The following is a 72,089-nucleotide window of genomic DNA, read 5'->3' as shown; positions in this document are numbered from 1 at the left end:
CTCTCACAACATTATGGCTGGTTGGAGACAGTCCGAACCACAAGTACCGGGTCCATGGTTCTGGGCGTATACTGGGGGGACGGGGACGACTCCCATTAACCCCTGACTATACCGGGGATACGCTTATCACAATGCCTTTCTGGTCTGTGCTGAAGCAGGGCATTCTGGCAGCCAAGTGGCTTGACCTTTATTAGTGAGCCTGGTTACCCCCTCTCGGAACCACAGACTTACAAATCGCCAGCTCATATACAGTGCATAAAATATATTTATATATATACCCTTATACACCATTTTAATAAAAAATATCACAAAATTCTTCTAAGTCCCTCGGGAAGAGTAAAAGACGCGCACGTTCATTTTCAGAGCTCCTAGACCTTCCTATAAGAAGTTAGCCAAAAAGTAGCTTCGAAAAACGCTTAGGTTAAGTTTCAGAGTTGCTTCTAATTTACCAAAGCTGGGCTTAGACATAATTTCACTCTCACAACATTATGGCTGGTTGGAGACAGTCCGAACCACAAGTACCGGGTCCATGGTTCTGGGCGTATACTGGGGGGACGGGGACGACTCCCATTAACCCCTGACTATACCGGGGATACGCTTATCACAATGCCTTTCTGGTCTGTGCTGAAGCAGGGCATTCTGGCAGCCAAGTGGCTTGACCTTTATTAGTGAGCCTGGTTACCCCCTCTCGGAACCACAGACTTAGAAATCGCCAGCTCATATACAGTGCATAAAATATATTTATATATATACCCTCATACACCATTTTAATAAAAAATATCACAAAATTCTTCTAAGTCCCTCGGGAAGAGTGAAAGACGCGCACGTTCATTTTCAGAGCTCCTAGACCTTCCTATAAGAAGTTAGCCAAAAAGTAGCTTCGAAAAACGCTTAGGTTAAGTTTCAGAGTTGCTTCTAATGTACCAAAGCTGGACTTAGACATAATTTCACTCTCACAACATTATGGCTGGTTGGAGACAGTCCGAACCACAAGTACCGGGTCCATGGTTCTGGGCGTATACTGGGGGGACGGGGACGACTCCCATTAACCCCTGACTAAACCGGGGATACGCTTATCACAATGCCTTTCTGGTCTGTGCTGAAGCAGGGCATTCTGGCAGCCAAGTGGCTTGACCTTTATTAGTGAGCCTGGTTACCCCCTCTCGGAACCACAGACTTAGAAATCGCCAGCTCATATACAGTGCATAAAATATATTTATATATATACCCTTATACACCATTTTAATAATAAATATCACAAAATTCTTCTAAGTCCCTCGGGAAGAGTGAAAGACGCGCACGTTCATTTTCAGAGCTCCTAGACCTTCCTATAAGAAGTTAGCCAAAAAGTACCTTCGAAAAACGCTTAGGCTAAGTTTCAGAGTTGCTTCTAATGTACCAAAGCTGGACTTAGACATAATTTCACTCTCACAACATTATGGCTGGTTGGAAACAGTCCGAACCACAAGTACCGGGTCCATGGTACTGGGCGTATACTGGGGGGACGGGGACGACTCCCATTAATCCCTGACTATACCGGGGATACGCTTATCACAATGACTTTCTGGTCTGTGCTGAAGCAGGGCATTCTGGCAGCCAAGTGGCTTGACCTTTATTAGTGAGCCTGGTTACCCCCTCTCGGAACCACAGACTTAGAAATCGCCAGCTCATATACAGTGCATAAAATATATTTATATATATACCCTTATACACCATTTTAATCAAAAATATCACAAAATTCTTCTAAGTCCCTCGGGAAGAGTGAAAGACGCGCACGTTCATTTTCAGAGCTCCTAGACCTTCCTATAAGAAGTTAGCCAAAAAGTAGCTTCGAAAAACGCTTAGGTTAAGTTTCAGAGTTGCTTCTAATGTACCAAAGCTGGACTTAGACATAATTTCACTCTCACAACATTATGGCTGGTTGGAGACAGTCCGAACCACAAGTACCGGGTCCATGGTTCTGGGCGTATACTGGGGGGACGGGGACGACTCCCATTAACCCCTGACTATACCGGGGATACGCTTATCACAATGCCTTTCTGGTCTGTGCTGAAGCAGGGCATTCTGGCAGCCAAGTGGCTTGACCTTTATTAGTGAGCCTGGTTACCCCCTCTCGGAACCACAGACTTACAAATCGCCAGCTCATATACAGTGCATAAAATATATTTATATATATACCCTTATACACCATTTTAATAAAAAATATCACAAAATTCTTCTAAGTCCCTCGGGAAGAGTAAAAGACGCGCACGTTCATTTTCAGAGCTCCTAGACCTTCCTATAAGAAGTTAGCCAAAAAGTAGCTTCGAAAAACGCTTAGGTTAAGTTTCAGAGTTGCTTCTAATTTACCAAAGCTGGGCTTAGACATAATTTCACTCTCACAACATTATGGCTGGTTGGAGACAGTCCGAACCACAAGTACCGGGTCCATGGTTCTGGGCGTATACTGGGGGGACGGGGACGACTCCCATTAACCCCTGACTATACCGGGGATACGCTTATCACAATGCCTTTCTGGTCTGTGCTGAAGCAGGGCATTCTGGCAGCCAAGTGGCTTGACCTTTATTAGTGAGCCTGGTTACCCCCTCTCGGAACCACAGACTTAGAAATCGCCAGCTCATATACAGTGCATAAAATATATTTATATATATACCCTCATACACCATTTTAATAAAAAATATCACAAAATTCTTCTAAGTCCCTCGGGAAGAGTGAAAGACGCGCACGTTCATTTTCAGAGCTCCTAGACCTTCCTATAAGAAGTTAGCCAAAAAGTAGCTTCGAAAAACGCTTAGGTTAAGTTTCAGAGTTGCTTCTAATGTACCAAAGCTGGACTTAGACATAATTTCACTCTCACAACATTATGGCTGGTTGGAAACAGTCCGAACCACAAGTACCGGGTCCATGGTTCTGGGCGTATACTGGGGGGACGGGGACGACTCCCATTAACCCCTGACTATACCGGTGATACGCTTATCACAATGCCTTTCTGGTCTGTGCTGAAGCAGGGCATTCTGGCAGCCAAGTGGCTTGACCTTTATTAGTGAGCCTGGTTACCCCCTCTCGGAACCACAGACTTAGAAATCGCCAGCTCATATACAGTGCATAAAATATATTTATATATATACCCTTATACACCATTTTAATCAAAAATATCACAAAATTCTTCTAAGTCCCTCGGGAAGAGTGAAAGACGCGCACGTTCATTTTCAGAGCTCCTAGACCTTCCTATAAGAAGTTAGCCAAAAAGTAGCTTCGAAAAACGCTTAGGTTAAGTTTCAGAGTTGCTTCTAATGTACCAAAGCTGGACTTAGACATAATTTCACTCTCACAACATTATGGCTGGTAGGAGACAGTCCGAACCACAAATACCGGGTCCATGGTTCTGGGCATATACTGGGGGGACGGGGACGACTCCCATTAAACCCTGACTATACCGGGGATACGCGTATCACAATGCCTTACTGGTCTGTGCTGAAGCAGGGTATTCTGGCAGCCAAGTGGCTTGACCTTTATTAGTGAGCCTGGTTACCCCCTCTCGGAACCACAGACTTAGAAATCGCCAGCTCATATACAGTGCATAAAATATATTTATATATATACCCTTATACACCATTTTAATAAAAAATATCACAAAATTCTTCTAAGTCCCTCGGGAAGAGTGAAAGACGCGCACGTTCTTTTTCAGAGCTCCTAGACCTTCCTATAAGAAGTTAGCCAAAAAGTACAGTAGCATCGAAAAACGCTTAGGTTAAGTTTCAGAGTTGCTTCTAATGTACCGAAGCTGGACTTAGACATAATTTCACTCTCACAACATTATGGCTGGTTGGAGACAGTCCGAACCACAAGTACCGGGTCCATGGTTCTGGGCGTATACTGGGGGGACGGGGACGACTCCCATTAACCCCTGACTATACCGGGGATACGCTTATCACAATGCCTTTCTGGTCTGTGCTGAAGCAGGGCATTCTGGCAGCCAAGTGGCTTGACCTTTATTAGTGAGCCTGGTTACCCCCTCTCGGAACCACAGACTTAGAAATCGCCAGCTCATATACAGTGCATAAAATATATTTATATATATACCCTCATACACCATTTTAATAAAAAATATCACAAAATTCTTCTAAGTCCCTCGGGAAGAGTGAAAGACGCGCACGTTCATTTTCAGAGCTCCTAGACCTTCCTATAAGAAGTTAGCCAAAAAGTAGCTTCGAAAAACGCTTAGGTTAAGTTTCAGAGTTGCTTCTAATGTACCAAAGCTGGACTTAGACATAATTTCACTCTCACAACATTATGGCTGGTTGGAGACAGTCCGAACCACAAGTACCGGGTCCATGGTTCTGGGCGTATACTGGGGGGACGGGGACGACTCCCATTAACCCCTGACTATACCGGGGATACGCTTATCACAATGCCTTTCTGGTCTGTGCTGAAGCAGGGCATTCTGGCAGCCAAGTGGCTTGACCTTTATTAGTGAGCCTGGTTACCCCCTCTCGGAACCACAGACTCAGAAATCGCCAGCTCATATACAGTGCATAAAATATATTTATATATATACCCTTATACACCATTTTAATCAAAAATATCACAAAATTCTTCTAAGTCCCTCGGGAAGAGTGAAAGACGCTCACGTTCATTTTCAGAGCTCCTAGACCTTCCTATAAGAAGTTAGCCAAAAAGTAGCTTCGAAAAACGCTTAGGTTAAGTTTCAGAGTTGCTTCTAATGTACCAAAGCTGGACTTAGACATAATTTCACTCTCACAACATTATGGCTGGTTGGAAACAGTCCGAACCACAAGTACCGGGTCCATGGTACTGGGCGTATACTGGGGGGACGGGGACGACTCCCATTAATCCCTGACTATACCGGGGATACGCTTATCACAATGCCTTTCTGGTCTGTGCTGAAGCAGGGCATTCTGGCAGCCAAGTGGCTTGACCTTTATTAGTGAGCCTGGTTACCGCCTCTCGGAACCACAGACTTAGAAATCGCCAGCTCATATACAGTGCATAAAATATATTTATATATATACCCTTATACAAAATTTTAATCAAAAATATCACAAAATTCTTCTAAGTCCCTCGGGAAGAGTGAAAGACGCGCACGTTCATTTTCAGAGCTCCTAGACCTTCCTATAAGAAGTTAGCCAAAAAGTAGCTTCGAAAAACGCTTAGGTTAAGTTTCAGAGTTGCTTCTAATTTACCAAAGCTGGACTTAGACATAATTTCACTCTCACAACATTATGGCTGGTTGGAGACAGTCCGAACCACAAGTACCGGGTCCATGGTTCTGGGCGTATACTGGGGGGACGGGGACGACTCCCATTAACCCCTGACTATACCGGGGATACGCTTATCACAATGCCTTTCTGGTCTGTGCTGAAGCAGGGCATTCTGGCAGCCAAGTGGCTTGACCTTTATTAGTGAGCCTGGTTACCCCCTCTCGGAACCACAGACTTAGAAATCGCCAGCTCATATACAGTGCATAAAATATATTTATATATATACCCTTATACACCATTTTAATAAAAAATATCACAAAATTCTTCTAAGTCCCTCGGGAAGAGTGAAAGACTCGCACGTTCATTTTCAGAGCTCCTAGACCTTCCTATAAGAAGTTAGCCAAAAAGTACCTTCGAAAAACGCTTAGGTTAAGTTTCAGAGTTGCTTCTAATGTACCAAAGCTGGACTTAGACATAATTTCACTCTCACAACATTATGGCTGGTTGGAGACAGTCCGAACCACAAGTACCGGGACCATGGTTCTGGGCGTATACTGGGGGGACGGGGACGACTCCCATTAACCCCTGACAATACCGGGGATACGCTTATCACAATGCCTTTCTGGTCTGTGCTGAAGCAGGGCATTCTGGCAGCCAAGTGGCTTGACCTTTATTAGTGAGCCTGGTTACCCCCTCTCGGAACCACAGACTTACAAATCGCCAGCTCATATACAGTGCATAAAATATATTTATATATATACCCTCATACACCATTTTAATAAAAAATATCACAAAATTCTTCTAAGTCCCTCGGGAAGAGTGAAAGACGCGCACGTTCATTTTCAGAGCTCCTAGACCTTCCTATAAGAAGTTAGCCAAAAAGTAGCTTCGAAAAACGCTTAGGTTAAGTTTCAGAGTTGCTTCTAATGTACCAAAGCTGGACTTAGACATAATTTCACTCTCACAACATTATGGCTGGTTGGAGACAGTCCGAACCACAAGTACCGGGTCCATGGTTCTGGGCGTATACTGGGGGGACGGGGACGACTCTCATTAACCCCTGACTATACCGGGGATACGCTTATCACAATGCCTTTCTGGTCTGTGCTGAAGCAGGGCATTCTGGCAGCCAAGTGGCTTGACCTTTATTAGTGAGCCTGGTTACCCCCTCTCGGAACCACAGACTCAGAAATCGCCAGCTCATATACAGTGCATAAAATATATTTATATATATACCCTTATACACCATTTTAATCAAAAATATCACAAAATTCTTCTAAGTCCCTCGGGAAGAGTGAAAGACGCTCACGTTCATTTTCAGAGCTCCTAGACCTTCCTATAAGAAGTTAGCCAAAAAGTAGCTTCGAAAAACGCTTAGGTTAAGTTTCAGAGTTGCTTCTAATGTACCAAAGCTGGACTTAGACATAATTTCACTCTCACAACATTATGGCTGGTTGGAAACAGTCCGAACCACAAGTACCGGGTCCATGGTACTGGGCGTATACTGGGGGGACGGGGACGACTCCCATTAATCCCTGACTATACCGGGGATACGCTTATCACAATGCCTTTCTGGTCTGTGCTGAAGCAGGGCATTCTGGCAGCCAAGTGGCTTGACCTTTATTAGTGAGCCTGGTTACCGCCTCTCGGAACCACAGACTTAGAAATCGCCAGCTCATATACAGTGCATAAAATATATTTATATATATACCCTTATACACCATTTTAATCAAAAATATCACAAAATTCTTCTAAGTCCCTCGGGAAGAGTGAAAGACGCGCACGTTCATTTTCAGAGCTCCTAGACCTTCCTATAAGAAGTTAGCCAAAAAGTAGCTTCGAAAAACGCTTACTGTAGGTTAAGTTTCAGAGTTGCTTCTAATTTACCAAAGCTGGACTTAGACATAATTTCACTCTCACAACATTATGGCTGGTTGGAGACAGTCCGAACCACAAGTACCGGGTCCATGGTTCTGGGCGTATACTGGGGGGACGGGGACGACTCCCATTAACCCCTGACTATACCGGGGATACGCTTATCACAATGCCTTTCTGGTCTGTGCTGAAGCAGGGCATTCTGGCAGCCAAGTGGCTTGACCTTTATTAGTGAGCCTGGTTACCCCCTCTCGGAACCACAGACTTAGAAATCGCCAGCTCATATACAGTGCATAAAATATATTTATATATATACCCTTATACACCATTTTAATAAAAAATATCACAAAATTCTTCTAAGTCCCTCGGGAAGAGTGAAAGACGCGCACGTTCATTTTCAGAGCTCCTAGACCTTCCTATAAGAAGTTAGCCAAAAAGTAGCTTCGAAAAACGCTTAGGTTAAGTTTCAGAGTTGCTTCTAATGTACCAAAGCTGGACTTAGACATAATTTCACTCTCACAACATTATGGCTGGTTGGAGACAGTCCGAACCACAAGTACCGGGTCCATAGTTCTGGGCATATACTGGGGGGACGGGGACGACTCCCATTAACCCCTGACTATACCGGGGATACGCTTATCACAATGCCTTTCTGTTCTGTGCTGAAGCAGGGCATTCTGGCAGCCAAGTGGCTTGACCTTTATTAGTGAGCCTGGTTACCCCCTCTCGGATCCACAGACTTAGAAATCGCCAGCTCATATACAGTGCATAAAATATATTTATATATATACCCTTATACACCATTTTAATAAAAAATATCACAAAATTCTTCTAAGTCCCTCGGGAAGAGTGAAAGACGCGCACGTTCATTTTTAGAGCTCCTAGACCTTCCTATAAGAAGTTAGCCAAAAAGTAGCTTCGAAAAACGCTTAGGTTAAGTTTCAGAGTTGCTTCTAATGTACCAAAGCTGGACTTAGACATAATTTCACTCTCACAACATTATGGCTGGTTGGAAACAGTCCGAACCACAAGTACCGGGTCCATGGTACTGGGCGTATACTGGGGGGACGGGGACGACTCCCATTAATCCCTGACTATACCGGGGATACGCTTATCACAATGCCTTTCTGGTCTGTGCTGAAGCAGGGCATTCTGGCAGCCAAGTGGCTTGACCTTTATTAGTGAGCCTGGTTACCGCCTCTCGGAACCACAGACTTAGAAATCGCCAGCTCATATACAGTGCATAAAATATATTTATATATATACCCTTATACAAAATTTTAATCAAAAATATCACAAAATTCTTCTAAGTCCCTCGGGAAGAGTGAAAGACGCGCACGTTCATTTTCAGAGCTCCTAGACCTTCCTATAAGAAGTTAGCCAAAAAGTAGCTTCGAAAAACGCTTAGGTTAAGTTTCAGAGTTGCTTCTAATTTACCAAAGCTGGACTTAGACATAATTTCACTCTCACAACATTATGGCTGGTTGGAGACAGTCCGAACCACAAGTACCGGGTCCATGGTTCTGGGCGTATACTGGGGGGACGGGGACGACTCCCATTAACCCCTGACTATACTGGGGATACGCTTATCACAATGCCTTTCTGGTCTGTGCTGAAGCAGGGCATTCTGGCAGCCAAGTGGCTTGACCTTTATTAGTGAGCCTGGTTACCCCCTCTCGGAACCACAGACTTAGAAATCGCCAGCTCATATACAGTGCATAAAATATATTTATATATATACCCTTATACACCATTTTAATAAAAAATATCACAAAATTCTTCTAAGTCCCTCGGGAAGAGTGAAAGACTCGCACGTTCATTTTCAGAGCTCCTAGACCTTCCTATAAGAAGTTAGCCAAAAAGTACCTTCGAAAAACGCTTAGGTTAAGTTTCAGAGTTGCTTCTAATGTACCAAAGCTGGACTTAGACATAATTTCACTCTCACAACATTATGGCTGGTTGGAGACAGTCCGAACCACAAGTACCGGGACCATGGTTCTGGGCGTATACTGGGGGGACGGGGACGACTCCCATTAACCCCTGACAATACCGGGGATACGCTTATCACAATGCCTTTCTGGTCTGTGCTGAAGCAGGGCATTCTGGCAGCCAAGTGGCTTGACCTTTATTAGTGAGCCTGGTTACCCCCTCTCGGAACCACAGACTTACAAATCGCCAGCTCATATACAGTGCATAAAATATATTTATATATATACCCTCATACACCATTTTAATAAAAAATATCACAAAATTCTTCTAAGTCCCTCGGGAAGAGTGAAAGACGCGCACGTTCATTTTCAGAGCTCCTAGACCTTCCTATAAGAAGTTAGCCAAAAAGTAGCTTCGAAAAACGCTTAGGTTAAGTTTCAGAGTTGCTTCGAATTTACCAAAGCTGGACTTAGACATAATTTCACTCTCACAACATTATGGCTGGTTGGAGACAGTCCGAACCACAAGTACCGGGTCCATGGTTCTGGGCGTATACTGGGGGGACGGGGACGACTCCCATTAACCCCTGACTATACCGGGGATACGCTTATCACAATGCCTTTCTGGTCTGTGCTGAAGCAGGGCATTCTGGCAGCCAAGTGGCTTGACCTTTATTAGTGAGCCTGGTTACCCCCTCTCGGAACCACAGACTTAGAAATCGCCAGCTCATATACAGTGCATAAAATATATTTATATATATACCCTTATACACCATTTTAATAAAAAATATCACAAAATTCTTCTAAGTCCCTCGGGAAGAGTGAAAGACGCGCACGTTCATTTTTAGAGCTCCTAGACCTTCCTATAAGAAGTTAGCCAAAAAGTAGCTTCGAAAAACGCTTAGGTTAAGTTTCAGAGTTGCTTCTAATGTACCAAAGCTGGACTTAGACATAATTTCACTCTCACAACATTATGGCTGGTTGGAGACAGTCCGAACCACAAGTACCGGGTCCATGGTTCTGGGCGTATACTGGGGGGACGGGGACGACTCCCATTAACACCTGACTATACCGGTGATACGCTTATCACAATGCCTTTCTGGTCTGTGCTGAAGCAGGGCATTCTGGCAGCCAAGTGGCTTGACCTTTATTAGTGAGCCTGGTTACCCCCTCTCGGAACCACAGACTTAGAAATCGCCAGCTCATATACAGTGCATAAAATATATTTATATATATACCCTTATACACCATTTTAATCAAAAATATCACAAAATTCTTCTAAGTCCCTCGGGAAGAGTGAAAGACGCGCACGTTCATTTTCAGAGCTCCTAGACCTTCCTATAAGAAGTTAGCCAAAAAGTAGCTTCGAAAAACGCTTAGGTTAAGTTTCAGAGTTGCTTCTAATGTACCAAAGCTGGACTTAGACATAATTTCACTCTCACAACATTATGGCTGGTAGGAGACAGTCCGAACCACAAATACCGGGTCCATGGTTCTGGGCATATACTGGGGGGACGGGGACGACTCCCATTAAACCCTGACTATACCGGGGATACGCGTATCACAATGCCTTACTGGTCTGTGCTGAAGCAGGGTATTCTGGCAGCCAAGTGGCTTGACCTTTATTAGTGAGCCTGGTTACCCCCTCTCGGAACCACAGACTTAGAAATCGCCAGCTCATATACAGTGCATAAAATATATTTATATATATACCCTTATACACCATTTTAATAAAAAATATCACAAAATTCTTCTAAGTCCCTCGGGAAGAGTGAAAGACGCGCACGTTCTTTTTCAGAGCTCCTAGACCTTCCTATAAGAAGTTAGCCAAAAAGTACAGTAGCATCGAAAAACGCTTAGGTTAAGTTTCAGAGTTGCTTCTAATGTACCGAAGCTGGACTTAGACATAATTTCACTCTCACAACATTATGGCTGGTTGGAGACAGTCCGAACCACAAGTACCGGGTCCATGGTTCTGGGCGTATACTGGGGGGACAGGGACGACTCCCATTAACCCCTGACTATACCGGGGATACGCTTATCACAATGCCTTTCTGGTCTGTGCTGAAGCAGGGCATTCTGGCAGCCAAGTGGCTTGACCTTTATTAGTGAGCCTGGTTACCCCCTCTCGGAACCACAGACTTAGAAATCGCCAGCTCATATACAGTGCATAAAATATATTTATTTATATACCCTCATACACCATTTTAATAAAAAATATCACAAAATTCTTCTAAGTCCCTCGGGAAGAGTGAAAGACGCGCACGTTCATTTTCAGAGCTCCTAGACCTTCCTATAAGAAGTTAGCCAAAAAGTAGCTTCGAAAAACGCTTAGGTTAAGTTTCAGAGTTGCTTCTAATGTACCAAAGCTGGACTTAGACATAATTTCACTCTCACAACATTATGGCTGGTTGGAGACAGTCTAACCACAAGTACCGGGTCCATGGTTCTGGGCGTATACTGGGGGGACGGGGACGACTCCCATTAACCCCTGACTATACCGGGGATACGCTTATCACAATGCCTTTCTGGTCTGTGCTGAAGCAGGGCATTCTGGCAGCCAAGTGGCTTGACCTTTATTAGTGAGCCTGGTTACCCCCTCTCGGAACCACAGACTCAGAAATCGCCAGCTCATATACAGTGCATAAAATATATTTATATATATACCCTTATACACCATTTTAATCAAAAATATCACAAAATTCTTCTAAGTCCCTCGGGAAGAGTGAAAGACGCTCACGTTCATTTTCAGAGCTCCTAGACCTTCCTATAAGAAGTTAGCCAAAAAGTAGCTTCGAAAAACGCTTAGGTTAAGTTTCAGAGTTGCTTCTAATGTACCAAAGCTGGACTTAGACATAATTTCACTCTCACAACATTATGGCTGGTTGGAAACAGTCCGAACCACAAGTACCGGGTCCATGGTACTGGGCGTATACTGGGGGGACGGGGACGACTCCCATTAATCCCTGACTATACCGGGGATACGCTTATCACAATGCCTTTCTGGTCTGTGCTGAAGCAGGGCATTCTGGCAGCCAAGTGGCTTGACCTTTATTAGTGAGCCTGGTTACCGCCTCTCGGAACCACAGACTTAGAAATCGCCAGCTCATATACAGTGCATAAAATATATTTATATATATACCCTTATACAAAATTTTAATCAAAAATATCACAAAATTCTTCTAAGTCCCTCGGGAAGAGTGAAAGACGCGCACGTTCATTTTCAGAGCTCCTAGACCTTCCTATAAGAAGTTAGCCAAAAAGTAGCTTCGAAAAACGCTTAGGTTAAGTTTCAGAGTTGCTTCTAATTTACCAAAGCTGGACTTAGACATAATTTCACTCTCACAACATTATGGCTGGTTGGAGACAGTCCGAACCACAAGTACCGGGTCCATGGTTCTGGGCGTATACTGGGGGGACGGGGACGACTCCCATTAACCCCTGACTATACCGGGGATACGCTTATCACAATGCCTTTCTGGTCTGTGCTGAAGCAGGGCATTCTGGCAGCCAAGTGGCTTGACCTTTATTAGTGAGCCTGGTTACCCCCTCTCGGAACCACAGACTTAGAAATCGCCAGCTCATATACAGTGCATAAAATATATTTATATATATACCCTTATACACCATTTTAATAAAAAATATCACAAAATTCTTCTAAGTCCCTCGGGAAGAGTGAAAGACTCGCACGTTCATTTTCAGAGCTCCTAGACCTTCCTATAAGAAGTTAGCCAAAAAGTACCTTCGAAAAACGCTTAGGTTAAGTTTCAGAGTTGCTTCTAATGTACCAAAGCTGGACTTAGACATAATTTCACTCTCACAACATTATGGCTGGTTGGAGACAGTCCGAACCACAAGTACCGGGACCATGGTTCTGGGCGTATACTGGGGGGACGGGGACGACTCCCATTAACCCCTGACAATACCGGGGATACGCTTATCACAATGCCTTTCTGGTCTGTGCTGAAGCAGGGCATTCTGGCAGCCAAGTGGCTTGACCTTTATTAGTGAGCCTGGTTACCCCCTCTCGGAACCACAGACTTACAAATCGCCAGCTCATATACAGTGCATAAAATATATTTATATATATACCCTCATACACCATTTTAATAAAAAATATCACAAAATTCTTCTAAGTCCCTCGGGAAGAGTGAAAGACGCGCACGTTCATTTTCAGAGCTCCTAGACCTTCCTATAAGAAGTTAGCCAAAAAGTAGCTTCGAAAAACGCTTAGGTTAAGTTTCAGAGTTGCTTCTAATGTACCAAAGCTGGACTTAGACATAATTTCACTCTCACAACATTATGGCTGGTTGGAGACAGTCCGAACCACAAGTACCGGGTCCATGGTTCTGGGCGTATACTGGGGGGACGGGGACGACTCTCATTAACCCCTGACTATACCGGGGATACGCTTATCACAATGCCTTTCTGTTCTGTGCTGAAGCAGGGCATTCTGGCAGCCAAGTGGCTTGACCTTTATTAGTGAGCCTGGTTACCCCCTCTCGGAACCACAGACTCAGAAATCGCCAGCTCATATACAGTGCATAAAATATATTTATATATATACCCTTATACACCATTTTAATCAAAAATATCACAAAATTCTTCTAAGTCCCTCGGGAAGAGTGAAAGACGCTCACGTTCATTTTCAGAGCTCCTAGACCTTCCTATAAGAAGTTAGCCAAAAAGTAGCTTCGAAAAACGCTTAGGTTAAGTTTCAGAGTTGCTTCTAATGTACCAAAGCTGGACTTAGACATAATTTCACTCTCACAACATTATGGCTGGTTGGAAACAGTCCGAACCACAAGTACCGGGTCCATGGTACTGGGCGTATACTGGGGGGACGGGGACGACTCCCATTAACCCCTGACTATACCGGGGATACGCTTATCACAATGCCTTTCTGGTCTGTGCTGAAGCAGGGCATTCTGGCAGCCAAGTGGCTTGACCTTTATTAGTGAGCCTGGTTACCCCCTCTCGGAACCACAGACTCAGAAATCGCCAGCTCATATACAGTGCATAAAATATATTTATATATATACCCTTATACACCATTTTAATCAAAAATATCACAAAATTCTTCTAAGTCCCTCGGGAAGAGTGAAAGACGCTCACGTTCATTTTCAGAGCTCCTAGACCTTCCTATAAGAAGTTAGCCAAAAAGTAGCTTCGAAAAACGCTTAGGTTAAGTTTCAGAGTTGCTTCTAATGTACCAAAGCTGGACTTAGACATAATTTCACTCTCACAACATTATGGCTGGTTGGAAACAGTCCGAACCACAAGTACCGGGTCCATGGTACTGGGCGTATACTGGGGGGACGGGGACGACTCCCATTAATCCCTGACTATACCGGGGATACGCTTATCACAATGCCTTTCTGGTCTGTGCTGAAGCAGGGCATTCTGGCAGCCAAGTGGCTTGACCTTTATTAGTGAGCCTGGTTACCGCCTCTCGGAACCACAGACTTAGAAATCGCCAGCTCATATACAGTGCATAAAATATATTTATATATATACCCTTATACAAAATTTTAATCAAAAATATCACAAAATTCTTCTAAGTCCCTCGGGAAGAGTGAAAGACGCGCACGTTCATTTTCAGAGCTCCTAGACCTTCCTATAAGAAGTTAGCCAAAAAGTAGCTTCGAAAAACGCTTAGGTTAAGTTTCAGAGTTGCTTCTAATTTACCAAAGCTGGACTTAGACATAATTTCACTCTCACAACATTATGGCTGGTTGGAGACAGTCCGAACCACAAGTACCGGGTCCATGGTTCTGGGCGTATACTGGGGGGACGGGGACGACTCCCATTAACCCCTGACTATACCGGGGATACGCTTATCACAATGCCTTTCTGGTCTGTGCTGAAGCAGGGCATTCTGGCAGCCAAGTGGCTTGACCTTTATTAGTGAGCCTGGTTACCCCCTCTCGGAACCACAGACTTAGAAATCGCCAGCTCATATACAGTGCATAAAATATATTTATATATATACCCTTATACACCATTTTAATAAAAAATATCACAAAATTCTTCTAAGTCCCTCGGGAAGAGTGAAAGACTCGCACGTTCATTTTCAGAGCTCCTAGACCTTCCTATAAGAAGTTAGCCAAAAAGTACCTTCGAAAAACGCTTAGGTTAAGTTTCAGAGTTGCTTCTAATGTACCAAAGCTGGACTTAGACATAATTTCACTCTCACAACATTATGGCTGGTTGGAGACAGTCCGAACCACAAGTACCGGGACCATGGTTCTGGGCGTATACTGGGGGGACGGGGACGACTCCCATTAACCCCTGACAATACCGGGGATACGCTTATCACAATGCCTTTCTGGTCTGTGCTGAAGCAGGGCATTCTGGCAGCCAAGTGGCTTGACCTTTATTAGTGAGCCTGGTTACCCCCTCTCGGAACCACAGACTTACAAATCGCCAGCTCATATACAGTGCATAAAATATATTTATATATATACCCTCATACACCATTTTAATAAAAAATATCACAAAATTCTTCTAAGTCCCTCGGGAAGAGTGAAAGACGCGCACGTTCATTTTCAGAGCTCCTAGACCTTCCTATAAGAAGTTAGCCAAAAAGTAGCTTCGAAAAACGCTTAGGTTAAGTTTCAGAGTTGCTTCTAATGTACCAAAGCTGGACTTAGACATAATTTCACTCTCACAACATTATGGCTGGTTGGAGACAGTCCGAACCACAAGTACCGGGTCCATGGTTCTGGGCGTATACTGGGGGGACGGGGACGACTCTCATTAACCCCTGACTATACCGGGGATACGCTTATCACAATGCCTTTCTGGTCTGTGCTGAAGCAGGGCATTCTGGCAGCCAAGTGGCTTGACCTTTATTAGTGAGCCTGGTTACCCCCTCTCGGAACCACAGACTCAGAAATCGCCAGCTCATATACAGTGCATAAAATATATTTATATATATACCCTTATACACCATTTTAATCAAAAATATCACAAAATTCTTCTAAGTCCCTCGGGAAGAGTGAAAGACGCTCACGTTCATTTTCAGAGCTCCTAGACCTTCCTATAAGAAGTTAGCCAAAAAGTAGCTTCGAAAAACGCTTAGGTTAAGTTTCAGAGTTGCTTCTAATGTACCAAAGCTGGACTTAGACATAATTTCACTCTCACAACATTATGGCTGGTTGGAAACAGTCCGAACCACAAGTACCGGGTCCATGGTACTGGGCGTATACTGGGGGGACGGGGACGACTCCCATTAATCCCTGACTATACCGGGGATACGCTTATCACAATGCCTTTCTGGTCTGTGCTGAAGCAGGGCATTCTGGCAGCCAAGTGGCTTGACCTTTATTAGTGAGCCTGGTTACCGCCTCTCGGAACCACAGACTTAGAAATCGCCAGCTCATATACAGTGCATAAAATATATTTATATATATACCCTTATACACCATTTTAATCAAAAATATCACAAAATTCTTCTAAGTCCCTCGGGAAGAGTGAAAGACGCGCACGTTCATTTTCAGAGCTCCTAGACCTTCCTATAAGAAGTTAGCCAAAAAGTAGCTTCGAAAAACGCTTAGGTTAAGTTTCAGAGTTGCTTCTAATTTACCAAAGCTGGACTTAGACATAATTTCACTCTCACAACATTATGGCTGGTTGGAGACAGTCCGAACCACAAGTACCGGGTCCATGGTTCTGGGCGTATACTGGGGGGACGGGGACGACTCCCATTAACCCCTGACTATACCGGGGATACGCTTATCACAATGCCTTTCTGGTCTGTGCTGAAGCAGGGCATTCTGGCAGCCAAGTGGCTTGACCTTTATTAGTGAGCCTGGTTACCCCCTCTCGGAACCACAGACTTAGAAATCGCCAGCTCATATACAGTGCATAAAATATATTTATATATATACCCTTATACACCATTTTAATAAAAAATATCACAAAATTCTTCTAAGTCCCTCGGGAAGAGTGAAAGACGCGCACGTTCATTTTTAGAGCTCCTAGACCTTCCTATAAGAAGTTAGCCAAAAAGTAGCTTCGAAAAACGCTTAGGTTAAGTTTCAGAGTTGCTTCTAATGTACCAAAGCTGGACTTAGACATAATTTCACTCTCACAACATTATGGCTGGTTGGAGACAGTCCGAACCACAAGTACCGGGTCCATAGTTCTGGGCATATACTGGGGGGACGGGGACGACTCCCATTAACCCCTGACTATACCGGGGATACGCTTATCACAATGCCTTTCTGTTCTGTGCTGAAGCAGGGCATTCTGGCAGCCAAGTGGCTTGACCTTTATTAGTGAGCCTGGTTACCCCCTCTCGGATCCACATACTTAGAAATCGCCAGCTCATATACAGTGCATAAAATATATTTATATATATACCCTTATACACCATTTTAATAAAAAATATCACAAAATTCTTCTAAGTCCCTCGGGAAGAGTGAAAGACGCGCACGTTCATTTTTAGAGCTCCTAGACCTTCCTATAAGAAGTTAGCCAAAAAGTAGCTTCGAAAAACGCTTAGGTTAAGTTTCAGAGTTGCTTCTAATGTACCAAAGCTGGACTTAGACATAATTTCACTCTCACAACATTATGGCTGGTTGGAGACAGTCCGAACCACAAGTACCGGGTCCATGGTTCTGGGCGTATACTGGGGGGACGGGGACGACTCCCATTAACCCCTGACTATACCGGTGATACGCTTATCACAATGCCTTTCTGGTCTGTGCTGAAGCAGGGCATTCTGGCAGCCAAGTGGCTTGACCTTTATTAGTGAGCCTGGTTACCCCCTCTCGGAACCACAGACTTAGAAATCGCCAGCTCATATACAGTGCATAAAATATATTTATATATATACCCTTATACACCATTTTAATCAAAAATATCACAAAATTCTTCTAAGTCCCTCGGGAAGAGTGAAAGACGCGCACGTTCATTTTCAGAGCTCCTAGACCTTCCTATAAGAAGTTAGCCAAAAAGTAGCTTCGAAAAACGCTTAGGTTAAGTTTCAGAGTTGCTTCTAATGTACCAAAGCTGGACTTAGACATAATTTCACTCTCACAACATTATGGCTGGTAGGAGACAGTCCGAACCACAAATACCGGGTCCATGGTTCTGGGCATATACTGGGGGGACGGGGACGACTCCCATTAAACCCTGACTATACCGGGGATACGCGTATCACAATGCCTTACTGGTCTGTGCTGAAGCAGGGTATTCTGGCAGCCAAGTGGCTTGACCTTTATTAGTGAGCCTGGTTACCCCCTCTCGGAACCACAGACTTAGAAATCGCCAGCTCATATACAGTGCATAAAATATATTTATATATATACCCTTATACACCATTTTAATAAAAAATATCACAAAATTCTTCTAAGTCCCTCGGGAAGAGTGAAAGACGCGCACGTTCATTTTCAGAGCTACTAGACCTTCCTATAAGAAGTTAGCCAAAAAGTACAGTAGCATCGAAAAACGCTTAGGTTAAGTTTCAGAGTTGCTTCTAATGTACCAAAGCTGGACTTAGACATAATTTCACTCTCACAATATTATGGCTGGTTGGTGACAGTCCGAACCACAAGTACCGGGTCCATAGTTCTGGGCGTATACTGGGGGGACGGGGACGACTCACATTAACCCCTGACTATACCGGGGATACGCTTATCACAATGCCTTTCTGGTCTGTGCTGAAGCAGGGCATTCTGGCAGCCACGTGGCTTGACCTTTATAGTGAGCCTGGTTACCCCCTCTCGGAACCACAGACTTAGAAATCGCCAGCTCATATACAGTGCATAAAATATATTTATATATATACCCTTATACACCATTTTAATAAAAAATATCACAAAATTCTTCTAAGTCCCTCGGGAAGAGTGAAAGACGCGCACGTTCATTGTCAGAGCTCCTAGACCTTCCTATAAGAAGTTAGCCAAAAAGTAGCTTCGAAAAACGCTTAGGTTAAGTTTCAGAGTTGCTTCTAATGTACCGAAGCTGGACTTAGACATAATTTCACTCTCACAACATTATGGCTGGTTGGAGACAGTCCGAACCACAAGTACCGGGTCCATGGTTCTGGGCGTATACTGGGGGGACGGGGACGACTCCCATTAAACCCTGACTATACCGGGGATACGCTTATCACAATGCCTTTCTGGTCTGTGCTGAAGCAGGGCATTCTGGCAGCCAAGTGGCTTGAACTTTATTAGTGAGCCTGGTTACCACCTCTCGGAACCACAGACTTAGAAATCGCCAGCTCATATACAGTGCATAAAATATATTTATATATATACCCTTATACACCATTTTAATAAAAAATATCACAAAATTCTTCTAAGTCCCTCGGGAACAGTGAAAGACGCGCACTTTCATTTTCAGAGCTCCTAGACCTTCCTATAAGAAGTTAGCCAAAAAGTAGCTTCGAAAAACGCTTAGGTTAAGTTTCAGAGTTGCTTCTAATGTACCAAAGCTGGACTTAGACATAATTTCACTCTCACAACATTATGGCTGGTTGGAGACAGTCCGAACCACAAGTACCGGGTCCATGGTTCTTGGCGTATACTGGGGGGATGGGGACGACTCCCATTAACCCCTGACTAAACCGGGGATACGCTTATCACAATGCCTTTCTGGTCTGTGCTGAAGCAGGGCATTCTGGCAGCCAAGTGGCTTGACCTTTATTAGTGAGCCTGGTTACCCCCTCTCGGAACCATAAACTTAGAAATCGCCAGCTCATATACAGTGCATAAAATATATTTATATATATACCCTTATACACCATTTTAATAAAAAATATCACAAAATTCTTCTAAGTCCCTCGGGAAGAGTGAAAGACGCGCACGTTCATTTTCAGAGCTCCTAGACCTTCCTATAAGAAGTTAGCCAAAAAGTAGCTTCGAAAAACGCTTAGGTTAAGTTTCAGAGTTTCTTCTAATGTACCGAAGCTGGACTTAGACATAATTTCACTCTCACAACATTATGGCTGGTTGGAGACAGTCCGAACCACAAATACCGGGTCCGTGGTTCTGGGCATATACTGGGGGGACGGGGACGACTCCCATTAAACCCTGACTATACCGGGGATACGCGTATCACAATGCCTTACTGGTCTGTGCTGAAGCAGGGCATTCTGGCAGCCAAGTGGCTTGACATTTATTAGTGAGCCTGGTTACCCCCTCTCGGAACCACAGACTTAGAAATCGCCAGCTCATATACAGTGCATAAAATATATTTATATATATACCCTTATACACCATTTTAATTAAAAAATATCACAAAATTCTTCTAAGTCCCTCGGGAAGGGTGAAAGACGCGCACGTTCATTTTTAGAGCTCCTAGACCTTCCTATAAGAAGTTAGCCAAAAAGTAGCTTCGAAAAACGCTTAGGTTAAGTTTCAGAGTTGCTTCTAATGTACCATAGCTGGACTTAGACATAATTTCACTCTCACAACATTATGGCTGGTTGGAGACAGTCCGAACCACATTTACCGGGTCCATGGTTCTGGGCGTATACTGGGGGGACGGGGACGACTCCCATTAACCCCTGACTATACCGGGGATACGCTTATCACAATGCCTTTCTGGTCTGTGCTGAAGCAGGGCATTCTGGCCGCCAAGTGGCTTGACCTTTATTAGTGAGCCTGGTTACCCCCTCTCGGAACCACAGACTTAGAAATCGCCAGCTCATATACAGTGCATAAAATATATTTATATATATACCCTTATACACCAATTTAATAAAAAATATCACAAAATTCTTCTAAGTCCCTCTGGAAGAGTGAAAGACGCGCACGTTCATTTTCAGAGCTCCTAGACCTTCCTATAAGAAGTTAGCCAAAAAGTAGCTTCGAAAAACGCTTAGGTTACGTTTCAGAGTTGCTTCTAATGTACCGAAGCTGGACTTAGACATAATTTCACTCTCACAACATTATGGCTGGTTATAGACAGTCCGAACCACAAATACCGGGTCCATGGTTCTTGGCGTATACTGGGGGGACGGGGACGACTCCCATTAACCCCTGACTATACCGGGGATACGCTTATCACAATGCCTTTCTGGTCTGTGCTGAAGCAGGGCATTCTGGCAGCCAAGTGGCTTGACCTTTATTAGTGAGCCTGGTTACCACCTCTCGGAACCACAGACTTAGAAATCGCCAGCTCATATACAGTGCATAAAATATATTTATATATATACCCTTATACACCATTTTAATCAAAAATATCACAAAATTCTTCTAAGTCCCTCGGGAAGAGTGAAAGACGCGCACGTTCATTTTCAGAGCTCCTAGACCTTCCTATAAGAAGTTAGCCAAAAAGTAGCTTCGAAAAACGCTTAGGTTAAGTTTCAGAGTTGCTTCTAATGTACCAAAGCTGGACTTAGACATAATTTCACTCTCACAACATTATGGCTGATTGGAGACAGTCCGAACCACAAATACCGGGTCCATGGTTCTGGTCGTATACTGGGGGGACGGGGACGACTCCCATTAACCCCTGACTATACCGGGGATACGCTTATCACAATGCCTTTCTGGTCTGTGCTGAAGCAGGGCATTCTGGCCGCCAAGTGGCTTGACCTTTATTAGTGAGCCTGGTTACCCCCTCTCGGAACCACAGACTTATAAATCGCCAGCTCATATACAGTGCATAAAATATATTTATATATATATACCCTTATACACCAATTTAATAAAAAATATCACAAAATTCTTCTAAGTCCCCCGGGAAGAGTGAAAGACGCGCACGTTCATTTTCAGAGCTCCTAGACCTTCCTATAAGAAGTTAGCCAAAAAGTAGCTTCGAAAAACGCTTAGGTTACGTTTCAGAGTTGCTTCTAATGTACCGAAGCTGGACTTAGACATAATTTCACTCTCACAACATTATGGCTGGTTGGAGACAGTCCGAACCACAAATACCGAGTCCATGGTTCTTGGCATATACTGGGGGGACAGGGACGACTCCCATTAAACCCTGACTATACCGGGGATACGCGTATCACAATGCCTTACTGGTCTGTGCTGAAGCAGGGCATTCTGGCAGCCAAGTGGCTTGACCTTTATTAGTGAGCCTGGTTACCCCCTCTCGGAACCACAGACTTAGAAATCGCCAGCTCATATATAGTGCATAAAATATATTTACAGTATATATATACCCTTATACACCATTTTAATAAAAAATATCACAAAATTCTTCTAAGTCCCTCGGGAAGAGTGAAAGACGCGCACGTTCATTTTCAGAGCTCCTAGACCTTCCTATAAGAAGTTAGCCAAAAAGTAGCTTCCAAAAACGCTTAGGTTAAGTTTCAGAGTTGCTTCTAATGTACCAAAGCTGGACTTAGACATAATTTCACTCTCACAACATTATGGCTGATTGGAGACAGTCCGAACCACAAATACCGGGTCCATGGTTCTGGTCGTATACTGGGGGGACGGGGACGACTCCCATTAACCCCTGACTATACCGGGGATACGCTTATCACAATGCCTTTCTGGTCTGTGCTGAAGCAGGGCATTCTGGCAGCCAAGTGGCTTGACCTTTATTAGTGAGCCTGGTTACCACCTCTCGGAACCACAGACTTAGAAATCGCCAGCTCATATACAGTGCATAAAATATATTTATATATATACCCTTATACACCAATTTAATAAAAAATATCACAAAATTCTTCTAAGTCCCTCGGGAAGAGTGAAAGACGCGCACGTTCATTTTCAGAGCTCCTAGACCTTCCTATAAGAAGTTAGCCAAAAAGTAGCTTCGAAAAACGCTTAGGTTAAGTTTCAGAGTTGCTTCTAATGTACCAAAGCTGGACTTAGACATAATTTCACTCTCACAACATTATGGCTGATTGGAGACAGTCCGAACCACAAATACCGGGTCCATGGTTCTGGGCGTATACTGGGGGGACGGGGACGACTCCCATTAACCCCTGACTATACCGGGGATACGCTTATCACAATGCCTTTCTGGTCTGTGCTGAAGCAGGTCATTCTGGCAGCCAAGTGGCTTGACCTTTATTAGTGAGCCTGGTTACCACCTCTCGGAACCACAGACTTAGAAATCGCCAGCTCATATACAGTGCATAAAATATATTTATATATATACCCTTATACACCATTTTAATAAAAAATATCACAAAATTCTTCTAAGTCCCTCGGGAAGAGTGAAAGACGCGCACGTTCATTGTCAGAGCTCCTAGACTTTCCTATAAGAAGTTAGCCAAAAAGTAGCTTCGAAAAACGCTTAGGTTAAGTTTCAGAGTTGCTTCTAATGTACTGTAGCCCTTTTTGTGAACACCTGAACTAAGGGACTACGGTGCATAAACCTGTGGCTTCAGGAGCTCTGAGCCTCCGCATATTGGGAGCCTGGGGGTATACCTTTATCACTTGTGGTGCAGCGCCTCCACTCACCCAGGATCCCCACTATAGAGATTATACCCTGAGCAAGAACCTAACAACAACAGTATGCAACCAACCTTTTTATATAACACATGAATAACAAATGATATGCAGAATTATCAGATAACCTTTACATATACACACAACGTGGCTCGGCCACACCTTATTGGGATGATGTCCTGTACATAAGTGGCTCTGCCACTCTCCTTAGGAGTATGTCTCATAACCAGTAAAGTATGGTACCATATGCATTCTCTCAGGGAACCCAATTAGTTAGTGGGAGGCGGGATCAGCGCCTGGTGACTGGTGTAGGTGCACTTGTAGATAAGGATACCTTCCGGTCACTACGATGACCTTGACACTCCACGGGGTCCTGATGTTAATCCAGCCTTGCGCCGTCTCTCCCTTCTGCAGCACCGTCAGATGGGAAATCCAAGATGGCGGCCGCAACTCCGCAGCTCCGCATATGAACCTCACTAAAGGGAAACGTCCCTGACGACTATGGGCGTCCTTACAAATACAGCACCCTACGATGGCGGGGGAAAGACTCCTGGGGCTGCTGGCATACCCTATCTAAGCAGACGGGTCACTGACCCTCTGCTCTCGCACACGAGGTTCCGCCAACCTCTTCCTTCTCCTCCCTCGCTGCTCTGACCCACCGCCCACACGCATCCGGTTCCTGCATACACAGTCTCGCATCCCATTGGTCCTCAGCCTCAGCTGACCTCCTCACAGTCAGAGTTCATAGTTCAACCCCCTCCAAGTCTCTACTTATGATTACCCTTCGCGCGCTTCCCTCGCGCATGCGCAGCCCAACTGGTACGCAGCAACCTCGCTGGCAAACAGGGACAACATGGCGCTGCCCATGCAACCGACAGCGCAGAACCCTTAATATATATGGACATCCTTACATTCTCCCCCCCCCAGAATCCAGCGTCCCCGCTGGACTACCTTACCACATATATATTAACTATGTACACAACCCTCTCCTCCTAGATTAGGTTACACATCTCATTAAACAGTACCATCATAGCTTGCATCCTATGCCGAGCCCACTGCTGAGCCTCATAATGGGGTGCCCCAAACTGATCATATGCCATTCGCATGGGAGGTTGACTATTTCTTTGACTTCGGCGGGGTTGATCCTCCTCTGCTTCCTCTGCAGAGTGCTCAGTCTCAACTGGTATTTCCGTCTCTACCCTTGAGGGGTGTTCAGCATTAACACAGTCTCTTTGGGGTGTAAAACAGGGACTTTGTGGGTCTAGAGGCTGACTCACTGGAGTCAAATGATCAATGTTCGGGCCAAAAGGCTCTTTACCCGTGGCTCCTTCGGGAGATGCCTCCACGGCCGGAAGGCCCCTTTGAGAGGTTCCCTCCATTGTATCCTCAGAGGTGGCAATTTTTATAGTCTCTGAGCCATCCTCTGTGTATTCAACTGCTCCATCTAGGGCAGTGGCTGGGGCTTCCAATTCATCCGTCCCTACTTGAGGTATGAGAAGCAGATGATTCCTATGCCACACTTTTACGCGGCCTTCAGAATCCTTGATCCGGTACACAGGAAGACCCGGCATCTGTGACTCCACCTCATACACACCCTCCCGCCACCGGTCTGCCAATTTATGCTTCCCAGGAACACCTAAGTTGCGTAAAAGGACCGCATCTCCGGGGTGAATTTCCTTGTAACGTACTTTGTGTTCATAACGCCTTTTATTCCCCGCATTTAATTGTGCGGTCGTCCGCTCAGCCAATTTGTAGGCCAACTGTAGACTGTCCTTTAGTCGCTGAACGTATCGGAAGTGCGTCCTATTGGATACCCCATCGGTAGATATCCGTAGGCGCACATCTACCGGTAACCAGGCTTCCCTTCCGAACATCAAGAAATACGGGGTATACCCAGTGGACTCATGTCGGGTGCAATTATACGCATGTACCAATGCTTCGACGTGTTTACTCCACTCCGTCTTTTGCGGGCTCTTCAATGTACCCAACATATCCAGCAAGGTGCGATTGAACCGTTCGGGCAAGGCATCCCCTTCGGGGTGGTACGGGGTAGTACGTGACTTGGCAATGTTCAGTAGGGTGAGCAACTCCCGTATCAGTGTACTTTCAAAATCCCGGCCCTGATCGGAGTGAAGACGATTTGGTAACCCATAGTGAATGAAATATTTTTCCCATAGTACTCGGGCTACCGTTACGGCCTTCTGGTCTTTCGTAGGGAACGCTTGGGCGTACCTAGTGTAGTGGTCAGTGATCACGAGAACATTACTAACTCCCCGACTGTCGGGTTCGATACAAAGAAAATCCATACACACCAAATCCATGGGACCCGAACTTTTCAAGTGTGCCATAGGAGCCGCCCTGGTAGGCAGTGTCTTCCTTTGTAAACAACGATTACACTTCCTACAATGTTGCTCCACTGACTCCCTCATTCTCGGCCAATAGAACCTATCCTGCAGTAGTCCAAAGGTCTTGTCAATGCCCAGGTGACCATGGTCATCGTGAAGGGCCCGGAGGACTAGTGTTCTCAAACGTTCCGTTAAAAACAACTGACGCCGATCGGGATGGTTATGATAGGAGATCACCCGATATAACAAACAATTTTCCATTTCAAACCTCCCAAACTCATTTAACAGGAGCTTCACCAAGTCTTTGGGGGCCCGCTTCAGTATAGACGGATTATCTTGCTGTACAGCTTGACGGGCTAGCTCCACTATGGGGTCTTGTGTCTGATAATGCACTAGATCCTTCCACGCTATGATATTATCTTCATTGACATTCATCCCGTCTCGACCTTGATAGGCCAGAGGAACAGCCTGCGAATGACATCCCAACGAGTCAACCACCCGTAATTCCGAGAATGCTACGTTGTCATCGACTATCGCCGCTACTGAACAGAGAGCACGAATCCCGGGGCCCGGTATCTCCTCCCAGACTTCCTCATCAGGGGTGGATTGCAGACCAGGTCGACGAGACAGAGCGTCGGCCCCTATGTTGGTGGGTCCAGGTTTGTATTTAAGGTTGAACCGGTAATTGGCTAGAGCAGCTAACCAACGGTGTCCGGTGGCGTCCAATTTGGCAGACGTATTGATATAGGTCATGGGATTGTTGTCCGTGCGTACTTCGAACGGTACTCCATATAGATAATCGTGCAGCTTGTCCACCACCGCCCATTTTAGCGCCAAAAATTCCAACTTATGGACCGGGTAATTCTGCTCGCTAGGGGTTAAACTTCGGCTCGCGTAGGCCACTGGACGTAGCCCGGTCTCATACTTCTGATGCAAAACCGCTCCTAGCCCGCTGAGGCTAGCATCGACATGTAGGACATAGTCTCGCTCAGGATCCGCGTAGGCCAAGACGGGGGCCTGAGTGAGGCTGGTCTTTAAGTGTTTGAAGGCCTGTTCACATTCTGTAGTCCATGTCTTCCCAAAGGGTGTCTGCGCCGAGCTCCCCTTTCTCCCGGTTTCTCCCGGATGCACCTTGAGAAGGTCATTCAGTCTCTTGGCCTTGCTGGAATACCCCTCCACGAACCGCCGATAATAGCCACAAAACCCCAAGAAAGACCGCAGCTCTTGAACATTTTGAGGTCTGGGCCAGTTCATCACCGCCTCGATCTTCCCTGGGTCGGTGGACACCCCATCAGCTGACACAATGTGGCCCACATACGTTACAGAGGTCCGACAGAATTTGCACTTGTCTAGCGATAGTTTTAGGCCCTCCCCCTCAAGCCTATCCAGCACCTTCATCAGTCTCTCGGAATGCTCTTCTAGCGTCCGCCCAAACACAATAATGTCGTCCAGGTACACTAAGCACTCTCGCGGGTTAAGGTCTCCGAGGGTTTTTTCCATTAGTCTCTGGAACGTGGCCGGGGCACCGCAGATCCCTTGAGGCATGCGGGTAAACTGGTAAAACCCTAAGGGACAGATGAAGGCCGTTTTTTCTTGGTCTTCCGGGCCCATGGGTACTTGATAATACCCGGACCTGAGGTCGAGCACACTGAACCATTTACTCCCGGTCAATGCATTCAGGAGGTCCTCGATTCGGGGCAGTGTATACTGGTCGGGGATAGTACGGTTATTCAGCGTTCTGTAATCCACACATAGACGGACCGTCCCGTTCTTCTTGCGGACTACCACAATGGGTGAGGCGTAAGGGCTCCGAGATTCCTGCACGATGCCAGCCGTTTTCATCTCGTCGATTAATCCCCTCACTTCGTCAGCATCCTTTGAGGCAAGCCGGCGGGAGCGCTCCCGGAAGGGGGTGGCGTCGCTCAGTCGGATGGTATGGTGGGCACTGCGACTGCACCCCACATCCATGTCACCAGTGGAGAACACACCCCTTCGGTCGTGTAGCTCATCCTGTAGCCTCTTCCTCCACTCATCCGGGAGGGGCGAGTCGCCAAAGTCAAATTCCAATGCCGGCGCTATGGTAGCAGGCGAGCTCCTAGCTAGTTCCGTCGAGGCCTCCTCCTCGGAAGTTACCGGGTATATCCTCCCTAGCGTCTGGCGTATACTGGGGGGACGGGGACGACTCCCATTAACCCCTGACTATACCGGGGATACGCTTATCACAATGCCTTTCTGGTCTATGCTGAAGCAGGTCATTCTGGCAGCCAAGTGGCTTGACCTTTATTAGTGAGCCTGGTTACCACCTCTCGGAACCACAGACTTAGAAATCGCCAGCTCATATACAGTGCATAAAATATATTTATATATATACCCTTATACACCATTTTAATAAAAAATATCACAAAATTCTTCTAAGTCCCTCGGGAAGAGTGAAAGACGCGCACGTTCATTTTCAGAGCTCCTAGAGCTTCCTATAAGAAGTTAGCCAAAAAGTAGCTTCGAAAAACGCTTAGGTTAAGTTTCAGAGTTGCTTCTAATGTACCAAAGCTGGACTTAGACATAATTTCACTCTCACAACATTATGGCTGATTGGAGACAGTCCGAACCACAAATACCGGGTCCATGGTTCTGGTCGTATACTGGGGGGACGGGGACGACTCCCATTAACCCCTGACTATACCGGGGATACGCTTATCACAATGCCTTTCTGGTCTGTGCTGAAGCAGGTCATTCTGGCAGCCAAGTGGCTTGACCTTTATTAGTGAGCCTGGTTACCACCTCTCGGAACCACAGACTTAGAAATCGCCAGCTCATATACAGTGCATAAAATATATTTATATATATACCCTTATACACCATTTAAATAAAAAATATCACAAATTTCTTCTAAGTCCCTCGGGAAGAGTGAAAGACGCGCACGTTCATTTTCAGAGCTTCTAGACCTTCCTATAAGAAGTTAGCCAAAAAGTAGCTTCGAAAAACGCTTAGGTTACGTTTCAGAGTTGCTTCTAATGTACCGAAGCTGGACTTAGACATAATTTCACTCTCACAACATTATGGATGGTTGGAGACAGTCCGAACCACAAATACCGGGTCCATGGTTCTGGGCGTATACTGGGGGGACGGGGACGACTCCCATTCACCCCTGACTATACCGGGGATACGCTTATCACAATGCCTTTCTGGTCTGTGCTGAAGCAGGTCATTCTGGCAGCCAAGTGGCTTGACCTTTATTAGTGAGCCTGGTTACCACCTCTCGGAACCACAGACTTAGAAATCGCCAGCTCATATACAGTGCATAAAATATATTTATATATATACCCTTATACACCATTTTAATAAAAAATATCACAAAATTCTTCTAAGTCCCTCGGGAAGAGTGAAAGACGCGCACGTTCATTTTCAGAGCTCCTAGACCTTCCTATAAGAAGTTAGCCAAAAAGTAGCTTCGAAAAACGCTTAGGTTAAGTTTCAGAGTTGCTTCTAATGTACCAAAGCTGGACTTAGACATAATTTCACTCTCACAACATTATGGCTGATTGGAGACAGTCCGAACCACAAATACCGGGTCCATGGTTCTGGTCGTATACTGGGGGGACGGGGACGACTCCCATTAACCCCTGACTATACCGGGGATACGCTTATCACAATGCCTTTCTGGTCTGTGCTGAAGCAGGTCATTCTGGCAGCCAAGTGGCTTGACCTTTATTAGTGAGCCTGGTTACCACCTCTCGGAACCACAGACTTAGAAATCGCCAGCTCATATACAGTGCATAAAATATATTTATATATATACCCTTATACACCATTTTAATAAAAAATATCACAAAATTCTTCTAAGTCCCTCGGGAAGAGTGAAAGACGCGCACGTTCATTTTCAGAGCTCCTAGAGCTTCCTATAAGAAGTTAGCCAAAAAGTAGCTTCGAAAAACGCTTAGGTTAAGTTTCAGAGTTGCTTCTAATGTACCAAAGCTGGACTTAGACATAATTTCACTCTCACAACATTATGGCTGATTGGAGACAGTCCGAACCACAAATACCGGGTCCATGGTTCTGGTCGTATACTGGGGGGACGGGGACGACTCCCATTAACCCCTGACTATACCGGGGATACGCTTATCACAATGCCTTTCTGGTCTGTGCTGAAGCAGGTCATTCTGGCAGCCAAGTGGCTTGACCTTTATTAGTGAGCCTGGTTACCACCTCTCGGAACCACAGACTTAGAAATCGCCAGCTCATATACAGTGCATAAAATATATTTATATATATACCCTTATACACCATTTAAATAAAAAATATCACAAATTTCTTCTAAGTCCCTCGGGAAGAGTGAAAGACGCGCACGTTCATTTTCAGAGCTCCTAGACCTTCCTATAAGAAGTTAGCCAAAAAGTAGCTTCGAAAAACGCTTAGGTTACGTTTCAGAGTTGCTTCTAATGTACCGAAGCTGGACTTAGACATAATTTCACTCTCACAACATTATGCTGGTTGGAGACAGTCCGAACCACAAATACCGGGTCCATGGTTCTGGGCGTATACTGGGGGGACGGGGACGACTCCCATTAACCCCTGACTATACCGGGGATACGCTTATCACAATGCCTTTCTGGTCTGTGCTGAAGCAGGGCATTCTGGCAGCCAAGTGGCTTGACCTTTATTAGTGAGCCTGGTTACCACCTCTCGGAACCACAGACTTAGAAATCGCCAGCTCATATACAGTGCATAAAATATATTTATATATATACCCTTATACACCATTTTAATCAAAAATATCACAAAATTCTTCTAAGTCCCTCGGGAAGAGTGAAAGACGCGCACGTTCATTTTCAGAGCTCCTAGACCTTCCTATAAGAAGTTAGCCAAAAAGTAGCTTCGAAAAACGCTTAGGTTAAGTTTCAGAATTGCTTCTAATGTACCAAAGCTGGACTTAGACATAATTTCACTCTCACAACATTATGGCTGATTGGAGACAGTCCGAACCACAAATACCGGGTCCATGGTTCTGGTCGTATACTGGGGGGACGGGGACGACTCCCATTAACCTCTGACTATACCGGGGATACGCTTATCACAATGCCTTTCTGGTCTGTGCTGAAGCAGGTCATTCTGGCAGCCAAGTGGCTTGACCTTTATTAGTGAGCCTGGTTACCACCTCTCGGAACCACAGACTTAGAAATCGCCAGCTCATATACAGTGCATAAAATATATTTATATATATACCCTTATACACCAATTTAATAAAAAATATCACAAAATTCTTCTAAGTCCCTCGGGAAGAGTGAAAGACGCGCACGTTCATTTTCAGAGCTCCTAGACCTTCCTATAAGAAGTTAGCCAAAAAGTAGCTTCGAAAAACGCTTAGGTTAAGTTTCAGAGTTGCTTCTAATGTACCAAAGCTGGACTTAGACATAATTTCACTCTCACAACATTATGGCTGATTGGAGACAGTCCGAACCACAAATACCGGGTCCATGGTTCTGGGCGTATACTGGGGGGACGGGGACGACTCCCATTCACCCCTGACTATACCGGGGATACGCTTATCACAATGCCTTTCTGGTCTGTGCTGAAGCAGGTCATTCTGGCAGCCAAGTGGCTTGACCTTTATTAGTGAGCCTGGTTACCACCTCTCGGAACCACAGACTTAGAAATCGCCAGCTCATATACAGTGCATAAAATATATTTATATATATACCCTTATACACCATTTTAATAAAAAATATCACAAAATTCTTCTAAGTCCCTCGGGAAGAGTGAAAGACGCGCACGTTCATTTTCAGAGCTCCTAGAGCTTCCTATAAGAAGTTAGCCAAAAAGTAGCTTCGAAAAACGCTTAGGTTAAGTTTCAGAGTTGCTTCTAATGTACCAAAGCTGGACTTAGACATAATTTCACTCTCACAAAATTATGGCTGATTGGAGACAGTCCGAACCACAAATACCGGGTCCATGGTTCTGGTCGTATACTGGGGGGACGGGGACGACTCCCATTAACCCCTGACTATACCGGGGATACGCTTATCACAATGCCTTTCTGGTCTGTGCTGAAGCAGGTCATTCTGGCAGCCAAGTGGCTTGACCTTTATTAGTGAGCCTGGTTACCACCTCTCGGAACCACAGACTTAGAAATCGCCAGCTCATATACAGTGCATAAAATATATTTATATATATACCCTTATACACCAATTTAATAAAAAATATCACAAAATTCTTCTAAGTCCCTCGGGAAGAGTGAAAGACGCGCACGTTCATTTTCAGAGCTCCTAGACCTTCCTATAAGAAGTTAGCCAAAAAGTAGCTTCGAAAAACGCTTAGGTTAAGTTTCAGAGTTGCTTCTAATGTACCAAAGCTGGACTTAGACATAATTTCACTCTCACAACATTATGGCTGATTGGAGACAGTCCGAACCACAAATACCGGGTCCATGGTTCTGGGCGTATACTGGGGGGACGGGGACGACTCCCATTCACCCCTGACTATACCGGGGATACGCTTATCACAATGCCTTTCTGGTCTGTGCTGAAGCAGGTCATTCTGGCAGCCAAGTGGCTTGACCTTTATTAGTGAGCCTGGTTACCACCTCTCGGAACCACAGACTTAGAAATCGCCAGCTCATATACAGTGCATAAAATATATTTATATATATACCCTTATACACCAATTTAATAAAAAATATCACAAAATTCTTCTAAGTCCCTCGGGAAGAGTGAAAGACGCGCACGTTCATTTTCAGAGCTCCTAGACCTTCCTATAAGAAGTTAGCCAAAAAGTAGCTTCGAAAAACGCTTAGGTTAAGTTTCAGAGTTGCTTCTAATGTACCAAAGCTGGACTTAGACATAATTTCACTCTCACAACATTATGGCTGATTGGAGACAGTCCGAACCACAAATACCGGGTCCATGGTTCTGGTCGTATACTGGGGGGACGGGGACGACTCCCATTAACCCCTGACTATACCGGGGATACGCTTATCACAATGCCTTTCTGGTCTGTGCTGAAGCAGGTCATTCTGGCAGCCAAGTGGCTTGACCTTTATTAGTGAGCCTGGTTACCACCTCTCGGAACCACAGACTTAGAAATCGCCAGCTCATATACAGTGCATAAAATATATTTATATATATACCCTTATACACCATTTTAATAAAAAATATCACAAAATTCTTCTAAGTCCCTCGGGAAGAGTGAAAGACGCGCACGTTCATTTTCAGAGCTCCTAGAGCTTCCTATAAGAAGTTAGCCAAAAAGTAGCTTCGAAAAACGCTTAGGTTAAGTTTCAGAGTTGCTTCTAATGTACCAAAGCTGGACTTAGACATAATTTCACTCTCACAACATTATGGCTGATTGGAGACAGTCCGAACCACAAATACCGGGTCCATGGTTCTGGTCGTATACTGGGGGGACGGGGACGACTCCCATTAACCCCTGACTATACCGGGGATACGCTTATCACAATGCCTTTCTGGTCTGTGCTGAAGCAGGTCATTCTGGCAGCCAAGTGGCTTGACCTTTATTAGTGAGCCTGGTTACCACCTCTCGGAACCACAGACTTAGAAATCGCCAGCTCATATACAGTGCATAAAATATATTTATATATATACCCTTATACACCATTTAAATAAAAAATATCACAAATTTCTTCTAAGTCCCTCGGGAAGAGTGAAAGACGCGCACGTTCATTTTCAGAGCTCCTAGACCTTCCTATAAGAAGTTAGCCAAAAAGTAGCTTCGAAAAACGCTTAGGTTACGTTTCAGAGTTGCTTCTAATGTACCGAAGCTGGACTTAGACATAATTTCACTCTCACAACATTATGGCTGGTTGGAGACAGTCCGAACCACAAATACCGGGTCCATGGTTCTGGGCGTATACTGGGGGGACGGGGACGACTCCCATTAACCCCTGACTATACCGGGGATACGCTTATCACAATGCCTTTCTGGTCTGTGCTGAAGCAGGGCATTCTGGCAGCCAAGTGGCTTGACCTTTATTAGTGAGCCTGGTTACCACCTCTCGGAACCACAGACTTAGAAATCGCCAGCTCATATACAGTGCATAAAATATATTTATATATATACCCTTATACACCATTTTAATAAAAAATATCACAAAATTCTTCTAAGTCCCTCGGGAAGAGTGAAAGACGCGCACGTTCATTTTCAGAGCTCCTAGAGCTTCCTATAAGAAGTTAGCCAAAAAGTAGCTTCGAAAAACGCTTAGGTTAAGTTTCAGAGTTGCTTCTAATGTACCAAAGCTGGACTTAGACATAATTTCACTCTCACAACATTATGGCTGATTGGAGACAGTCCGAACCACAAATACCGGGTCCATGGTTCTGGTCGTATACTGGGGGGACGGGGACGACTCCCATTAACCCCTGACTATACCGGGGATACGCTTATCACAATGCCTTTCTGGTCTGTGCTGAAGCAGGTCATTCTGGCAGCCAAGTGGCTTGATCTTTATTAGTGAGCCTGGTTACCACCTCTCGGAACCACAGACTTAGAAATCGCCAGCTCATATACAGTGCATAAAATATATTTATATATATACCCTTATACACCATTTTAATAAAAAATATCACAAAATTCTTCTAAGTCCCTCGGGAAGAGTGAAAGACGCGCACGTTCATTTTCAGATCTCCTAGAGCTTCCTATAAGAAGTTAGCCAAAAAGTAGCTTCGAAAAACGCTTAGGTTAAGTTTCAGAGTTGCTTCTAATGTACCAAAGCTGGACTTAGACATAATTTCACTCTCACAACATTATGGCTGATTGGAGACAGTCCGAACCACAAATACCGGGTCCATGGTTCTGGTCGTATACTGGGGGGACGGGGACGACTCCCATTAACCCCTGACTATAACGGGGATACGCTTATCACAATGCCTTTCTGGTCTGTGCTGAAGCAGGTCATTCTGGCAGCCAAGTGGCTTGACCTTTATTAGTGAGCCTGGTTACCACCTCTCGGAACCACAGACTTAGAAATCGCCAGCTCATATACAGTGCATAAAATATATTTATATATATACCCTTAAAACCATTTTAAAAAAAAATATCACAAAATTCTTCTAAGTCCCTCAGGAAGAGTGAAAGACGCGCACGTTCATTTTCAGAGCTCCTAGAGCTTCCTATAAGAAGTTAGCCAAAAAGTAGCTTCGAAAAACGCTTAGGTTAAGTTTCAGAGTTGCTTCTAATGTACCGAAGCTGGACTTAGACATAATTTCACTCTCACAACATTATGGCTGATTGGAGACAGTCCGAACCACAAATACCGGGTCCATGGTTCTGGTCGTATACTGGGGGGACGGGGACGACTCCCATTAACCCCTGACTATACCGGGGATACGCTTATCACAATGCCTTTCTGGTCTGTGCTGAAGCAGGTCATTCTGGCAGCCAAGTGGCTTGACCTTTATTAGTGAGCCTGGTTACCACCTCTCGGAACCACAGACTTAGAAATCGCCAGCTCATATACAGTGCATAAAATATATTTATATATATACCCTTATACACCATTTTAATAAAAAATATCACAAAATTCTTCTAAGTCCCTCGGGAAGAGTGAAAGACGCGCACGTTCATTTTCAGAGCTCCTAAAGCTTCCTATAAGAAGTTAGCCAAAAAGTAGCTTCGAAAAACGCTTAGGTTAAGTTTCAGAGTTGCTTCTAATGTACCAAAGCTGGACTTAGACATAATTTCACTCTCACAACATTATGGCTGATTGGAGACAGTCCGAACCACAAATACCGGGTCTATGGTTCTGGTCGTATACTGGGGGGACGGGGACGACTCCCATTAACCCCTGACTATACCGGGGATACGCTTATCACAATGCCTTTCTGGTCTGTGCTGAAGCAGGTCATTCTGGCAGCCAAGTGGCTTGACCTTTATTAGTGAGCCTGGTTACCACCTCTCGGAACCACAGACTTAGAAATCGCCAGCTCATATACAGTGCATAAAATATATTTATATATATACCCTTATACACCATTTTAATCAAAAATATCACAAAATTCTTCTAAGTCCCTCGGGAAGAGTGAAAGACGCGCACGTTCATTTTCAGAGCTCCTAGAGCTTCCTATAAGAAGTTAGCCAAAAAGTAGCTTCGAAAAACGCTTAGGTTAAGTTTCAGAGTTGCTTCTAATGTACCGAAGCTGGACTTAGACATAATTTCACTCTCACAACATTATGGCTGATTGGAGACAGTCCGAACCACAAATACCGGGTCCATGGTTCTGGTCGTATACTGGGGGGACGGGGACGACTCCCATTAACCCCTGACTATACCGGGGATACGCTTATCACAATGCCTTTCTGGTCTGTGCTGAAGCAGGTCATTCTGGCAGCCAAGTGGCTTGACCTTTATTAGTGAGCCTGGTTACCACCTCTCGGAACCACAGACTTAGAAATCGCCAGCTCATATACAGTGCATAAAATATATTTATATATATACCCTTATACACCATTTTAATAAAAAATATCACAAAATTCTTCTAAGTCCCTCGGGAAGAGTGAAAGACGCGCACGTTCATTTTCAGAGCTCCTAAAGCTTCCTATAAGAAGTTAGCCAAAAAGTAGCTTCGAAAAACGCTTAGGTTAAGTTTCAGAGTTGCTTCTAATGTACCAAAGCTGGACTTAGACATAATTTCACTCTCACAACATTATGGCTGATTGGAGACAGTCCGAACCACAAATACCGGGTCCATGGTTCTGGTCGTATACTGGGGGGACGGGGACGACTCCCATTAACCCCTGACTATACCGGGGATACGCTTATCACAATGCCTTTCTGGTCTGTGCTGAAGCAGGTCATTCTGGCAGCCAAGTGGCTTGACCTTTATTAGTGAGCCTGGTTACCACCTCTCGGAACCACAGACTTAGAAATCGCCAGCTCATATACAGTGCATAAAATATATTTATATATATACCCTTATACACCATTTTAATAAAAAATATCACAAAATTCTTCTAAGTCCCTCGGGAAGAGTGAAAGACGCGCACGTTCATTTTCAGAGCTCCTAAAGCTTCCTATAAGAAGTTAGCCAAAAAGTAGCTTCGAAAAACGCTTAGGTTAAGTTTCAGAGTTGCTTCTAATGTACCAAAGCTGGACTTAGACATAATTTCACTCTCACAACATTATGGCTGATTGGAGACAGTCCGAACCACAAATACCGGGTCTATGGTTCTGGTCGTATACTGGGGGGACGGGGACGACTCCCATTAACCCCTGACTATACCGGGGATACGCTTATCACAATGCCTTTCTGGTCTGTGCTGAAGCAGGTCATTCTGGCAGCCAAGTGGCTTGACCTTTATTAGTGAGCCTGGTTACCACCTCTCGGAACCACAGACTTAGAAATCGCCAGCTCATATACAGTGCATAAAATATATTTATATATATACCCTTATACACCATTTTAATAAAAAATATCACAAAATTCTTCTAAGTCCCTCGGGAAGAGTGAAAGACGCGCACGTTCATTTTCAGAGCTCCTAAAGCTTCCTATAAGAAGTTAGCCAAAAAGTAGCTTCGAAAAACGCTTAGGTTAAGTTTCAGAGTTGCTTCTAATGTACCAAAGCTGGACTTAGACATAATTTCACTCTCACAACATTATGGCTGATTGGAGACAGTCCGAACCACAAATACCGGGTCTATGGTTCTGGTCGTATACTGGGGGGACGGGGACGACTCCCATTAACCCCTGACTATACCGGGGATACGCTTATCACAATGCCTTTCTGGTCTGTGCTGAAGCAGGTCATTCTGGCAGCCAAGTGGCTTGACCTTTATTAGTGAGCCTGGTTACCACCTCTCGGAACCACAGACTTAGAAATCGCCAGCTCATATACAGTGCATAAAATATATTTATATATATACCCTTATACACCATTTTAATAAAAAATATCACAAAATTCTTCTAAGTCCCTCGGGAAGAGTGAAAGACGCGCACGTTCATTTTCAGAGCTCCTAGAGCTTCCTATAAGAAGTTAGCCAAAAAGTAGCTTCGAAAAACGCTTAGGTTAAGTTTCAGAGTTGCTTCTAATGTACCAAAGCTGGACTTAGACATAATTTCACTCTCACAACATTATGGCTGATTGGAGACAGTCCGAACCACAAATACCGGGTCCATGGTTCTGGTCGTATACTGGGGGGACGGGGACGACTCCCATTAACCCCTGACTATACCGGGGATACGCTTATCACAATGCCTTTCTGGTCTGTGCTGAAGCAGGTCATTCTGGCAGCCAAGTGGCTTGACCTTTATTAGTGAGCCTGGTTACCACCTCTCGGAACCACAGACTTAGAAATCGCCAGCTCATATACAGTGCATAAAATATATTTATATATATACCCTTATACACCATTTTAATAAAAAATATCACAAAATTCTTCTAAGTCCCTCGGGAAGAGTGAAAGACGCGCACGTTCATTTTCAGAGCTCCTAGAGCTTCCTATAAGAAGTTAGCCAAAAAGTAGCTTCGAAAAACGCTTAGGTTAAGTTTCAGAGTTGCTTCTAATGTACCAAAGCTGGACTTAGACATAATTTCACTCTCACAACATTATGGCTGATTGGAGACAGTCCGAACCACAAATACCGGGTCCATGGTTCTGGTCGTATACTGGGGGGACGGGGACGACTCCCATTAACCCCTGACTATACCGGGGATACGCTTATCACAATGCCTTTCTGGTCTGTGCTGAAGCAGGTCATTCTGGCAGCCAAGTGGCTTGACCTTTATTAGTGAGCCTGGTTACCACCTCTCGGAACCACAGACTTAGAAATCGCCAGCTCATATACAGTGCATAAAATATATTTATATATATACCCTTATACACCATTTTAATAAAAAATATCACAAAATTCTTCTAAGTCCCTCGGGAAGAGTGAAAGACGCGCACGTTCATTTTCAGAGCTCCTAAAGCTTCCTATAAGAAGTTAGCCAAAAAGTAGCTTCGAAAAACGCTTAGGTTAAGTTTCAGAGTTGCTTCTAATGTACCAAAGCTGGACTTAGACATAATTTCACTCTCACAACATTATGGCTGATTGGAGACAGTCCGAACCACAAATACCGGGTCTATGGTTCTGGTCGTATACTGGGGGGACGGGGACGACTCCCATTAACCCCTGACTATACCGGGGATACGCTTATCACAATGCCTTTCTGGTCTGTGCTGAAGCAGGTCATTCTGGCAGCCAAGTGGCTTGACCTTTATTAGTGAGCCTGGTTACCACCTCTCGGAACCACAGACTTAGAAATCGCCAGCTCATATACAGTGCATAAAATATATTTATATATATACCCTTATACACCATTTTAATAAAAAATATCACAAAATTCTTCTAAGTCCCTCGGGAAGAGTGAAAGACGCGCACGTTCATTTTCAGAGCTCCTAAAGCTTCCTATAAGAAGTTAGCCAAAAAGTAGCTTCGAAAAACGCTTAGGTTAAGTTTCAGAGTTGCTTCTAATGTACCAAAGCTGGACTTAGACATAATTTCACTCTCACAACATTATGGCTGATTGGAGACAGTCCGAACCACAAATACCGGGTCTATGGTTCTGGTCGTATACTGGGGGGACGGGGACGACTCCCATTAACCCCTGACTATACCGGGGATACGCTTATCACAATGCCTTTCTGGTCTGTGCTGAAGCAGGTCATTCTGGCAGCCAAGTGGCTTGACCTTTATTAGTGAGCCTGGTTACCACCTCTCGGAACCACAGACTTAGAAATCGCCAGCTCATATACAGTGCATAAAATATATTTATATATATACCCTTATACACCATTTTAATAAAAAATATCACAAAATTCTTCTAAGTCCCTCGGGAAGAGTGAAAGACGCGCACGTTCATTTTCAGAGCTCCTAAAGCTTCCTATAAGAAGTTAGCCAAAAAGTAGCTTCGAAAAACGCTTAGGTTAAGTTTCAGAGTTGCTTCTAATGTACCAAAGCTGGACTTAGACATAATTTCACTCTCACAACATTATGGCTGATTGGAGACAGTCCGAACCACAAATACCGGGTCTATGGTTCTGGTCGTATACTGGGGGGACGGGGACGACTCCCATTAACCCCTGACTATACCGGGGATACGCTTATCACAATGCCTTTCTGGTCTGTGCTGAAGCAGGTCATTCTGGCAGCCAAGTGGCTTGACCTTTATTAGTGAGCCTGGTTACCACCTCTCGGAACCACAGACTTAGAAATCGCCAGCTCATATACAGTGCATAAAATATATTTATATATATACCCTTATACACCATTTTAATAAAAAATATCACAAAATTCTTCTAAGTCCCTCGGGAAGAGTGAAAGACGCGCACGTTCATTTTCAGAGCTCCTAGAGCTTCCTATAAGAAGTTAGCCAAAAAGTAGCTTCGAAAAACGCTTAGGTTAAGTTTCAGAGTTGCTTCTAATGTACCAAAGCTGGACTTAGACATAATTTCACTCTCACAACATTATGGCTGATTGGAGACAGTCCGAACCACAAATACCGGGTCCATGGTTCTGGTCGTATACTGGGGGGACGGGGACGACTCCCATTAACCCCTGACTATACCGGGGATACGCTTATCACAATGCCTTTCTGGTCTGTGCTGAAGCAGGTCATTCTGGCAGCCAAGTGGCTTGACCTTTATTAGTGAGCCTGGTTACCACCTCTCGGAACCACAGACTTAGAAATCGCCAGCTCATATACAGTGCATAAAATATATTTATATATATACCCTTATACACCATTTTAATAAAAAATATCACAAAATTCTTCTAAGTCCCTCGGGAAGAGTGAAAGACGCGCACGTTCATTTTCAGAGCTCCTAGAGCTTCCTATAAGAAGTTAGCCAAAAAGTAGCTTCGAAAAACGCTTAGGTTAAGTTTCAGAGTTGCTTCTAATGTACCAAAGCTGGACTTAGACATAATTTCACTCTCACAACATTATGGCTGATTGGAGACAGTCCGAACCACAAATACCGGGTCCATGGTTCTGGTCGTATACTGGGGGGACGGGGACGACTCCCATTAACCCCTGACTATACCGGGGATACGCTTATCACAATGCCTTTCTGGTCTGTGCTGAAGCAGGTCATTCTGGCAGCCAAGTGGCTTGACCTTTATTAGTGAGCCTGGTTACCACCTCTCGGAACCACAGACTTAGAAATCGCCAGCTCATATACAGTGCATAAAATATATTTATATATATACCCTTATACACCATTTTAAAAAAAAATATCACAAAATTCTTCTAAGTCCCTCAGGAAGAGTGAAAGACGCGCACGTTCATTTTCAGAGCTCCTAGAGCTTCCTATAAGAAGTTAGCCAAAAAGTAGCTTCGAAAAACGCTTAGGTTAAGTTTCAGAGTTGCTTCTAATGTACCGAAGCTGGACTTAGACATAATTTCACTCTCACAACATTATGGCTGATTGGAGACAGTCCGAACCACAAATACCGGGTCTATGGTTCTGGTCGTATACTGGGGGGACGGGGACGACTCCCATTAACCCCTGACTATACCGGGGATACGCTTATCACAATGCCTTTCTGGTCTGTGCTGAAGCAGGTCATTCTGGCAGCCAAGTGGCTTGACCTTTATTAGTGAGCCTGGTTACCACCTCTCGGAACCACAGACTTAGAAATCGCCAGCTCATATACAGTGCATAAAATATATTTATATATATACCCTTATACACCATTTTAATAAAAAATATCACAAAATTCTTCTAAGTCCCTCGGGAAGAGTGAAAGACGCGCACGTTCATTTTCAGAGCTCCTAAAGCTTCCTATAAGAAGTTAGCCAAAAAGTAGCTTCGAAAAACGCTTAGGTTAAGTTTCAGAGTTGCTTCTAATGTACCAAAGCTGGACTTAGACATAATTTCACTCTCACAACATTATGGCTGATTGGAGACAGTCCGAACCACAAATACCGGGTCTATGGTTCTGGTCGTATACTGGGGGGACGGGGACGACTCCCATTAACCCCTGACTATACCGGGGATACGCTTATCACAATGCCTTTCTGGTCTGTGCTGAAGCAGGTCATTCTGGCAGCCAAGTGGCTTGACCTTTATTAGTGAGCCTGGTTACCACCTCTCGGAACCACAGACTTAGAAATCGCCAGCTCATATACAGTGCATAAAATATATTTATATATATACCCTTATACACCATTTTAATAAAAAATATCACAAAATTCTTCTAAGTCCCTCGGGAAGAGTGAAAGACGCGCACGTTCATTTTCAGAGCTCCTAGAGCTTCCTATAAGAAGTTAGCCAAAAAGTAGCTTCGAAAAACGCTTAGGTTAAGTTTCAGAGTTGCTTCTAATGTACCGAAGCTGGACTTAGACATAATTTCACTCTCACAACATTATGGCTGATTGGAGACAGTCCGAACCACAAATACCGGGTCCATGGTTCTGGTCGTATACTGGGGGGACGGGGACGACTCCCATTAACCCCTGACTATACCGGGGATACGCTTATCACAATGCCTTTCTGGTCTGTGCTGAAGCAGGTCATTCTGGCAGCCAAGTGGCTTGACCTTTATTAGTGAGCCTGGTTACCACCTCTCGGAACCACAGACTTAGAAATCGCCAGCTCATATACAGTGCATAAAATATATTTATATATATACCCTTATACACCATTTTAATAAAAAATATCACAAAATTCTTCTAAGTCCCTCGGGAAGAGTGAAAGACGCGCACGTTCATTTTCAGAGCTCCTAAAGCTTCCTATAAGAAGTTAGCCAAAAAGTAGCTTCGAAAAACGCTTAGGTTAAGTTTCAGAGTTGCTTCTAATGTACCGAAGCTGGACTTAGACATAATTTCACTCTCACAACATTATGGCTGATTGGAGACAGTCCGAACCACAAATACCGGGTCTATGGTTCTGGTCGTATACTGGGGGGACGGGGACGACTCCCATTAACCCCTGACTATACCGGGGATACGCTTATCACAATGCCTTTCTGGTCTGTGCTGAAGCAGGTCATTCTGGCAGCCAAGTGGCTTGACCTTTATTAGTGAGCCTGGTTACCACCTCTCGGAACCACAGACTTAGAAATCGCCAGCTCATATACAGTGCATAAAATATATTTATATATATACCCTTATACACCATTTTAATAAAAAATTTCACAAAATTCTTCTAAGTCCCTCGGGAAGAGTGAAAGACGCGCACGTTCATTTTCAGAGCTCCTAAAGCTTCCTATAAGAAGTTAGCCAAAAAGTAGCTTCGAAAAACGCTTAGGTTAAGTTTCAGAGTTGCTTCTAATGTACCAAAGCTGGACTTAGACATAATTTCACTCTCACAACATTATGGCTGATTGGAGACAGTCCGAACCACAAATACCGGGTCTATGGTTCTGGTCGTATACTGGGGGGACGGGGACGACTCCCATTAACCCCTGACTATACCGGGGATACGCTTATCACAATGCCTTTCTGGTCTGTGCTGAAGCAGGTCATTCTGGCAGCCAAGTGGCTTGACCTTTATTAGTGAGCCTGGTTACCACCTCTCGGAACCACAGACTTAGAAATCGCCAGCTCATATACAGTGCATAAAATATATTTATATATATACCCTTATACACCATTTTAATAAAAAATATCACAAAATTCTTCTAAGTCCCTCGGGAAGAGTGAAAGACGCGCACGTTCATTTTCAGAGCTCCTAGAGCTTCCTATAAGAAGTTAGCCAAAAAGTAGCTTCGAAAAACGCTTAGGTTAAGTTTCAGAGTTGCTTCTAATGTACCGAAGCTGGACTTAGACATAATTTCACTCTCACAACATTATGGCTGATTGGAGACAGTCCGAACCACAAATACCGGGTCCATGGTTCTGGTCGTATACTGGGGGGACGGGGACGACTCCCATTAACCCCTGACTATACCGGGGATACGCTTATCACAATGCCTTTCTGGTCTGTGCTGAAGCAGGTCATTCTGGCAGCCAAGTGGCTTGACCTTTATTAGTGAGCCTGGTTACCACCTCTCGGAACCACAGACTTAGAAATCGCCAGCTCATATACAGTGCATAAAATATATTTATATATATACCCTTATACACCATTTTAATAAAAAATATCACAAAATTCTTCTAAGTCCCTCGGGAAGAGTGAAAGACGCGCACGTTCATTTTCAGAGCTCCTAAAGCTTCCTATAAGAAGTTAGCCAAAAAGTAGCTTCGAAAAACGCTTAGGTTAAGTTTCAGAGTTGCTTCTAATGTACCAAAGCTGGACTTAGACATAATTTCACTCTCACAACATTATGGCTGATTGGAGACAGTCCGAACCACAAATACCGGGTCCATGGTTCTGGTCGTATACTGGGGGGACGGGGACGACTCCCATTAACCCCTGACTATACCGGGGATACGCTTATCACAATGCCTTTCTGGTCTGTGCTGAAGCAGGTCATTCTGGCAGCCAAGTGGCTTGACCTTTATTAGTGAGCCTGGTTACCACCTCTCGGAACCACAGACTTAGAAATCGCCAGCTCATATACAGTGCATAAAATATATTTATATATATACCCTTATACACCATTTTAATAAAAAATATCACAAAATTCTTCTAAGTCCCTCGGGAAGAGTGAAAGACGCGCACGTTCATTTTCAGAGCTCCTAGAGCTTCCTATAAGAAGTTAGCCAAAAAGTAGCTTCGAAAAACGCTTAGGTTAAGTTTCAGAGTTGCTTCTAATGTACCGAAGCTGGACTTAGACATAATTTCACTCTCACAACATTATGGCTGATTGGAGACAGTCCGAACCACAAATACCGGGTCCATGGTTCTGGTCGTATACTGGGGGGACGGGGACGACTCCCATTAACCCCTGACTATACCGGGGATACGCTTATCACAATGCCTTTCTGGTCTGTGCTGAAGCAGGTCATTCTGGCAGCCAAGTGGCTTGACCTTTATTAGTGAGCCTGGTTACCACCTCTCGGAACCACAGACTTAGAAATCGCCAGCTCATATACAGTGCATAAAATATATTTATATATATACCCTTATACACCATTTTAATAAAAAATATCACAAAATTCTTCTAAGTCCCTCGGGAAGAGTGAAAGACGCGCACGTTCATTTTCAGAGCTCCTAAAGCTTCCTATAAGAAGTTAGCCAAAAAGTAGCTTCGAAAAACGCTTAGGTTAAGTTTCAGAGTTGCTTCTAATGTACCAAAGCTGGACTTAGACATAATTTCACTCTCACAACATTATGGCTGATTGGAGACAGTCCGAACCACAAATACCGGGTCCATGGTTCTGGTCGTATACTGGGGGGACGGGGACGACTCCCATTAACCCCTGACTATACCGGGGATACGCTTATCACAATGCCTTTCTGGTCTGTGCTGAAGCAGGTCATTCTGGCAGCCAAGTGGCTTGACCTTTATTAGTGAGCCTGGTTACCACCTCTCGGAACCACAGACTTAGAAATCGCCAGCTCATATACAGTGCATAAAATATATTTATATATATACCCTTATACACCATTTTAATAAAAAATATCACAAAATTCTTCTAAGTCCCTCGGGAAGAGTGAAAGACGCGCACGTTCATTTTCAGAGCTCCTAGAGCTTCCTATAAGAAGTTAGCCAAAAAGTAGCTTCGAAAAACGCTTAGGTTAAGTTTCAGAGTTGCTTCTAATGTACCAAAGCTGGACTTAGACATAATTTCACTCTCACAACATTATGGCTGATTGGAGACAGTCCGAACCACAAATACCGGGTCCATGGTTCTGGTCGTATACTGGGGGGACGGGGACGACTCCCATTAACCCCTGACTATACCGGGGATACGCTTATCACAATGCCTTTCTGGTCTGTGCTGAAGCAGGTCATTCTGGCAGCCAAGTGGCTTGACCTTTATTAGTGAGCCTGGTTACCACCTCTCGGAACCACAGACTTAGAAATCGCCAGCTCATATACAGTGCATAAAATATATTTATATATATACCCTTATACACCATTTTAAAAAAAAATATCACAAAATTCTTCTAAGTCCCTCGGGAAGAGTGAAAGACGCGCACGTTCATTTTCAGAGCTCCTAGAGCTTCCTATAAGAAGTTAGCCAAAAAGTAGCTTCGAAAAACGCTTAGGTTAAGTTTCAGAGTTGCTTCTAATGTACCAAAGCTGGACTTAGACATAATTTCACTCTCACAACATTATGGCTGATTGGAGACAGTCCGAACCACAAATACCGGGTCCATGGTTCTGGTCGTATACTGGGGGGACGGGGACGACTCCCATTAACCCCTGACTATACCGGGGATACGCTTATCACAATGCCTTTCTGGTCTGTGCTGAAGCAGGTCATTCTGGCAGCCAAGTGGCTTGACCTTTATTAGTGAGCCTGGTTACCACCTCTCGGAACCACAGACTTAGAAATCGCCAGCTCATATACAGTGCATAAAATATATTTATATATATACCCTTATACACCATTTTAATAAAAAATATCACAAAATTCTTCTAAGTCCCTCGGGAAGAGTGAAAGACGCGCACGTTCATTTTCAGAGCTCCTAAAGCTTCCTATAAGAAGTTAGCCAAAAAGTAGCTTCGAAAAACGCTTAGGTTAAGTTTCAGAGTTGCTTCTAATGTACCAAAGCTGGACTTAGACATAATTTCACTCTCACAACATTATGGCTGATTGGAGACAGTCCGAACCACAAATACCGGGTCTATGGTTCTGGTCGTATACTGGGGGGACGGGGACGACTCCCATTAACCCCTGACTATACCGGGGATACGCTTATCACAATGCCTTTCTGGTCTGTGCTGAAGCAGGTCATTCTGGCAGCCAAGTGGCTTGACCTTTATTAGTGAGCCTGGTTACCACCTCTCGGAACCACAGACTTAGAAATCGCCAGCTCATATACAGTGCATAAAATATATTTATATATATACCCTTATACACCATTTTAATAAAAAATATCACAAAATTCTTCTAAGTCCCTCGGGAAGAGTGAAAGACGCGCACGTTCATTTTCAGAGCTCCTAAAGCTTCCTATAAGAAGTTAGCCAAAAAGTAGCTTCGAAAAACGCTTAGGTTAAGTTTCAGAGTTGCTTCTAATGTACCAAAGCTGGACTTAGACATAATTTCACTCTCACAACATTATGGCTGATTGGAGACAGTCCGAACCACAAATACCGGGTCTATGGTTCTGGTCGTATACTGGGGGGACGGGGACGACTCCCATTAACCCCTGACTATACCGGGGATACGCTTATCACAATGCCTTTCTGGTCTGTGCTGAAGCAGGTCATTCTGGCAGCCAAGTGGCTTGACCTTTATTAGTGAGCCTGGTTACCACCTCTCGGAACCACAGACTTAGAAATCGCCAGCTCATATACAGTGCATAAAATATATTTATATATATACCCTTATACACCATTTTAATAAAAAATATCACAAAATTCTTCTAAGTCCCTCGGGAAGAGTGAAAGACGTGCACGTTCATTTTCAGAGCTCCTAGAGCTTCCTATAAGAAGTTAGCCAAAAAGTAGCTTCGAAAAACGCTTAGGTTAAGTTTCAGAGTTGCTTCTAATGTACCAAAGCTGGACTTAGACATAATTTCACTCTCACAACATTATGGCTGATTGGAGACAGTCCGAACCACAAATACCGGGTCCATGGTTCTGGTCGTATACTGGGGGGACGGGGACGACTCCCATTAACCCCTGACTATACCGGGGATACGCTTATCACAATGCCTTTCTGGTCTGTGCTGAAGCAGGTCATTCTGGCAGCCAAGTGGCTTGACCTTTATTAGTGAGCCTGGTTACCACCTCTCAGAACCACAGACTTAGAAATCGCCAGCTCATATACAGTGCATAAAATATATTTATATATATACCCTTATACACCATTTTAATAAAAAATATCACAAAATTCTTCTAAGTCCCTCGGGAAGAGTGAAAGACGCGCACGTTCATTTTCAGAGCTCCTAGAGCTTCCTATAAGAAGTTAGCCAAAAAGTAGCTTCGAAAAACGCTTAGGTTAAGTTTCAGAGTTGCTTCTAATGTACCAAAGCTGGACTTAGACATAATTTCACTCTCACAACATTATGGCTGATTGGAGACAGTCCGAACCACAAATACCGGGTCCATGGTTCTGGTCGTATACTGGGGGGACGGGGACGACTCCCATTAACCCCTGACTATACCGGGGATACGCTTATCACAATGCCTTTCTGGTCTGTGCTGAAGCAGGTCATTCTGGCAGCCAAGTGGCTTGACCTTTATTAGTGAGCCTGGTTACCACCTCTCGGAACCACAGACTTAGAAATCGCCAGCTCATATACAGTGCATAAAATATATTTATATATATACCCTTATACACCATTTTAATAAAAAATATCACAAAATTCTTCTAAGTCCCTCGGGAAGAGTGAAAGACGCGCACGTTCATTTTCAGAGCTCCTAGAGCTTCCTATAAGAAGTTAGCCAAAAAGTAGCTTCGAAAAACGCTTAGGTTAAGTTTCAGAGTTGCTTCTAATGTACCAAAGCTGGACTTAGACATAATTTCACTCTCACAACATTATGGCTGATTGGAGACAGTCCGAACCACAAATACCGGGTCCATGGTTCTGGTCGTATACTGGGGGGACGGGGACGACTCCCATTAACCCCTGACTATACCGGGGATACGCTTATCACAATGCCTTTCTGGTCTGTGCTGAAGCAGGTCATTCTGGCAGCCAAGTGGCTTGACCTTTATTAGTGAGCCTGGTTACCACCTCTCGGAACCACAGACTTAGAAATCGCCAGCTCATATACAGTGCATAAAATATATTTATATATATACCCTTATACACCATTTTAAAAAAAAATATCACAAAATTCTTCTAAGTCCCTCAGGAAGAGTGAAAGACGCGCACGTTCATTTTCAGAGCTCCTAGAGCTTCCTATAAGAAGTTAGCCAAAAAGTAGCTTCGAAAAACGCTTAGGTTAAGTTTCAGAGTTGCTTCTAATGTACCGAAGCTGGACTTAGACATAATTTCACTCTCACAACATTATGGCTGATTGGAGACAGTCCGAACCACAAATACCGGGTCTATGGTTCTGGTCGTATACTGGGGGGACGGGGACGACTCCCATTAACCCCTGACTATACCGGGGATACGCTTATCACAATGCCTTTCTGGTCTGTGCTGAAGCAGGTCATTCTGGCAGCCAAGTGGCTTGACCTTTATTAGTGAGCCTGGTTACCACCTCTCGGAACCACAGACTTAGAAATCGCCAGCTCATATACAGTGCATAAAATATATTTATATATATACCCTTATACACCATTTTAATAAAAAATATCACAAAATTCTTCTAAGTCCCTCGGGAAGAGTGAAAGACGCGCACGTTCATTTTCAGAGCTCCTAAAGCTTCCTATAAGAAGTTAGCCAAAAAGTAGCTTCGAAAAACGCTTAGGTTAAGTTTCAGAGTTGCTTCTAATGTACCAAAGCTGGACTTAGACATAATTTCACTCTCACAACATTATGGCTGATTGGAGACAGTCCGAACCACAAATACCGGGTCTATGGTTCTGGTCGTATACTGGGGGGACGGGGACGACTCCCATTAACCCCTGACTATACCGGGGATACGCTTATCACAATGCCTTTCTGGTCTGTGCTGAAGCAGGTCATTCTGGCAGCCAAGTGGCTTGACCTTTATTAGTGAGCCTGGTTACCACCTCTCGGAACCACAGACTTAGAAATCGCCAGCTCATATACAGTGCATAAAATATATTTATATATATACCCTTATACACCATTTTAATAAAAAATATCACAAAATTCTTCTAAGTCCCTCGGGAAGAGTGAAAGACGCGCACGTTCATTTTCAGAGCTCCTAGAGCTTCCTATAAGAAGTTAGCCAAAAAGTAGCTTCGAAAAACGCTTAGGTTAAGTTTCAGAGTTGCTTCTAATGTACCGAAGCTGGACTTAGACATAATTTCACTCTCACAACATTATGGCTGATTGGAGACAGTCCGAACCACAAATACCGGGTCCATGGTTCTGGTCGTATACTGGGGGGACGGGGACGACTCCCATTAACCCCTGACTATACCGGGGATACGCTTATCACAATGCCTTTCTGGTCTGTGCTGAAGCAGGTCATTCTGGCAGCCAAGTGGCTTGACCTTTATTAGTGAGCCTGGTTACCACCTCTCGGAACCACAGACTTAGAAATCGCCAGCTCATATACAGTGCATAAAATATATTTATATATATACCCTTATACACCATTTTAATAAAAAATATCACAAAATTCTTCTAAGTCCCTCGGGAAGAGTGAAAGACGCGCACGTTCATTTTCAGAGCTCCTAAAGCTTCCTATAAGAAGTTAGCCAAAAAGTAGCTTCGAAAAACGCTTAGGTTAAGTTTCAGAGTTGCTTCTAATGTACCGAAGCTGGACTTAGACATAATTTCACTCTCACAACATTATGGCTGATTGGAGACAGTCCGAACCACAAATACCGGGTCTATGGTTCTGGTCGTATACTGGGGGGACGGGGACGACTCCCATTAACCCCTGACTATACCGGGGATACGCTTATCACAATGCCTTTCTGGTCTGTGCTGAAGCAGGTCATTCTGGCAGCCAAGTGGCTTGACCTTTATTAGTGAGCCTGGTTACCACCTCTCGGAACCACAGACTTAGAAATCGCCAGCTCATATACAGTGCATAAAATATATTTATATATATACCCTTATACACCATTTTAATAAAAAATATCACAAAATTCTTCTAAGTCCCTCGGGAAGAGTGAAAGACGCGCACGTTCATTTTCAGAGCTCCTAAAGCTTCCTATAAGAAGTTAGCCAAAAAGTAGCTTCGAAAAACGCTTAGGTTAAGTTTCAGAGTTGCTTCTAATGTACCAAAGCTGGACTTAGACATAATTTCACTCTCACAACATTATGGCTGATTGGAGACAGTCCGAACCACAAATACCGGGTCTATGGTTCTGGTCGTATACTGGGGGGACGGGGACGACTCCCATTAACCCCTGACTATACCGGGGATACGCTTATCACAATGCCTTTCTGGTCTGTGCTGAAGCAGGTCATTCTGGCAGCCAAGTGGCTTGACCTTTATTAGTGAGCCTGGTTACCACCTCTCGGAACCACAGACTTAGAAATCGCCAGCTCATATACAGTGCATAAAATATATTTATATATATACCCTTATACACCATTTTAATAAAAAATATCACAAAATTCTTCTAAGTCCCTCGGGAAGAGTGAAAGACGCGCACGTTCATTTTCAGAGCTCCTAGAGCTTCCTATAAGAAGTTAGCCAAAAAGTAGCTTCGAAAAACGCTTAGGTTAAGTTTCAGAGTTGCTTCTAATGTACCGAAGCTGGACTTAGACATAATTTCACTCTCACAACATTATGGCTGATTGGAGACAGTCCGAACCACAAATACCGGGTCCATGGTTCTGGTCGTATACTGGGGGGACGGGGACGACTCCCATTAACCCCTGACTATACCGGGGATACGCTTATCACAATGCCTTTCTGGTCTGTGCTGAAGCAGGTCATTCTGGCAGCCAAGTGGCTTGACCTTTATTAGTGAGCCTGGTTACCACCTCTCGGAACCACAGACTTAGAAATCGCCAGCTCATATACAGTGCATAAAATATATTTATATATATACCCTTATACACCATTTTAATAAAAAATATCACAAAATTCTTCTAAGTCCCTCGGGAAGAGTGAAAGACGCGCACGTTCATTTTCAGAGCTCCTAAAGCTTCCTATAAGAAGTTAGCCAAAAAGTAGCTTCGAAAAACGCTTAGGTTAAGTTTCAGAGTTGCTTCTAATGTACCAAAGCTGGACTTAGACATAATTTCACTCTCACAACATTATGGCTGATTGGAGACAGTCCGAACCACAAATACCGGGTCCATGGTTCTGGTCGTATACTGGGGGGACGGGGACGACTCCCATTAACCCCTGACTATACCGGGGATACGCTTATCACAATGCCTTTCTGGTCTGTGCTGAAGCAGGTCATTCTGGCAGCCAAGTGGCTTGACCTTTATTAGTGAGCCTGGTTACCACCTCTCGGAACCACAGACTTAGAAATCGCCAGCTCATATACAGTGCATAAAATATATTTATATATATACCCTTATACACCATTTTAATAAAAAATATCACAAAATTCTTCTAAGTCCCTCGGGAAGAGTGAAAGACGCGCACGTTCATTTTCAGAGCTCCTAGAGCTTCCTATAAGAAGTTAGCCAAAAAGTAGCTTCGAAAAACGCTTAGGTTAAGTTTCAGAGTTGCTTCTAATGTACCGAAGCTGGACTTAGACATAATTTCACTCTCACAACATTATGGCTGATTGGAGACAGTCCGAACCACAAATACCGGGTCCATGGTTCTGGTCGTATACTGGGGGGACGGGGACGACTCCCATTAACCCCTGACTATACCGGGGATACGCTTATCACAATGCCTTTCTGGTCTGTGCTGAAGCAGGTCATTCTGGCAGCCAAGTGGCTTGACCTTTATTAGTGAGCCTGGTTACCACCTCTCGGAACCACAGACTTAGAAATCGCCAGCTCATATACAGTGCATAAAATATATTTATATATATACCCTTATACACCATTTTAATAAAAAATATCACAAAATTCTTCTAAGTCCCTCGGGAAGAGTGAAAGACGCGCACGTTCATTTTCAGAGCTCCTAAAGCTTCCTATAAGAAGTTAGCCAAAAAGTAGCTTCGAAAAACGCTTAGGTTAAGTTTCAGAGTTGCTTCTAATGTACCAAAGCTGGACTTAGACATAATTTCACTCTCACAACATTATGGCTGATTGGAGACAGTCCGAACCACAAATACCGGGTCCATGGTTCTGGTCGTATACTGGGGGGACGGGGACGACTCCCATTAACCCCTGACTATACCGGGGATACGCTTATCACAATGCCTTTCTGGTCTGTGCTGAAGCAGGTCATTCTGGCAGCCAAGTGGCTTGACCTTTATTAGTGAGCCTGGTTACCACCTCTCGGAACCACAGACTTAGAAATCGCCAGCTCATATACAGTGCATAAAATATATTTATATATATACCCTTATACACCATTTTAATAAAAAATATCACAAAATTCTTCTAAGTCCCTCGGGAAGAGTGAAAGACGCGCACGTTCATTTTCAGAGCTCCTAGAGCTTCCTATAAGAAGTTAGCCAAAAAGTAGCTTCGAAAAACGCTTAGGTTAAGTTTCAGAGTTGCTTCTAATGTACCAAAGCTGGACTTAGACATAATTTCACTCTCACAACATTATGGCTGATTGGAGACAGTCCGAACCACAAATACCGGGTCCATGGTTCTGGTCGTATACTGGGGGGACGGGGACGACTCCCATTAACCCCTGACTATACCGGGGATACGCTTATCACAATGCCTTTCTGGTCTGTGCTGAAGCAGGTCATTCTGGCAGCCAAGTGGCTTGACCTTTATTAGTGAGCCTGGTTACCACCTCTCGGAACCACAGACTTAGAAATCGCCAGCTCATATACAGTGCATAAAATATATTTATATATATACCCTTATACACCATTTTAATAAAAAATATCACAAAATTCTTCTAAGTCCCTCGGGAAGAGTGAAAGACGCGCACGTTCATTTTCAGAGCTCCTAGAGCTTCCTATAAGAAGTTAGCCAAAAAGTAGCTTCGAAAAACGCTTAGGTTAAGTTTCAGAGTTGCTTCTAATGTACCGAAGCTGGACTTAGACATAATTTCACTCTCACAACATTATGGCTGATTGGAGACAGTCCGAACCACAAATACCGGGTCCATGGTTCTGGTCGTATACTGGGGGGACGGGGACGACTCCCATTAACCCCTGACTATACCGGGGATACGCTTATCACAATGCCTTTCTGGTCTGTGCTGAAGCAGGTCATTCTGGCAGCCAAGTGGCTTGACCTTTATTAGTGAGCCTGGTTACCACCTCTCGGAACCACAGACTTAGAAATCGCCAGCTCATATACAGTGCATAAAATATATTTATATATATACCCTTATACACCATTTTAATAAAAAATATCACAAAATTCTTCTAAGTCCCTCGGGAAGAGTGAAAGACGCGCACGTTCATTTTCAGAGCTCCTAAAGCTTCCTATAAGAAGTTAGCCAAAAAGTAGCTTCGAAAAACGCTTAGGTTAAGTTTCAGAGTTGCTTCTAATGTACCAAAGCTGGACTTAGACATAATTTCACTCTCACAACATTATGGCTGATTGGAGACAGTCCGAACCACAAATACCGGGTCCATGGTTCTGGTCGTATACTGGGGGGACGGGGACGACTCCCATTAACCCCTGACTATACCGGGGATACGCTTATCACAATGCCTTTCTGGTCTGTGCTGAAGCAGGTCATTCTGGCAGCCAAGTGGCTTGACCTTTATTAGTGAGCCTGGTTACCACCTCTCGGAACCACAGACTTAGAAATCGCCAGCTCATATACAGTGCATAAAATATATTTATATATATACCCTTATACACCATTTTAATAAAAAATATCACAAAATTCTTCTAAGTCCCTCGGGAAGAGTGAAAGACGCGCACGTTCATTTTCAGAGCTCCTAGAGCTTCCTATAAGAAGTTAGCCAAAAAGTAGCTTCGAAAAACGCTTAGGTTAAGTTTCAGAGTTGCTTCTAATGTACCAAAGCTGGACTTAGACATAATTTCACTCTCACAACATTATGGCTGATTGGAGACAGTCCGAACCACAAATACCGGGTCCATGGTTCTGGTCGTATACTGGGGGGACGGGGACGACTCCCATTAACCCCTGACTATACCGGGGATACGCTTATCACAATGCCTTTCTGGTCTGTGCTGAAGCAGGTCATTCTGGCAGCCAAGTGGCTTGACCTTTATTAGTGAGCCTGGTTACCACCTCTCGGAACCACAGACTTAGAAATCGCCAGCTCATATACAGTGCATAAAATATATTTATATATATACCCTTATACACCATTTTAAAAAAAAATATCACAAAATTCTTCTAAGTCCCTCGGGAAGAGTGAAAGACGCGCACGTTCATTTTCAGAGCTCCTAGAGCTTCCTATAAGAAGTTAGCCAAAAAGTAGCTTCGAAAAACGCTTAGGTTAAGTTTCAGAGTTGCTTCTAATGTACCAAAGCTGGACTTAGACATAATTTCACTCTCACAACATTATGGCTGATTGGAGACAGTCCGAACCACAAATACCGGGTCCATGGTTCTGGTCGTATACTGGGGGGACGGGGACGACTCCCATTAACCCCTGACTATACCGGGGATACGCTTATCACAATGCCTTTCTGGTCTGTGCTGAAGCAGGTCATTCTGGCAGCCAAGTGGCTTGACCTTTATTAGTGAGCCTGGTTACCACCTCTCGGAACCACAGACTTAGAAATCGCCAGCTCATATACAGTGCATAAAATATATTTATATATATACCCTTATACACCATTTTAATAAAAAATATCACAAAATTCTTCTAAGTCCCTCGGGAAGAGTGAAAGACGCGCACGTTCATTTTCAGAGCTCCTAAAGCTTCCTATAAGAAGTTAGCCAAAAAGTAGCTTCGAAAAACGCTTAGGTTAAGTTTCAGAGTTGCTTCTAATGTACCAAAGCTGGACTTAGACATAATTTCACTCTCACAACATTATGGCTGATTGGAGACAGTCCGAACCACAAATACCGGGTCTATGGTTCTGGTCGTATACTGGGGGGACGGGGACGACTCCCATTAACCCCTGACTATACCGGGGATACGCTTATCACAATGCCTTTCTGGTCTGTGCTGAAGCAGGTCATTCTGGCAGCCAAGTGGCTTGACCTTTATTAGTGAGCCTGGTTACCACCTCTCGGAACCACAGACTTAGAAATCGCCAGCTCATATACAGTGCATAAAATATATTTATATATATACCCTTATACACCATTTTAATAAAAAATATCACAAAATTCTTCTAAGTCCCTCGGGAAGAGTGAAAGACGCGCACGTTCATTTTCAGAGCTCCTAAAGCTTCCTATAAGAAGTTAGCCAAAAAGTAGCTTCGAAAAACGCTTAGGTTAAGTTTCAGAGTTGCTTCTAATGTACCAAAGCTGGACTTAGACATAATTTCACTCTCACAACATTATGGCTGATTGGAGACAGTCCGAACCACAAATACCGGGTCTATGGTTCTGGTCGTATACTGGGGGGACGGGGACGACTCCCATTAACCCCTGACTATACCGGGGATACGCTTATCACAATGCCTTTCTGGTCTGTGCTGAAGCAGGTCATTCTGGCAGCCAAGTGGCTTGACCTTTATTAGTGAGCCTGGTTACCACCTCTCGGAACCACAGACTTAGAAATCGCCAGCTCATATACAGTGCATAAAATATATTTATATATATACCCTTATACACCATTTTAATAAAAAATATCACAAAATTCTTCTAAGTCCCTCGGGAAGAGTGAAAGACGCGCACGTTCATTTTCAGAGCTCCTAGAGCTTCCTATAAGAAGTTAGCCAAAAAGTAGCTTCGAAAAACGCTTAGGTTAAGTTTCAGAGTTGCTTCTAATGTACCAAAGCTGGACTTAGACATAATTTCACTCTCACAACATTATGGCTGATTGGAGACAGTCCGAACCACAAATACCGGGTCCATGGTTCTGGTCGTATACTGGGGGGACGGGGACGACTCCCATTAACCCCTGACTATACCGGGGATACGCTTATCACAATGCCTTTCTGGTCTGTGCTGAAGCAGGTCATTCTGGCAGCCAAGTGGCTTGACCTTTATTAGTGAGCCTGGTTACCACCTCTCGGAACCACAGACTTAGAAATCGCCAGCTCATATACAGTGCATAAAATATATTTATATATATACCCTTATACACCATTTTAATAAAAAATATCACAAAATTCTTCTAAGTCCCTCGGGAAGAGTGAAAGACGCGCACGTTCATTTTCAGAGCTCCTAGAGCTTCCTATAAGAAGTTAGCCAAAAAGTAGCTTCGAAAAACGCTTAGGTTAAGTTTCAGAGTTGCTTCTAATGTACCAAAGCTGGACTTAGACATAATTTCACTCTCACAACATTATGGCTGATTGGAGACAGTCCGAACCACAAATACCGGGTCCATGGTTCTGGTCGTATACTGGGGGGACGGGGACGACTCCCATTAACCCCTGACTATACCGGGGATACGCTTATCACAATGCCTTTCTGGTCTGTGCTGAAGCAGGTCATTCTGGCAGCCAAGTGGCTTGACCTTTATTAGTGAGCCTGGTTACCACCTCTCGGAACCACAGACTTAGAAATCGCCAGCTCATATACAGTGCATAAAATATATTTATATATATACCCTTATACACCATTTTAAAAAAAAATATCACAAAATTCTTCTAAGTCCCTCAGGAAGAGTGAAAGACGCGCACGTTCATTTTCAGAGCTCCTAGAGCTTCCTATAAGAAGTTAGCCAAAAAGTAGCTTCGAAAAACGCTTAGGTTAAGTTTCAGAGTTGCTTCTAATGTACCGAAGCTGGACTTAGACATAATTTCACTCTCACAACATTATGGCTGATTGGAGACAGTCCGAACCACAAATACCGGGTCTATGGTTCTGGTCGTATACTGGGGGGACGGGGACGACTCCCATTAACCCCTGACTATACCGGGGATACGCTTATCACAATGCCTTTCTGGTCTGTGCTGAAGCAGGTCATTCTGGCAGCCAAGTGGCTTGACCTTTATTAGTGAGCCTGGTTACCACCTCTCGGAACCACAGACTTAGAAATCGCCAGCTCATATACAGTGCATAAAATATATTTATATATATACCCTTATACACCATTTTAATAAAAAATATCACAAAATTCTTCTAAGTCCCTCGGGAAGAGTGAAAGACGCGCACGTTCATTTTCAGAGCTCCTAGAGCTTCCTATAAGAAGTTAGCCAAAAAGTAGCTTCGAAAAACGCTTAGGTTAAGTTTCAGAGTTGCTTCTAATGTACCGAAGCTGGACTTAGACATAATTTCACTCTCACAACATTATGGCTGATTGGAGACAGTCCGAACCACAAATACCGGGTCCATGGTTCTGGTCGTATACTGGGGGGACGGGGACGACTCCCATTAACCCCTGACTATACCGGGGATACGCTTATCACAATGCCTTTCTGGTCTGTGCTGAAGGAGGTCATTCTGGCAGCCAAGTGGCTTGACCTTTATTAGTGAGCCTGGTTACCACCTCTCGGAACCACAGACTTAGAAATCGCCAGCTCATATACAGTGCATAAAATATATTTATATATATACCCTTATACACCATTTTAATAAAAAATATCACAAAATTCTTCTAAGTCCCTCGGGAAGAGTGAAAGACGCGCACGTTCATTTTCAGAGCTCCTAAAGCTTCCTATAAGAAGTTAGCCAAAAAGTAGCTTCGAAAAACGCTTAGGTTAAGTTTCAGAGTTGCTTCTAATGTACCAAAGCTGGACTTAGACATAATTTCACTCTCACAACATTATGGCTGATTGGAGACAGTCCGAACCACAAATACCGGGTCCATGGTTCTGGTCGTATACTGGGGGGACGGGGACGACTCCCATTAACCCCTGACTATACCGGGGATACGCTTATCACAATGCCTTTCTGGTCTGTGCTGAAGCAGGTCATTCTGGCAGCCAAGTGGCTTGACCTTTATTAGTGAGCCTGGTTACCACCTCTCGGAACCACAGACTTAGAAATCGCCAGCTCATATACAGTGCATAAAATATATTTATATATATACCCTTATACACCATTTTAATAAAAAATATCACAAAATTCTTCTAAGTCCCTCGGGAAGAGTGAAAGACGCGCACGTTCATTTTCAGAGCTCCTAGAGCTTCCTATAAGAAGTTAGCCAAAAAGTAGCTTCGAAAAACGCTTAGGTTAAGTTTCAGAGTTGCTTCTAATGTACCAAAGCTGGACTTAGACATAATTTCACTCTCACAACATTATGGCTGATTGGAGACAGTCCGAACCACAAATACCGGGTCCATGGTTCTGGTCGTATACTGGGGGGACGGGGACGACTCCCATTAACCCCTGACTATACCGGGGATACGCTTATCACAATGCCTTTCTGGTCTGTGCTGAAGCAGGTCATTCTGGCAGCCAAGTGGCTTGACCTTTATTAGTGAGCCTGGTTACCACCTCTCGGAACCACAGACTTAGAAATCGCCAGCTCATATACAGTGCATAAAATATATTTATATATATACCCTTATACACCATTTTAATAAAAAATATCACAAAATTCTTCTAAGTCCCTCGGGAAGAGTGAAAGACGCGCACGTTCATTTTCAGAGCTCCTAAAGCTTCCTATAAGAAGTTAGCCAAAAAGTAGCTTCGAAAAACGCTTAGGTTAAGTTTCAGAGTTGCTTCTAATGTACCAAAGCTGGACTTAGACATAATTTCACTCTCACAACATTATGGCTGATTGGAGACAGTCCGAACCACAAATACCGGGTCTATGGTTCTGGTCGTATACTGGGGGGACGGGGACGACTCCCATTAACCCCTGACTATACCGGGGATACGCTTATCACAATGCCTTTCTGGTCTGTGCTGAAGCAGGTCATTCTGGCAGCCAAGTGGCTTGACCTTTATTAGTGAGCCTGGTTACCACCTCTCGGAACCACAGACTTAGAAATCGCCAGCTCATATACAGTGCATAAAATATATTTATATATATACCCTTATACACCATTTTAATAAAAAATATCACAAAATTCTTCTAAGTCCCTCGGGAAGAGTGAAAGACGCGCACGTTCATTTTCAGAGCTCCTAAAGCTTCCTATAAGAAGTTAGCCAAAAAGTAGCTTCGAAAAACGCTTAGGTTAAGTTTCAGAGTTGCTTCTAATGTACCAAAGCTGGACTTAGACATAATTTCACTCTCACAACATTATGGCTGATTGGAGACAGTCCGAACCACAAATACCGGGTCCATGGTTCTGGTCGTATACTGGGGGGACGGGGACGACTCCCATTAACCCCTGACTATACCGGGGATACGCTTATCACAATGCCTTTCTGGTCTGTGCTGAAGCAGGTCATTCTGGCAGCCAAGTGGCTTGACCTTTATTAGTGAGCCTGGTTACCACCTCTCGGAACCACAGACTTAGAAATCGCCAGCTCATATACAGTGCATAAAATATATTTATATATATACCCTTATACACCATTTTAATAAAAAATATCACAAAATTCTTCTAAGTCCCTCGGGAAGAGTGAAAGACGCGCACGTTCATTTTCAGAGCTCCTAGAGCTTCCTATAAGAAGTTAGCCAAAAAGTAGCTTCGAAAAACGCTTAGGTTAAGTTTCAGAGTTGCTTCTAATGTACCGAAGCTGGACTTAGACATAATTTCACTCTCACAACATTATGGCTGATTGGAGACAGTCCGAACCACAAATACCGGGTCCATGGTTCTGGTCGTATACTGGGGGGACGGGGACGACTCCCATTAACCCCTGACTATACCGGGGATACGCTTATCACAATGCCTTTCTGGTCTGTGCTGAAGCAGGTCATTCTGGCAGCCAAGTGGCTTGACCTTTATTAGTGAGCCTGGTTACCACCTCTCGGAACCACAGACTTAGAAATCGCCAGCTCATATACAGTGCATAAAATATATTTATATATATACCCTTATACACCATTTTAATAAAAAATATCACAAAATTCTTCTAAGTCCCTCGGGAAGAGTGAAAGACGCGCACGTTCATTTTCAGAACTCCTAAAGCTTCCTATAAGAAGTTAGCCAAAAAGTAGCTTCGAAAAACGCTTAGGTTAAGTTTCAGAGTTGCTTCTAATGTACCAAAGCTGGACTTAGACATAATTTCACTCTCACAACATTATGGCTGATTGGAGACAGTCCGAACCACAAATACCGGGTCCATGGTTCTGGTCGTATACTGGGGGGACGGGGACGACTCCCATTAACCCCTGACTATACCGGGGATACGCTTATCACAATGCCTTTCTGGTCTGTGCTGAAGCAGGTCATTCTGGCAGCCAAGTGGCTTGACCTTTATTAGTGAGCCTGGTTACCACCTCTCGGAACCACAGACTTAGAAATCGCCAGCTCATATACAGTGCATAAAATATATTTATATATATACCCTTATACACCATTTTAATAAAAAATATCACATAATTCTTCTAAGTCCCTCGGGAAGAGTGAAAGACGCGCACATTCATTTTCAGAGCTCCTAGAGCTTCCTATAAGAAGTTAGCCAAAAAGTAGCTTCGAAAAACGCTTAGGTTAAGTTTCAGAGTTGCTTCTAATGTACCAAAGCTGGACTTAGACATAATTTCACTCTCACAACATTATGGCTGATTGGAGACAGTCCGAACCACAAATACCGGGTCCATGGTTCTGGTCGTATACTGGGGGGACGGGGACGACTCCCATTAACCCCTGACTATACCGGGGATACGCTTATCACAATGCCTTTCTGGTCTGTGCTGAAGCAGGTCATTCTGGCAGCCAAGTGGCTTGACCTTTATTAGTGAGCCTGGTTACCACCTCTCGGAACCACAGACTTAGAAATCGCCAGCTCATATACAGTGCATAAAATATATTTATATATATACCCTTATACACCATTTTAAAAAAAAATATCACAAAATTCTTCTAAGTCCCTCGGGAAGAGTGAAAGACGCGCACGTTCATTTTCAGAGCTCGTAGAGCTTCCTATAAGAAGTTAGCCAAAAAGTAGCTTCGAAAAACGCTTAGGTTAAGTTTCAGAGTTGCTTCTAATGTACCAAAGCTGGACTTAGACATAATTTCACTCTCACAACATTATGGCTGATTGGAGACAGTCCGAACCACAAATACCGGGTCCATGGTTCTGGTCGTATACTGGGGGGACGGGGACGACTCCCATTAACCCCTGACTATACCGGGGATACGCTTATCACAATGCCTTTCTGGTCTGTGCTGAAGCAGGTCATTCTGGCAGCCAAGTGGCTTGACCTTTATTAGTGAGCCTGGTTACCACCTCTCGGAACCACAGACTTAGAAATCGCCAGCTCATATACAGTGCATAAAATATATTTATATATATACCCTTATACACCATTTTAAAAAAAAATATCACAAAATTCTTCTAAGTCCCTCAGGAAGAGTGAAAGACGCGCACGTTCATTTTCAGAGCTCCTAGAGCTTCCTATAAGAAGTTAGCCAAAAAGTAGCTTCGAAAAACGCTTAGGTTAAGTTTCAGAGTTGCTTCTAATGTACCGAAGCTGGACTTAGACATAATTTCACTCTCACAACATTATGGCTGATTGGAGACAGTCCGAACCACAAATACCGGGTCCATGGTTCTGGTCGTATACTGGGGGGACGGGGACGACTCCCATTAACCCCTGACTATACCGGGGATACGCTTATCACAATGCCTTTCTGGTCTGTGCTGAAGCAGGTCATTCTGGCAGCCAAGTGGCTTGACCTTTATTAGTGAGCCTGGTTACCACCTCTCGGAACCACAGACTTAGAAATCGCCAGCTCATATACAGTGCATAAAATATATTTATATATATACCCTTATACACCATTTTAAAAAAAAATATCACAAAATTCTTCTAAGTCCCTCGGGAAGAGTGAAAGACGCGCACGTTCATTTTCAGAGCTCGTAGAGCTTCCTATAAGAAGTTAGCCAAAAAGTAGCTTCGAAAAACGCTTAGGTTAAGTTTCAGAGTTGCTTCTAATGTACCAAAGCTGGACTTAGACATAATTTCACTCTCACAACATTATGGCTGATTGGAGACAGTCCGAACCACAAATACCGGGTCCATGGTTCTGGTCGTATACTGGGGGGACGGGGACGACTCCCATTAACCCCTGACTATACCGGGGATACGCTTATCACAATGCCTTTCTGGTCTGTGCTGAAGCAGGTCATTCTGGCAGCCAAGTGGCTTGACCTTTATTAGTGAGCCTGGTTACCACCTCTCGGAACCACAGACTTAGAAATCGCCAGCTCATATACAGTGCATAAAATATATTTATATATATACCCTTATACACCATTTTAATAAAAAATATCACAAAATTCTTCTAAGTCCCTCGGGAAGAGTGAAAGACGCGCACGTTCATTTTCAGAGCTCCTAGAGCTTCCTATAAGAAGTTAGCCAAAAAGTAGCTTCGAAAAACGCTTAGGTTAAGTTTCAGAGTTGCTTCTAATGTACCAAAGCTGGACTTAGACATAATTTCACTCTCACAACATTATGGCTGATTGGAGACAGTCCGAACCACAAATACCGGGTCCATGGTTCTGGTCGTATACTGGGGGGACGGGGACGACTCCCATTAACCCCTGACTATACCGGGGATACGCTTATCACAATGCCTTTCTGGTCTGTGCTGAAGCAGGTCATTCTGGCAGCCAAGTGGCTTGACCTTTATTAGTGAGCCTGGTTACCACCTCTCGGAACCACAGACTTAGAAATCGCCAGCTCATATACAGTGCATAAAATATATTTATATATATACCCTTATACACCATTTTAAAAAAAAATATCACAAAATTCTTCTAAGTCCCTCAGGAAGAGTGAAAGACGCGCACGTTCATTTTCAGAGCTCCTAGAGCTTCCTATAAGAAGTTAGCCAAAAAGTAGCTTCGAAAAACGCTTAGGTTAAGTTTCAGAGTTGCTTCTAATGTACCGAAGCTGGACTTAGACATAATTTCACTCTCACAACATTATGGCTGATTGGAGACAGTCCGAACCACAAATACCGGGTCCATGGTTCTGGTCGTATACTGGGGGGACTGGGACGACTCCCATTAACCCCTGACTATACCGGGGATACGCTTATCACAATGCCTTTCTGGTCTGTGCTGAAGCAGGTCATTCTGGCAGCCAAGTGGCTTGACCTTTATTAGTGAGCCTGGTTACCACCTCTCGGAACCACAGACTTAGAAATCGCCAGCTCATATACAGTGCATAAAATATATTTATATATATACCCTTATACACCATTTTAATAAAAAATATCACAAAATTCTTCTAAGTCCCTCGGGAAGAGTGAAAGACGCGCACGTTCATTTTCAGAGCTCCTAAAGCTTCCTATAAGAAGTTAGCCAAAAAGTAGCTTCGAAAAACGCTTAGGTTAAGTTTCAGAGTTGCTTCTAATGTACCAAAGCTGGACTTAGACATAATTTCACTCTCACAACATTATGGCTGATTGGAGACAGTCCGAACCACAAATACCGGGTCTATGGTTCTGGTCGTATACTGGGGGGACGGGGACGACTCCCATTAACCCCTGACTATACCGGGGATACGCTTATCACAATGCCTTTCTGGTCTGTGCTGAAGCAGGTCATTCTGGCAGCCAAGTGGCTTGACCTTTATTAGTGAGCCTGGTTACCACCTCTCGGAACCACAGACTTAGAAATCGCCAGCTCATATACAGTGCATAAAATATATTTATATATATACCCTTATACACCATTTTAATAAAAAATATCACAAAATTCTTCTAAGTCCCTCGGGAAGAGTGAAAGACGCGCACGTTCATTTTCAGAGCTCCTAGAGCTTCCTATAAGAAGTTAGCCAAAAAGTAGCTTCGAAAAACGCTTAGGTTAAGTTTCAGAGTTGCTTCTAATGTACCGAAGCTGGACTTAGACATAATTTCACTCTCACAACATTATGGCTGATTGGAGACAGTCCGAACCACAAATACCGGGTCCATGGTTCTGGTCGTATACTGGGGGGACGGGGACGACTCCCATTAACCCCTGACTATACCGGGGATACGCTTATCACAATGCCTTTCTGGTCTGTGCTGAAGCAGGTCATTCTGGCAGCCAAGTGGCTTGACCTTTATTAGTGAGCCTGGTTACCACCTCTCGGAACCACAGACTTAGAAATCGCCAGCTCATATACAGTGCATAAAATATATTTATATATATACCCTTATACACCATTTTAAAAAAAAATATCACAAAATTCTTCTAAGTCCCTCAGGAAGAGTGAAAGACGCGCACGTTCATTTTCAGAGCTCCTAGAGCTTCCTATAAGAAGTTAGCCAAAAAGTAGCTTCGAAAAACGCTTAGGTTAAGTTTCAGAGTTGCTTCTAATGTACCGAAGCTGGACTTAGACATAATTTCACTCTCACAACATTATGGCTGATTGGAGACAGTCCGAACCACAAATACCGGGTCCATGGTTCTGGTCGTATACTGGGGGGACTGGGACGACTCCCATTAACCCCTGACTATACCGGGGATACGCTTATCACAATGCCTTTCTGGTCTGTGCTGAAGCAGGTCATTCTGGCAGCCAAGTGGCTTGACCTTTATTAGTGAGCCTGGTTACCACCTCTCGGAACCACAGACTTAGAAATCGCCAGCTCATATACAGTGCATAAAATATATTTATATATATACCCTTATACACCATTTTAATAAAAAATATCACAAAATTCTTCTAAGTCCCTCGGGAAGAGTGAAAGACGCGCACGTTCATTTTCAGAGCTCCTAAAGCTTCCTATAAGAAGTTAGCCAAAAAGTAGCTTCGAAAAACGCTTAGGTTAAGTTTCAGAGTTGCTTCTAATGTACCAAAGCTGGACTTAGACATAATTTCACTCTCACAACATTATGGCTGATTGGAGACAGTCCGAACCACAAATACCGGGTCTATGGTTCTGGTCGTATACTGGGGGGACGGGGACGACTCCCATTAACCCCTGACTATACCGGGGATACGCTTATCACAATGCCTTTCTGGTCTGTGCTGAAGCAGGTCATTCTGGCAGCCAAGTGGCTTGACCTTTATTAGTGAGCCTGGTTACCACCTCTCGGAACCACAGACTTAGAAATCGCCAGCTCATATACAGTGCATAAAATATATTTATATATATACCCTTATACACCATTTTAATAAAAAATATCACAAAATTCTTCTAAGTCCCTCGGGAAGAGTGAAAGACGCGCACGTTCATTTTCAGAGCTCCTAGAGCTTCCTATAAGAAGTTAGCCAAAAAGTAGCTTCGAAAAACGCTTAGGTTAAGTTTCAGAGTTGCTTCTAATGTACCGAAGCTGGACTTAGACATAATTTCACTCTCACAACATTATGGCTGATTGGAGACAGTCCGAACCACAAATACCGGGTCCATGGTTCTGGTCGTATACTGGGGGGACGGGGACGACTCCCATTAACCCCTGACTATACCGGGGATACGCTTATCACAATGCCTTTCTGGTCTGTGCTGAAGCAGGTCATTCTGGCAGCCAAGTGGCTTGACCTTTATTAGTGAGCCTGGTTACCACCTCTCGGAACCACAGACTTAGAAATCGCCAGCTCATATACAGTGCATAAAATATATTTATATATATACCCTTATACACCATTTTAATAAAAAATATCACAAAATTCTTCTAAGTCCCTCGGGAAGAGTGAAAGACGCGCACGTTCATTTTCAGAGCTCCTAAAGCTTCCTATAAGAAGTTAGCCAAAAAGTAGCTTCGAAAAACGCTTAGGTTAAGTTTCAGAGTTGCTTCTAATGTACCAAAGCTGGACTTAGACATAATTTCACTCTCACAACATTATGGCTGATTGGAGACAGTCCGAACCACAAATACCGGGTCCATGGTTCTGGTCGTATACTGGGGGGACGGGGACGACTCCCATTAACCCCTGACTATACCGGGGATACGCTTATCACAATGCCTTTCTGGTCTGTGCTGAAGCAGGTCATTCTGGCAGCCAAGTGGCTTGACCTTTATTAGTGAGCCTGGTTACCACCTCTCGGAACCACAGACTTAGAAATCGCCAGCTCATATACAGTGCATAAAATATATTTATATATATACCCTTATACACCATTTTAATAAAAAATATCACAAAATTCTTCTAAGTCCCTCGGGAAGAGTGAAAGACGCGCACGTTCATTTTCAGAGCTCCTAGAGCTTCCTATAAGAAGTTAGCCAAAAAGTAGCTTCGAAAAACGCTTAGGTTAAGTTTCAGAGTTGCTTCTAATGTACCGAAGCTGGACTTAGACATAATTTCACTCTCACAACATTATGGCTGATTGGAGACAGTCCGAACCACAAATACCGGGTCCATGGTTCTGGTCGTATACTGGGGGGACGGGGACGACTCCCATTAACCCCTGACTATACCGGGGATACGCTTATCACAATGCCTTTCTGGTCTGTGCTGAAGCAGGTCATTCTGGCAGCCAAGTGGCTTGACCTTTATTAGTGAGCCTGGTTACCACCTCTCGGAACCACAGACTTAGAAATCGCCAGCTCATATACAGTGCATAAAATATATTTATATATATACCCTTATACACCATTTTAATAAAAAATATCACAAAATTCTTCTAAGTCCCTCGGGAAGAGTGAAAGACGCGCACGTTCATTTTCAGAGCTCCTAAAGCTTCCTATAAGAAGTTAGCCAAAAAGTAGCTTCGAAAAACGCTTAGGTTAAGTTTCAGAGTTGCTTCTAATGTACCAAAGCTGGACTTAGACATAATTTCACTCTCACAACATTATGGCTGATTGGAGACAGTCCGAACCACAAATACCGGGTCCATGGTTCTGGTCGTATACTGGGGGGACGGGGACGACTCCCATTAACCCCTGACTATACCGGGGATACGCTTATCACAATGCCTTTCTGGTCTGTGCTGAAGCAGGTCATTCTGGCAGCCAAGTGGCTTGACCTTTATTAGTGAGCCTGGTTACCACCTCTCGGAACCACAGACTTAGAAATCGCCAGCTCATATACAGTGCATAAAATATATTTATATATATACCCTTATACACCATTTTAATAAAAAATATCACAAAATTCTTCTAAGTCCCTCGGGAAGAGTGAAAGACGCGCATGTTCATTTTCAGAGCTCCTAGAGCTTCCTATAAGAAGTTAGCCAAAAAGTAGCTTCGAAAAACGCTTAGGTTAAGTTTCAGAGTTGCTTCTAATGTACCAAAGCTGGACTTAGACATAATTTCACTCTCACAACATTATGGCTGATTGGAGACAGTCCGAACCACAAATACCGGGTCCATGGTTCTGGTCGTATACTGGGGGGACGGGGACGACTCCCATTAACCCCTGACTATACCGGGGATACGCTTATCACAATGCCTTTCTGGTCTGTGCTGAAGCAGGTCATTCTGGCAGCCAAGTGGCTTGACCTTTATTAGTGAGCCTGGTTACCACCTCTCGGAACCACAGACTTAGAAATCGCCAGCTCATATACAGTGCATAAAATATATTTATATATATACCCTTATACACCATTTTAAAAAAAATCACAAAATTCTTCTAAGTCCCTCGGGAAGAGTGAAAGACGCGCACGTTCATTTTCAGAGCTCCTAGAGCTTCCTATAAGAAGTTAGCCAAAAAGTAGCTTCGAAAAACGCTTAGGTTAAGTTTCAGAGTTGCTTCTAATGTACCGAAGCTGGACTTAGACATAATTTCACTCTCACAACATTATGGCTGATTGGAGACAGTCCGAACCACAAATACCGGGTCCATGGTTCTGGTCGTATACTGGGGGGACGGGGACGACTCCCATTAACCCCTGACTATACCGGGGATACGCTTATCACAATGCCTTTCTGGTCTGTGCTGAAGCAGGTCATTCTGGCAGCCAAGTGGCTTGACCTTTATTAGTGAGCCTGGTTACCACCTCTCGGAACCACAGACTTAGAAATCGCCAGCTCATATACAGTGCATAAAATATATTTATATATATACCCTTATACACCATTTTAATAAAAAATATCACAAAATTCTTCTAAGTCCCTCGGGAAGAGTAAAAGACGCGCACGTTCATTTTCAGAGCTCCTAAAGCTTCCTATAAGAAGTTAGCCAAAAAGTAGCTTCGAAAAACGCTTAGGTTAAGTTTCAGAGTTGCTTCTAATGTACCAAAGCTGGACTTAGACATAATTTCACTCTCACAACATTATGGCTGATTGGAGACAGTCCGAACCACAAATACCGGGTCCATGGTTCTGGTCGTATACTGGGGGGACGGGGACGACTCCCATTAACCCCTGACTATACCGGGGATACGCTTATCACAATGCCTTTCTGGTCTGTGCTGAAGCAGGTCATTCTGGCAGCCAAGTGGCTTGACCTTTATTAGTGAGCCTGGTTACCACCTCTCGGAACCACAGACTTAGAAATCGCCAGCTCATATACAGTGCATAAAATATATTTATATATATACCCTTATACACCATTTTAATAAAAAATATCACAAAATTCTTCTAAGTCCCTCGGGAAGAGTGAAAGACGCGCACGTTCATTTTCAGAGCTCCTAGAGCTTCCTATAAGAAGTTAGCCAAAAAGTAGCTTCGAAAAACGCTTAGGTTAAGTTTCAGAGTTGCTTCTAATGTACCGAAGCTGGACTTAGACATAATTTCACTCTCACAACATTATGGCTGATTGGAGACAGTCCGAACCACAAATACCGGGTCCATGGTTCTGGTCGTATACTGGGGGGACGGGGACGACTCCCATTAACCCCTGACTATACCGGGGATACGCTTATCACAATGCCTTTCTGGTCTGTGCTGAAGCAGGTCATTCTGGCAGCCAAGTGGCTTGACCTTTATTAGTGAGCCTGGTTACCACCTCTCGGAACCACAGACTTAGAAATCGCCAGCTCATATACAGTGCATAAAATATATTTATATATATACCCTTATACACCATTTTAATAAAAAATATCACAAAATTCTTCTAAGTCCCTCGGGAAGAGTGAAAGACGCGCACGTTCATTTTCAGAGCTCCTAAAGCTTCCTATAAGAAGTTAGCCAAAAAGTAGCTTCGAAAAACGCTTAGGTTAAGTTTCAGAGTTGCTTCTAATGTACCAAAGCTGGACTTAGACATAATTTCACTCTCACAACATTATGGCTGATTGGAGACAGTCCGAACCACAAATACCGGGTCCATGGTTCTGGTCGTATACTGGGGGGACGGGGACGACTCCCATTAACCCCTGACTATACCGGGGATACGCTTATCACAATGCCTTTCTGGTCTGTGCTGAAGCAGGTCATTCTGGCAGCCAAGTGGCTTGACCTTTATTAGTGAGCCTGGTTACCACCTCTCGGAACCACAGACTTAGAAATCGCCAGCTCATATACAGTGCATAAAATATATTTATATATATACCCTTATACACCATTTTAATAAAAAATATCACAAAATTCTTCTAAGTCCCTCGGGAAGAGTGAAAGACGCGCATGTTCATTTTCAGAGCTCCTAGAGCTTCCTATAAGAAGTTAGCCAAAAAGTAGCTTCGAAAAACGCTTAGGTTAAGTTTCAGAGTTGCTTCTAATGTACCAAAGCTGGACTTAGACATAATTTCACTCTCACAACATTATGGCTGATTGGAGACAGTCCGAACCACAAATACCGGGTCCATGGTTCTGGTCGTATACTGGGGGGACGGGGACGACTCCCATTAACCCCTGACTATACCGGGGATACGCTTATCACAATGCCTTTCTGGTCTGTGCTGAAGCAGGTCATTCTGGCAGCCAAGTGGCTTGACCTTTATTAGTGAGCCTGGTTACCACCTCTCGGAACCACAGACTTAGAAATCGCCAGCTCATATACAGTGCATAAAATATATTTATATATATACCCTTATACACCATTTTAAAAAAAATCACAAAATTCTTCTAAGTCCCTCGGGAAGAGTGAAAGACGCGCACGTTCATTTTCAGAGCTCCTAGAGCTTCCTATAAGAAGTTAGCCAAAAAGTAGCTTCGAAAAACGCTTAGGTTAAGTTTCAGAGTTGCTTCTAATGTACCGAAGCTGGACTTAGACATAATTTCACTCTCACAACATTATGGCTGATTGGAGACAGTCCGAACCACAAATACCGGGTCCATGGTTCTGGTCGTATACTGGGGGGACGGGGACGACTCCCATTAACCCCTGACTATACCGGGGATACGCTTATCACAATGCCTTTCTGGTCTGTGCTGAAGCAGGTCATTCTGGCAGCCAAGTGGCTTGACCTTTATTAGTGAGCCTGGTTACCACCTCTCGGAACCACAGACTTAGAAATCGCCAGCTCATATACAGTGCATAAAATATATTTATATATATACCCTTATACACCATTTTAATAAAAAATATCACAAAATTCTTCTAAGTCCCTCGGGAAGAGTGAAAGACGCGCACGTTCATTTTCAGAGCTCCTAAAGCTTCCTATAAGAAGTTAGCCAAAAAGTAGCTTCGAAAAACGCTTAGGTTAAGTTTCAGAGTTGCTTCTAATGTACCAAAGCTGGACTTAGACATAATTTCACTCTCACAACATTATGGCTGATTGGAGACAGTCCGAACCACAAATACCGGGTCCATGGTTCTGGTCGTATACTGGGGGGACGGGGACGACTCCCATTAACCCCTGACTATACCGGGGATACGCTTATCACAATGCCTTTCTGGTCTGTGCTGAAGCAGGTCATTCTGGCAGCCAAGTGGCTTGACCTTTATTAGTGAGCCTGGTTACCACCTCTCGGAACCACAGACTTAGAAATCGCCAGCTCATATACAGTGCATAAAATATATTTATATACTGTATATACCCTTATACACCATTTAAATAAAAAATATCACAAATTTCTTCTAAGTCCCTCGGGAAGAGTGAAAGACGCGCACGTTCATTTTCAGAGCTCCTAGACCTTCCTATAAGAAGTTAGCCAAAAAGTAGCTTCGAAAAACGCTTAGGTTACGTTTCAGAGTTGCTTCTAATGTACCGAAGCTGGACTTAGACATAATTTCACTCTCACAACATTATGGCTGGTTGGAGACAGTCCGAACCACAAATACCGGGTCCATGGTTCTGGGCGTATACTGGGGGGACGGGGACGACTCCCATTAACCCCTGACTATACCGGGGATACGCTTATCACAATGCCTTTCTGGTCTGTGCTGAAGCAGGGCATTCTGGCAGCCAAGTGGCTTGACCTTTATTAGTGAGCCTGGTTACCACCTCTCGGAACCACAGACTTAGAAATCGCCAGCTCATATACAGTGCATAAAATATATTTATATATATACCCTTATACACCATTTTAATAAAAAATATCACAAAATTCTTCTAAGTCCCTCGGGAAGAGTGAAAGACGCGCACGTTCATTTTCAGAGCTCCTAGAGCTTCCTATAAGAAGTTAGCCAAAAAGTAGCTTCGAAAAACGCTTAGGTTAAGTTTCAGAGTTGCTTCTAATGTACCAAAGCTGGACTTAGACATAATTTCACTCTCACAACATTATGGCTGATTGGAGACAGTCCGAACCACAAATACCGGGTCCATGGTTCTGGTCGTATACTGGGGGGACG

This window comes from Ascaphus truei, chromosome 3 (assembly GCF_040206685.1).
Source record: "Ascaphus truei isolate aAscTru1 chromosome 3, aAscTru1.hap1, whole genome shotgun sequence".
NCBI classification, from domain to species: Eukaryota; Metazoa; Chordata; class Amphibia; order Anura; family Ascaphidae; genus Ascaphus; species Ascaphus truei.
This window is presented reverse-complemented; position numbering follows the sequence as displayed.